Raw genomic sequence first — 72,089 nt, 5'->3', positions numbered from 1 at the left:
AATATATAAATAATAATAGAATACAAATTATTCCCGAAAATAATTTTTATATAAACAAAGCTTAGGTTTAGAAAAATTGTTAATTAGTGTGCTTGTATTGACAATACAATATTCTAATTGCAAGAATGAATTTCGTAAAACTGCACTTTGTTACCCAGAGTGGAGATATTAATAAAAAAAATGATTTTAAATTCACAGTTGAAACAAAGTTTGCGTCGAGTGAAAAGGGTTAAACGTTCGCGTGTTTACAGGAGAATCGCGGGGAACGCGTGTCCGCCTCGAGCACCGCAACCGCGGGAAGTATCCGCGCGCAATTTAGCGCCGCGATCGCGCGATAAATTAGCCGGTAAAATTAGCTGCCTGGTGACTCGTTGCTAATCGGCGACGTACCGGCTCCCTAATTGGTCATGTTTATCCGCCGTGCGACGAGGGATGAAATATTTACCGCGCGTCCGGCTCTAGGGTGCCGGGCGGTCGACGCGTTCGACTCTAGGGTGTCGGGCCGTCGAAGCCCTTCGACTGCTTCTTTAACACCTAATCGAGTTAGCCCGGCCATAGTCGTCCGGCCGTTCCTTCCTTCGTTCGCTCGGCGGCTATCATTCCTGTCCGATCGAGTGCGAAGTTCGCTCGCTCGGCGACGTGAAATTTGTGCATGTCGCTCTGCTCGAGACTCGCCGCCGTCCGATCGGGGAAACGATGGAGGTGCTGATCGACTGCTATTTCGACAGGCTGTTCGCCGAGATGGAGCGCAGCTGCCTCGCGTCGCGGTACAAACGGCGGGAGATGGTCGGATACTTCTCGGACGTGATAAACAGCTGCGCGGCAGGTAAATTTTCGACACGGCACCTTAGGATTCGCCGGACTTCCTGTTCTTCCACCGCGCTCTGAAATTTAACCCTTTGCACTGAAAGCCATTTTAACTGTAGTTTTAAAGTGACGTTTTTGACGTGTAACGTTTGACAAGTATCATTTCACATGTAGCGATATGTGTTCCATTTTATAAGGCAAAGTATATTTTGTGCAATAGAAATGAAGTCTTCTAACTCGTGTAAAAATAGTTGCACTGTTAATGATTTTTTTAATATAAATTTTCGTGATAAAAATATTATTTTGGAAGGTGATGTAACAATTGCAGTGGCGCTTTAGAGTGCAAAGGGTTGGCCTCTGCGACAAAGAGACGACAAATTGAATTTTGCAACTCATGTAAAAACAGTTATACTGATAAAAATTTTTCAAATAGAAATTTTTATAATAGAAATATGGTTTTGGAACGTGATGTAACAATTGCAGTGGTGCTTTAGAGTGCAAAGGGTTGATAGTTGCGGTCCAAACAGTTTCTCATTTACTACTCGCGTAATATCGTTCATATTTCCATGGATACCTTCGTTGACCTAATCAGTGCACCTGAGAGATAGTATTATTATTGAGAAATTGTGTCAAGAATTTGTGGAGTCGTTTATGGATTTACTTGAATCACCTGATGCAGACGTCAGTGTCAAGACCGCGAGGGTTAATCTTCATCGATCGTTCTGCGTTCTAACGCTGATTCGTTGCTTACGCAAATCTGTACTTTTACTACAGTTTTGCGATACTTTCAGAACATTAAAACAGAAATCTAGATATTCATTTAAAGATCCACAAGATATTGCTATAGGAAATTTTCCTGTTATCAAACTATAGAAACGAAGCTAAATAAAGACAATATAGGAAAAAGAATTGTCTGATCCTATTAGGAAAATAAATTGTTTCATCCTATTAGGAAAATAAATTATCTGATCCTATTAGGAAAATAAATTATCTGTTCCTATTAGGAAAATAAATTATCTGATCCTATTAGGAAAATAAATTATCTGATCCTATTAGTAAAATAAATTGACTGATCCTATTAATTATTAAAAAAATTTATTAAATACGAATAAGTGCTAATCGTCACAGCATGAAAGGAGCAATAGCGCAAGGGGTTAATCAGTCGATCGGTGTACGCTGCAATCAACGATCTATCGATATAGACAGCAATCAACGATCTATAGAACAATCCAGTTCGCGTTCGCTCTAAATCGCGTCATGATCGTCGATCGATCGGGGCGTGATAGCGAAATCGTGGGCACTCGGAACGAATCCGCGGGGATTTACCGTACATCTAACGGGGTCCGAGCCAGCGGCCGTCACGAATCGAGAGCTCTTCGGACCGTTTCGACGCAGCTGTGTAGATTTTCCGAGCCAGTGGCCGCCAGGTTCGTGTCCACCAGGCCGGCGCAAATTCTATTGTGCGACCATGAAAGTGATTCGATCGAGGATAGCGGAAGGAAAGTGATACCGCGGTGTAATGCTAGACGCGGGAGAAACTTCTGCAGTGTCGTCGCCGTCGTCGCTGTAGTCGTCGTCGTCGTAGTATGTAGTTGTCGCAGTCGTAGTAGCCATCGTCGTAGTCGTTGCAGTTGTCGTAGTCGTCGCGCACACCGATTCGGCTTTCTTCGAAAAATTATGCGAGACGCCGCCTCTGGAAAACGCGATCGAAAGTATCGACACGAGAAAGAAAAAGTCCCGATCGTTCACCCGACATTGCCATACACCGTGTAGCGTGACCGCGCCGTAGAAACGAGCGACGCGGGTTCCGAACGCGTTCCACGCACCTTTCAAGGTCGTTTCGTGTTCCTAAAAGATCTCTGGCTATCTTTCATTTCCCCGCGAATTTCTGTGTTGCGACGACAACACTGGACAACCATTCATAAATTTCATTTGAACAAGCGAAGAAGACACAAACCAGAACTTTCGACCAAATTTCCCACAGCTCATTCCAAGTTCCTCCCGACACACCCACCTCCAGTCAAAAATGCTTCCTTTTCTCCACCAAAAACTACCCCCCACCAATCAACAGTAAGCCAAGGTGACAACAGACAGAACACGACGAACGCAGATAGAACGCAAATCAAATTCGTGAGGTCCAATTATCAATGACTTTGCCGCATAGCTCCGGCTGAATTTGAGCGACGGCTTGGGCTACGTTGACTTTGAGAGCGTCGGTCGATTGTTGTTTACTGGTATAGACCCGCGACTTCAGAAAATCCCGCAAGAAGAAGTCTAGAGGGGTGAAATCGCACGATCTTGGTGGTCGATTCCAGTCAGCGAACAAACGGCGTTGTCTGTGGTCATTAACTTTGAGCTCCCGGGTCAGGTGGATCTTGTGCAGGTGTAGGCCCAAGTCCAGACGCAAAATTCGCCAAGTTGAAGACTGCGACTGACCAAGTTCTTGCGCACGGCTAGGAATTGACTGCCTCGGGTTCTCCTGCACGCTTTCACGGACAGCGGCGATGTTCTCGGCCGATCTGGCTTTCCGTTGACGTGCGAGCGTTGGCTGATCATTCACCGAATCGGTCATCTAGAATTTGGCCACCGAACGTTGGAGGGACGACTTTGAAGGGCCACCGCATCTACCATAAAATGGGCGCGACGCGCGCAACGTTTTCACTAACGAACACTCATTTTGATAATACAATTTGATCATTTGGGCGTGCTTCTCGATCGTGTGACTTGCCATGGCGATTTGGCATAACCGACTGAATTGTAAGCAACAGATATAATCGACGCATTCGAAACAACATGGCCGCTACAGATTGTCAAAATCGACCGGTCCCTATTGGAAAACCCTCTATAAATCGCGAACATCATATCTATACAATATTGTATTAACAAAGCGCGAATAGAAGCAAGCAAGCGTCTTCAACATTACGGCATCGTACCAAACGCGTATACATTCTGGATTCGATAAGAGCCCGAAGAGAGTCGACAATGAAAGAGTCCCCGGCGATTTCGTCGGCTGAAACGCGAGGATCTCTTTTATAGAAATCCTTCGCTAAAGCGTTCAGCTGTTGCGTACAATCGAAAGATCGATAGTTTGAAATTGATTTGCTAGTATCGCGCAAATGGTATTTCAATGGTCGAGAGCTATTTGTCATATTTTTTAAGTCGTTTCGTCCACCGGTGGGCAGGGTGGCAAGAAATGTTGTGTCACGGCTTTCACGGATGATTGTATATACTCTCTGATCGACGACGATAGATTGCGAACTTTCCAGAAAATTGATCTTTCCTTGAAATCTAAAGTGAAATTCTTTTATATGGATAAATGGATAAAAATCTCAGAGTAAATGTATACTTTAAGCCTTTGCCATTCTAGATAGAATTAGATAGCACTTTAAGACGACGTAAAGACGTCTGGTGTACGGTATTAGGGACGCGTTTAAGACGTATAAACGTTGTTCTAAATTGAACAGGCTTTTATCGTTTGAATTAAGATGGGTTAAAGAGTGTGAGAGGGTTAAAGAGAATTTTGGAGTGTGAGATATTTAGGGCTAAAAATAGAAGGGTTGAATTTTCTATCGATTTAACACAGTAGCGACTCTGCAACACCATTAAAATTGTTGTAACGCGATTCACAAAATGTTAAAATATTGTTACGTGAGCGCAATCGCGGCATGTTGAATAATAACGTCACGACTTTAATAACAACAGAACTCTTTATTCGGGAAAGGGGGAACTCAATATTCGACCGTTTACCACGACGTCTCTCTCAACTCTGAGTCGTTCTTGTTAAATCGTTGCTCAGGAGATATTTATCAAGCAACGATGCCACAAGGAACTCTCGATATCTCGATATCAAAAGATATCGATCCATATTCGTAACAATATCAATTGATGGATGTTTTATAATTTGTCTCTAAAAACCAGATCTAATATACTGATAATTTCGGTGTCCTAAATTCAACCCTATACCCTAACCAAACCTATGAATTCTGTTCGTAGCCGAGAATCTGGACAAGCAGGACATCTGCGAGCGCATAGTGATGTCCGCGCTCCGCTACCACAACATCGCGATGATGGAGAACGGTTACGTGTGCATGCTCGGCAAGTTCCACAACGTGCTATACGTCGCGGCGAAGCTGTGCTACGACTGGAACCTCGAGAACAACGAGATCGTCTCCCGTCTGTTGAACGACATGTTCTACTGCGAGAAGACGTTCGAGCGTATCCTCGTCGGCGCGATATTCGGCACCAGAGTGACGCACTTCCTGTCCGGCTGGAAGAGCGACTTCGAGGACCGGGAGGAGAACATACGCGCGCTGGTGTATTTCCTGCATCACGCCACCGTCGGCCGTCTCGAGTATCGTTGCGAGTCGTCGTCCATTAAGAGACGGCTGATCGACGTGCCCATGGAGTCCTACGGACAGGCGTGGCCATTAAGGGTGGCCATTCAGCACGGCTCGCCGGACATCCTGCTGGTGATGCTGCAATACGGTGCCACCGTCGAGTCCGATAAAATAGCGCCGTCGCCGTTGGAGATGCTGCTGGCGAAGCTGAACGAGTTCGAGCGTCAGCCCGGCAAGGACGAGATCGTCTATCCGGAACATCTGCTGGTCTGTTTGAGGCTGGTGCTTAGAACCATCACCACCGCTTTCGTGAAGACGCCCAGTCATATCGCCGAGCAGAGCGGCGTTCACAGTATTTCTTTGTACGAGCAGTATCCGACGCTGATGGGGCAGAATCTTATACCGCCGGAGAGGAGCGGTCTGAATCCGCCGGAGCTCAAACACCTGTGCCGGTGCATCATCAGGGAGAGGCTGTTCGAGAATTGGGCGCTGCCCCATGGCATTAAGACGCTGGAGATACCGCAGTGTCTGATGAACTACTTGGACCTACTCTGCGACTGATGCTTGAGGAGTCGGTGGTTTTTAGGTTGGTGTGCGAGCAGATGATCGAGCACGGTGTTATGGGGGTGGGTTTAATTTTGGAGCGGGGGCGCGGTCTTTTCGGACTTAGTTTTTAAGATCTTAGTTTTTAAGACCTAGTAACATCTGCATAGAAAAGAAAAACATAAATTTTATACAGTAAAAACGAAAGAGAGAGTCGAATACCAAAGATGCCTTGCCACGAATCTAGTCTAACAAAAGTTGCATTTCTGTATATTTTTCCATGTATCGAATAACGTAAAAATAAACGATCTTAAGCAATTAAAACGCCTTTTACCGTCAAATAAAAGAATATACGTAGCTTCAAACATTGAAATGCTAGCTAAATTCTCTTTTCCTTTCTTGAAAACATCAACGAGATCTGCTATCTCTTCTCCTTTCGCCGAGAAAACAGTCGGAGCTGGATTTAACACTCGGAAACTACAGGTTACGATCCTGTTTCCAGAAACACTCTGGAAAGTTCGTCGAAACGGTAATCGAAACGTCAGCGGTGGCACGACGACGAAATCGGTCGACGCGCGATCGGCGCGGCGCGGCGGCGTCAAGTTTCGCAATTCGACGCGTGCGTCCGTTTCGAAGTATCGACTAGAGTTCACTCGAGAACTTCCCGCTAACTTTTCAATGGAATCTCTTTCCTACGATGCGCCCCGTGTATTTGCTATAGCCAAACGAACTTCCTCATCCAACGGGAAACGAGGAAACAATGAGACAACGAACGAATTCCGCTAGAGACGAGCGCAGTAGTAACTTTTCCGGTCTGTTCCTTGGAGCTTGTATTCTTGGTATCGTTCGATGTAAAGTTAGCGTTAAGATTTGCATCGGGTTACTCTAGACGGATCGTTCGAATCGATTTAGGGCTTTGGAGGAGTGTTTGTGATGAGAGCGAACAGGTATGCATTGAGAAACTCGATTAACTGTTTGAGAAAGTATAGAAGAATTTTCACTGTAGAATAATTGTCATTGAAGAATAATTGAAACTGTAGAATAATTGTCACTATAGAACAATTGTCATTACAGAATGACAGTTACTATAGAAAAATTGTTATTATAGAACAATTTTTACTATACAACAATTGTCACTATAGAATGACAGTTACTATACAACAATTGTCACTATAGAATGACAGTTACTATAGAACAATTGTCATTATAGGACGACAGTTACTATAGAGCAATTGTCACTATAGAACAATTATCAGGAATAGATTTTTGATCTGTAACTGTAATAAAAATCCCCTACCTCAATTATAATAAATAAAAGCCAAATAAAAACATATTTTCATTCCTATCATTTTTAACAAAATAAAAACAATCTAACAATATCGCGAAATTTATCTTATTGCATTCACCACTTCAGCCTATTAACTTTCACCATAAACGCGTAAACTCAGCAACATATTCACTAACAAATCCCTTAATTCAACACAGTAATAAAGCACGTAATAAACCTCGAATAATACCTAAACACATTATCGACACTTTTAAGAACTAAAAGCTAAATTACGAACACGTCTCCCAAGCGTAGGCGTCGAACAAAGGACGTGTCGCATCGGAGTTGCAGCGAACAAATCCCCCGATTCAACAGGATTTTAAGCAACGACGCGAATGCCTTTGGCCAACGACAGGGAAACGCGATTGAGAAATAAATTCGATCTAATGGATCGCCGGGAGTGGCGAGCGAATTATCCTTCGTCGTAAGCAAGTGCGAAAGTCAAAAGAGGATTACACGGGGAGGAAGTAACCTTTCCGTTTGAACTCGCCGTCCTCGTGGAAGAGGATCTTCCACCGGCTGAAAGGAAAGTCAGGTTCAATGGGTTCACGATAATTACTACGGCGGGATGGTGTGAGTTTAATGAGTCCCCTCTCCTCCTCCTCCCCCCTCCCCCCTCCCCCCTCCCCCTCTCCCCTCTCGTCGAAGCGAGGAGAAACCGTGGCCGGAGGAAGAATGCCGATCCGCGCGGTGTGTCCACGTGTTTCACTTCCGCGAAAATGCGCGCTTCCACTTTTATGTAAGACACGTGACACCCGCCGTGTGCCGGACCGAACTTGTGCGCGACGCTCCCGTCGGATCGTGTGACGGGGTCGCCGCTGATCCAGCAGTTCCTATATTGCTTTTGGTGTGATATTTTAACGAGGAATTCGATGAAGTCAATTTAATTTATTTAATGCGATGCTATGGAGATTGCAATATAATAAGGCGAAAGAATTGTCAGTTTAAGACGGAGAAAGAATTTTTAATAAGAGACGTAAAAGCAATAAGGATCGATCAAAAATTTGTTATTTGAAAATTTGTTATTTGCATTTCTGTTACTTGATTGAAATTTTTTTATTCTTATTATTACCTTATTATTCTTTTATATGTTTAAGAATTTTAAATACTTCTATTTAGTTACGAATTTTAATAATTCTGTTACGGAATTGTAATAGAATTATATTTCTATGTATAGTTAGTATAAAATTACACTGTCATTAATTCTGTGATAATGGCAACAATTGTAATCATTCAACTATAATAGGATTACAATTTTTTAATAGAATTATAATTCTACAATAATAATGCTATTATAATTATTATTCTAAGTATTATTCCGTTTTACGTTATAATTATAATTCTATAATAGAATTATAATCTGATGATGATTATAATAGAATTATTGTATTTATGATAATTCTAACAGAATTATTACCAATTCTAATAGAAATAATATACCATTCTAATAGAAATAATAACAGTGCAATTTTATACTAATTAAAGACACGAGTCTATTATAAATCCATAATAGAACTATATCTATAATTAATATCAAATTATACTGTCACTAATTCTATTGTAACAATAATAACTAAAATAATTCTATAGAATTATACTAATTCTATTATAATCTAACTAACTCCAAAAATCATACTAATTCTATATTTAACCAACTTGAAATTTTACTATGAGAACACTGATCCCTTTTCACCAAATTATACTATAATATCCCTATATAATTTTCGTCCACCGTATCACCTGTTCCCAGCAGTCATCATCGCATAGGATTCGCCATTCCCTTTAAGAACCGCGAGCAATCCGCAAAATTCACTCGATCCACGCAGCCACTTTCTACAAGTCTCGCGTCATTGCCGCGCTCCGTTTATTGTTATGAAACGCGACGGAGTTAATCGAAAACGATCGCGGCGAAGTTAATCGAAAACGAGCGGGGCAACGTGAACAGATCGCCGCAACGGGGCGTATAAATCGTTGCGCGCGCGACACGGCCGCGGCTTGGAAAGTAATAAATTTTGATTTTCGATATTTTACCGGTTCGCCACGTGGACGTTTTAATGAATTCGACCGGCGAGAGGTCCGTCAATCAACCGCCGATCTCGAACGATCGCCGGCGAAACTGAAAAACATTCTGCCGGGGGGGGGATCGGATGACAACCGATGTAATCGTGTCGTTATAAATGCCGTTATGCATTAAACGTTGCCTCTTCTATTCCCCCCCCCCCCTGTACCCTGTGCATCCCCCCTCTGTCCTCGTCTCTTAATCCCGCGTGTGGCACACGGTACTCCCAGAGCGACGTCAACTCGCAATTCCCGTTTGGATTTTCGTCTGGCCGCGCGCGTAATCGAATTACACGCGGCCTAAACAATTCATTGCCGTTGTAATGACAACGGTGCCTGATTAGCGAACGTTCGATATTGATTTCGCGATAGATTACCGCCGTGCCATGTGTTTCGCCCTGCTCCGGGGGGAAATTATCTGATTGGCTCTGGATAATGTCGTTCAGTGAGTACGATGTTGCAGTTTCTCGGGTATCTCTTAATTATTATTTTATATCGCAATAAAAATTATTGGATGGATGGGTGATGGATCTGTACCGATATAAGGGATGAAATTGTTTATGGATCGTGAAATTAAGGAATTCTGACTGACGGTAACCAATTTGTGGAGAATAAAATTTGTGCGATTACATAAATGGTCGAATAATATATAGCAATCAAATTAAATAAAGAAACAACCTAAAAAGAAAGGCCTGTCTAGCTTTTCTCCCACGTCGCGATTCAGACGAATACATTGTAAAACCTTCGATAACAACAGTTCCTAAACGATCGCACGGAATCGAGTGAGAGCCGAGCTTCGCAACCGCGAGAAAGAAATACAGGTTTAATTAAGCGTTCGCTGCAGCACACACTCAGCGCCGCGATAAATTCGTATTTTCCTTTCCTTCCCCCGGTGCAAGATGCGCCCGGTAATAAATGGACATAATGAACGGAACAAATAACAAGGAGCTTACCGACCGGATACTGAAATCTTAATCCGAAAAGTAACGAACCGGTCACGTTCCTATCGTAAACCTGATTAACTCGCGCACCCTTTTACTAGCCATATAATAGGCTAACCGTAAAAACCTTTCAACCAATTTTATTAAATATTAATTAAAATTTTATTAAATTAAAAGTTGATACCACAGCGTATAAAACCGCAGCACCGTGAAAATTTGCAAAATAATAATAAAATAGCCGATAGCTAAAATGGTTAAAAACACTAACTAAAGGACCTTTCTTTGCAAAGCAGGAATATTTGCAAATTTCTTAGCAAAGCAGAAATATTTGCAAATTTCTTTGCAAAGCAGAAATATTTGCAAATTTCTTTGCAAAGCAGGAATATTTGCAAATTTCTGAGCAAAGCAGGAATATTTGCAAATTCCTTAGCAAAGCAGAAATATTTGCAAATTCCTTTGCAAAGCAATAATATTTTCAAATTCCTTTGCAATGCAGAAATATTTGCAAATTTCTTAGCAAAGCAGAAATATTTGCAAATTTCTTAGCAAAGCAGAAATATTTGCAAATGGAATAGCGTGACAGGGGTTGGTGCCGCAAGAAAATAGATCAGATTATAAGATAACACTCGATACGCGTATACAATATACGTGTTATTGTATCGCTGCGTCCTCCGTTCGCGGAGCAATTCAACCCTCTCCCCTCGCGGAATCCAATAAAAGGGGCTCTTAACATAAATATCGAGTCTCGCGTTGCTTCCAAGTCGCGGCAATTCCTTGCACTCGAGTGGCTCGCGCGTCTGTTTGCATGCCCATTATCCGTCCGGAATGACCATCTTTCGTATCGCGCAGCGAGGCCGCACGATTATCGATCGTTTCTTGCTACTGGAAGCTCTCTTTCTGGCTTCGAAGCCTCCTCTCTCTCTCTTTCTTTTTCTCTCTCTATCTATCACTTTCTATCTATCTTTTTCTGTCTATATGTCTTTCTTTCTATCTATAGTTTTCTTTTTCTCTCTTTCTCTCTCTATCTTTCTCTATCTAATCTATTTGTCTCACTATCTATCTACCTTTAACGCTATGAATCTATCTATTATCACTATTAATATTATCACAATTATATTAATATTATTACTATTAAAAATTGTGGCTCCATTATTCTCTCTCTCTCTTTCCCTCTATCTTTCTCTCTATCTATTTATCAGTCTCTCTGTCTATCTATCTTTCCCTCTATCTTTCTCTCTATCTTTCTCTCTATCTATTTATCAGTCTCTCTGTCTATCTATCTTTCCCTCTATCTGTCTCTCTATTTCTCTCTCTCTCTCTCTCTCTTTCGCCAGCTCTCGCCAGTAAACAATGCCGCGGTGGTCGCTGCCAAAAATTGGCCGGAACCGGGTCGAGCAAGTAACACGTTCCGTCGCCGCGGACTTCGTTTGCACGCCTTGTAAATATCGAATTCGAAAGTGCAGGACCGGCGAGGAAACACTCCGCGCCATTAAACGATCTGCTTTATAGATTCGCGGCGGATAGCGCGCACTCTCCGCCGCGGCTCGATTGGCTGCACCGAGCACCCAAACAACTTTTACCGAACCGATATATTAAAAAATGCGACCGGACAAACCGGGCGACGCGCGGTTTATCTCCGACTGCCGCTGTCACGCGCTCGTGATTTTCTCTATACTCGTTGTCGATTTTTTTATAAATATTAGTGACATTAATATTAACGACCAATGTTGAGAATTCATTTTTAATGTGATATGTTTCAATGATGTGAAAGGGGCAGTTTACGATGCAGTAGGATTGCACTGTACTGTACTATACTATACTATACTATATTATATATTATACTATACTATACTATACTATACTATACTATACTATACTATACTATACTGTACTGTACTGTACTGTACTATACTGTGCTATACTATATTATATATTATATATTATATATTATACTATACTATACTATACTATACTGTACTGTACTGTACTATACTGTGCTATACTATATTATATATTATATATTATACTATACTATACTATATTATATATTATATTGTATTGTACAGTGCGAGTGATGTAAGCTCGGGGAACATGGTTTCGAAAATAAAAAGAGTATTAACTATATCGTACTGTGTTGTATTGCATCTTATAGCATTTTATTATACTGTATCAAATTTTATTATACTGTCCTGTATTATAATACCTATATTATATTAAAATAGAATTATATGCCGATTATATTCGAAACTAGTACAAGACGTCGCGCGAACGCCAAGCATAGTCGGCGCCCGTAACGAAAGGGTTAAGTTAGCGTAGATCGTTACCTGTAAGCATCCTCGGAGACATTTATTTTTCCCGGCTCGCCGGTGGTCTCGGTTCGGCTGGTGAGATTGACGGTGTTTCCGAACAGGCAATAACGAGGCATACGGTGGCCAATTACTCCAGTTACGACCTCGCCGCTGTGGATCCCGATGGTGATCTTCTGCGGAACAAGTTCAACGATACCACTTATCAGCAAAAGATATCTGCGGCACGGCGCGGCGCTGCGCTGCGTTGCGCGCGAGGACGCGACGCTGTCGCAGTCCCGTCACGTCGCGCGCGTTAAACGATTTACCGGCGGAAGCTTTCGCTGTAAGGAACAGGAAGGAGCGCGAAGCCAGGAAGAGACGCGAACAAGACTCTCTTTACGGATAATCGAATGCGCGAGATATCGCGACCCAGCGCCGAGCCGCGTTCCACGGGAACACCGTTGGAAAATCAACAGAAACCGTTCGAGCATTTAATCTTCCGTTTCATTTATTTCTTCTGTCTCCGGTCGGCCGGAAGAAAATCGAAAGTCTCCGTGTACTTGGGAGAACTCGAGAGGTTAAGTACACGCGTAACCGGTGACTAAATATTTATTCGTTGGAAGTTACGATGACCGGTGGGAAAATTTCTTAAAATTCAATGTTTAATACGAATTTATACTTCAGCTGTATTTCGTTTACAATTTCTTAATCAATTTTAAGCTGTGTTAAATTTTACTACGAATTTAAGGTTTAATTAAAGTTACTTGTAGGAGTAAAAATTGATTAAAATACTCTTCTAATTTAATTTAATATTCAATTGGTATTACCTTCTATTTTTATAGCAATTGTGTAAGTTTCAATGAATTGTTATTCTAGCTAAAGCCAATAAATAATTTTAACTCTTTAGTTTACAATAACCAATTTTAAAATGCTTTAAAAATTAATAATTTCTTATTTATTATTCAACTGGTATTACCTCCAATTTTTACACGAATTGAATAATCCTCAATGAATTGTTAAAGCAAATAAAACATTTTCATCCATTAAATAATTCGTTAGATATCGTTTCCTAACAATGCCAAGGCTGGGTTTATTTAAACTTCAGGAAATGTAAAAGAAAGTTAGAAAACCAGTCACCCTGACTAATGTTAAATATTTATGTTAACCAGGAGTAGTGTCTAGGAACGTTATAAAACGCAAAGATAGAATTAAATACCATATTGCTTTCACTCGAATGCATTTGTATAAAAATTATTAACCAGTTGGCTGTCGCAATCTCTTCGAAAAGTGCGTCAGTTGCTGTAATTATACGTTTGATTTTCTTTATATTCCATTTAAATATTTATATTTTTACAAAATATGAAATCCAATTTTAAAAAACCGCAGTATTTTGTATTATAAATTATATAGTCCTCAAAAACAGTTAATTTTCTATTATAACTAATATACTTCTCAGTTAACAGTTAATAATAAAAATTGGATTTTATTTATTCGACTTTTAGGATCGAAGTCCATTTTGCTTCCAATATTTCGAATTTAACATTTTAACCCTTTACACTCGAACACTAACTCTGAATCACTAAAATTATTCCATCATGTTCCAAAATAATTTATACACTAACAAAGCTTATACTTAAAAAAATAATTCACTGTCAAACTCCAAATACAATTCACAGAAATCAATTTCCCACGAATAGAAATCCATCTTACCCCATAAAGTAAAATAAAAATACTTCCATTCTTACCATAAAATAAAAATACTTCGAAGCCACAAAAATGATTTTAATGATTCGAAGTTAAAATAGCCTCGAGCTCAAAGGGTTAAAGATTCGGACGTCCAATCGAACGCTTTAAAAATAAATGTTCCAATGCTCTTACATATACTATATCATATTATATATACATATACATATACTATATATAAGTTGCACGATCTGAGCTTAATATTTCAAGGGGGGTTAATGGACGAATGATGTATATCACGTGGATGATAGATGAAGTTCGCGAATGTAGAATAGAATCTCCTTCATCTCTTCTGTTCTCCTTTTTTTCGGTCGGGTCGGACTCAGAGAATGCCGTCCGAAAATAGGAACGGTCCGAAAGGGGGGGGACCGCGTAAAATATATCGGGAGAGACTTACCACGGGCTCGCCATCGATCTGCACTTCCTCCGTGGCGAGATCCATCATATCCAGCGCCAGCCGGGCGATGCATCGTGCATGGCAACTACATGGTTCCGGTAATCCGCTCACGGCCATGTATTTGTCACCAACAGTTTCGACCTAGTCCGAGCAAAGTGGATCAGCGCTAACAAGCCTTCTCGTAAATTCAAATATATATATATGTATATATATATATATATGTATATACATTCGCTGTTTGGGGGGGGATGATAATTCTGTGCGGTAATACAGTGCCACGAAATTCGGATCCACTGTTCCGTGCCGCTAAAATCGCTACAGTTTTATCTCAGCCGAGTCGAAGACACTGGCGGAAGTTGAACGACAGTGCCAACCCTGGGTTGTTAACCCCTTGCGCTATAATATGAGTCGGACTCTCGTGACGAAAGTTTCGTGCGCGATTCGATAAATATGGCTGTCAAATATTTTTCTTAAATTGGAAGAAAATTTGAATCTCCTGTCATCGAAATTTAACAATGAAAGTAAATGCAGACGATCGGATGACTAGAATCATTTCGTGACATCAAGGAAAGAGTTAACCTCTTGCGCTATAATAACGAGTCGAACTTGCGACGAACGTTTCGTACATAATTTAATAAATATAATTGCCAGTTGTTGCTATTAAATCGAATGAAAATTTGAATGTCTTGTCATCGAAATTTGGGAATGAAAGTAAATGAGGACAATTGTGACACAAGAACGATCTCGTGACATAAGTGGTTAACCTCTTACCGTACCATTCTATTTTATTAATTATTACAATTAGAAATTTTTCAATTGCACTAATTTTGTTAGAAGAAGAAGAAGAAGGAATTTTATATTTATCGTGTACTTAGATCTACTTGAATGTTTAAATATTGTTGACGGGGAAATAAAATTATGATTCCTACTTTAAAAAAAAATAGATCAACATTCGCACCAAACAACCCAAATCTCCGTCACAACTAATTATTATAAATCTCCGTCACAACTAATTATTATAAATCTCCATCACAATTTATTATCATAAATCGCCATCACAACTTATTATTACAAATCTCCGTCACTAGTCTGACTCGTTGAAGTACGGCAAGGGGTTAACATAGTCGTAATCGACACAGCTGCGAAAGGCGAAATAGTTGAAGGGGGTTAAGTGACTCGAAGTGCGCGACAAGTTCAACATTCATTACGCCGCCGGGCGAACCAGTTACAAAGTGACGCGCGCGGTTCGAGGGCGAACTCGAGCCGACGGGAATCCGCGGGAACTTCGTATCGCCGCACGAAGCGATATCACCGAAACGATTATGCGCGATGAAAGAAGCCGCTAACAGCGCTAGAAAGTTTCGCCCAGTCCTTTCCTCCCTCCCGCCGCCCCTCTCTAAGTACCGTCGCTATTCAAACACGGTAGGCTGCGACGCTAACCGCGCCGGTTTGCATTTCATCTTTTCAACTCGACGCGCGGCCCTTTCGCCCGCTAATGCGACATGTGTGTCACGTACGATTTTTGCGAAACCGGCTCACGGAACGTTCGCACGCCTCATTTTAACAAACGCGTGCTCGATGCGAACCGCTCTAATGGGACCTGCACACCGGCGATCACTTAGAATCGTCGCTCTGCTCGCGGAATTTCTCTCGCGGCCGTCTGTGCCAATGTTTGTCGCCGGATTCGCGGAAATTTCGCCTTGGATTTTTACTCGGCGTTGTTCAGAAGCCTTCGGATTTTTTGCGGAAAAGTGGGAAGTGGTTGGATGTTGAGAATAGGGGTGATCAGTCAATGAGCACTGGACGTTTTAAAGATGGCTAGTTTAGGTCCATTTTGCGATCATTTTATGGTTACTTTGAGTTGGTAGCTGTATGAAGGAGCTGTGAGGTGTAAAATGTCTTAGAGACATTTTTAAGATGTCTTTAAGACGTTTTTTAGACGTCTAAAGGACGTCTTATAGCTGTTTAAAAGACGTCTTACAGCCGTCTAAAAATTTGAGAAAAAGTCTTGGTTTGTAACGCAGGACGTTTTTAGGACGTTTCTAAGCCATTCGTAGGACATTCGAGACGTCTTAACATGTTGACTCTCACGTCAACGCCTATTATTTTTCGTGTAATAATGCGTCAATTATAATTCATGTCGTACGATTTAACAATTCAAAATATATACAGGGTGTCCAAAAATTTCTAACAAAACATAAATGGGGAGATTCCTGAGTTCATTTGAAGTAACTTTTTCCTTTACAAAATTTTTCTCCGAGGCATCGTTGACGACTTATTAACAAAATAATATTGACCAATGAGCGAAACTGGGCGTCGTCCGTCACCGCCTTACACCAGTAGCACTCGCATCTCATTGGCCACTGTTTTTCGTTAATAACTCGTTAACAGTGCCTCAGAGAAAATTTTTGCAAAGAAAAAAGTTGCTTGAAATGACTTCAGCCATCTCTTTCTAATTATTATACACTGTGTCTATATTTTGAATGATTATTAATGTAACAATAACGTATGACAAAAGAATAAATATAATGATAGAATTTTTTAAATTTTATTTCATATAGAATTAAAAATGAAGTATTTATTTAAAAATATCCATCTGCTATCTAGCAGAAAATTGTCAAATAAAACAACTAACAAATTATACAATGCAACCGCGTTTGTCCACTTTCAATGACTCAACAATTATAATTTCTAATTTACAGTCTTTACTACAACAAATTTAGTTCTGACAATGTTAAAATTAATATTACAAAATGAATATTATAAAATTAATATTACAAAAATTAATATTACAAAATTAATATTACAAAATGAATCGTCACTCTAAACCATAATAGAATTTTTCAAAGCGAAACTATTCATCCTCTAACAAGGAATGGCCATAAATTCGTATGGCGATTAATGCGACTAGCACCGTGCTGTTATACATACTGTATCGACACGTGGGACCATAAACTCACCTTGTACACGTCCGGATATTTCTCCGGGTCGGTTAACACGTCGAACGCCGTGTACAGTTGATTGAGCATGTTGACGATCTTCATTGCGCCGCTGGAGTCAGTGTGCGCCGCGCAGTAATCCCCGAAACCGACGATCCCGGAGAACAATAGCGTCACGCAGTCGTACTTCTTTGCTGGGACTGGTCTGGAATGTCTGAGCTCCTTTGCCACGGAGACTGGTAGCACCGAGTACAGCAAGCTGTCGGATAATCGAAACTTTTCGTAGAAATTACGTATCGCAAAATTATTATTCTTACTATTGAAATTTATTATTATTCTTACTATTGAAATTTATTATTATTCTTAATTACTTGGCGATTAGTTTCTTCTATTGCTATCACTATTATTTAGGAATGTATTGTTAACATATTCCACAGAGCGATGACTGGATAACCGAAGGGTTTGATGACGTCACAACTTGTTAATGTCTAATTTGTTTCGCAAATTATGGAGCATCCCTTGGAAATTATTTAACAATATATTATTAATATCTTCTACAGAGCGACCACTATAAAACCCACACCTTTTGATAACGTCACAACTCGTCCACATTTAATCTGTTTTATTTTCCCGTTTCGCAGGTTATAGAGCATCCCGTGGAGATTAAAATGGCTACGTATGGTATCCAGCAACGAGCAAAGCTCATCGAGCTTTTTTTTTGATTGCAGTGGAAAATAAATTATTAAAACTCGGAGGAAATAACCGAAGCGAGAGAATTGGCCAGCATTTTAGCCCGCAGAAAAATGGCGATCATTTGAAGCATGTTTTTCGCACGTAATACTGCATAATATTCGCTAACTATATTTACGAATAAAATAACAATGAAATGGGAAAACACGTTTTTGTGACAGTTATTTTTGTTTTATACCTTTCTGTGAAAACAACCGCGGCATTTTAGATCTCAGTGATTTTTTCGTCTTTATTTATAATTATAAAAATATAATATTATATTTTTAGTACGAGGAAATAAAATTGACGATAGAAAAGACGACGCTTTTTAACCCTTTGCACTGTGGTGGTGACTGCAAGGCATCGCTGAGATTGTTCCACGTCGTCCAAAATAATTTTTATATCAACAAAGTTTCGATTTAAACAATTGTTAAGGAACGAAATTGTTGTTACAACGTCACGAGAATCAATTTCACATGCATAAAAGCATATTTTGTTGCATAGAATCAAAAAACAATGGGCGAGGAAAATGATTTGAAATTCACAAATAAGATGGCTTCGAGTGCAAAGGGTTAAACCGTCAAATGCAGCCGGGTACCAGGTCGCGCAACGGTCGAGCGAAGCGAACAGCCGCCGAACGCGAACGAAATAGCATCTTCCCGCGGCTACAAAGAACTGGAGCACGGCTTCGTGCACGTCGAGCTAATCAGAATTCTTTCTGACTGTGTCTACGAGGTGTGTTAGCAAAGTATCAAGAGCAAACGTGTGTCGGAAAAAACTGGCAGGAATATAGCCACGCCTCCCACACGAACCGGGCTGCTGCGCATTCCTACATAATAATCAGCGCACATATTGCAACTTTCAATTTCGCAGTCTCGTCACGGGGACCGGTGGAACTCGAAAATGCTGTAGAACATCGAATGGTCATTGTTTTATACAAAGTTGCGCACTTGGTGTAGAAGCGACAGGACTCTGTGAACGTGAGAACAATTTTTAAAGATAGTGTACTAGTGAATAAAGTAGTAAGGACAAAGCTTTGTTGGATAAAAAAATGTAAAAATTTTAATATCGTGGTATAATGGTATTCTAGTATATAATATGGTATTCTAATACTAGTATATACTTTTACAGTGTTATACAGTTTTATAGTATTAGTACATATATTATACAGTATAATTATACTATATTTCTATATAATTATACAGTGTTACTATATAATTATACAATATTTCTATATAATTATACAGTGTTACTATATAATTATACAGTATAATTATACAATATCACTATATAATTATACAGCATAATTATACAGTACTAGTATATAGTTGTACAGTATTAGTATATAGTTAGATAGTACATAGTATATAATTACATAGTCCTAGAACCCTTGCCTATCACCATTTTATATATCCCAAACAGCCTTGCACTGCCACTCGTGCAATAGAATATAGACGACGCTATATTTTCGTATATTTTTATCTCGCGCGAACGTCGCCTGTTTCGACGCTCGAAGACGACGTCGCGCCTTTCCGCGGCGACGAGGAAAAAAAAATCGCGATCCAATTTCCGGCGCGGAAGAGAGTATCCTGTCGCGAAAGAGATTCCTTCGCTGAAGGGGAGGGGAAAAAAAAAACGACGAACTCGACCATCGCCGGCCAGAAATTGCGTCAGGATAAACGTCTAACGAGGCCAATGGGGGATTTCCTTAATCAGAAAATTACGCCGCGGACGGTGGATCCCCCGCCTCCTTACCTGTCGGTCTTCTTCTTCTCGCTGTCCAGCTCGCGATACGTCTGCTGCAATTTATCGGTAAGCAGCTCCAGGTTCACCGTTAATTTGTAATCAGCCTCGAACCGCTCCGACATCAGCACGAGATCTCTGGTGGCGTCGTGAAGGGGGATGTCGCTCAAGTACAGTCCCCATCTGGGTGATCGATGGCGGTGAAAAACGAGAAAAAGAACGGAAAGGGAAGAAAATATTACGGAAGTCCTTGATTTCAGGATGACGTCTCTCCCGTGGAGAAGGTGCCATCGATTTAGCGGCAAATAAATATTGTCGAAGTTCAATCTTTCTGTCGATAGATATATTCATTGGGTTTTAATTAGAATTTTCTGAGGATACTGTGAACGAGATTTTTATGCAATTGAGAATTGAATTATACAATTCAATAATTGAGAATTGAATTATACAATTCAATAATTGAGAATTCAGTTAGATAAATCAATAATTGCGCATTCCAGTAGATAATAAAATAATTAACCTGAATTAAAAAATTAAATAATAGAAATTGAATAATTGAAACTGTTCACGTTTGCTAACACGAAAATCGGTCGCCAATAAATTCAGCGATTCGATCATCCGCCAAGAAAACGCAGAAAATTCACAGAAAAATCGACCTCCATCAACGACGCGCAATGAACGAACGCAATAATTCGCGTTCTCGGCGCTGATCCACGAAAATGCAAACTGAAACACAGTCGTCCCCATCAAGGCTACCGAACGTGAAAAACATCAACTCCGCCGTGGCCGTGGCGGGAAATTTATATTCGCTGGCGGCCCGGTATAGGTGTCTCGCCGCAAGGTAATCCAGGTGTATACACACGTAACACGCGCGTCGTCGCGTCTAATCCAATGACATCTGAGAGCTCCCCCGGCGGCAAACACAAAAGAAAGTTACCGCAGCACACAGGTAAACTCGTAATGAGGGCTAACACGTTTAAGCTCGGAATTCATCCCACCAACAAACCCCCGCCGCTTTGGATAAATCCCCGGGTCACTCTAACCGCGCCGAGAATTATCCGGCTGTTAATCGTTTGCCGTTGCCCCGCCGCAAGCTTGTCCGCATCCACGCGTTGTCGATCGAGAGAGATCGCGGATCCACGCGCGATAGTTCGACAACGGCGCGAATAAATCTCGCGTCTAGTTTAATCCATCCGGCGGAGCCTCCTGTTAATTCGCGGTAACAGGGTTCATTCTGAAATGCGCGCGGCGATTGATTTAGTCGACGCATTTTGTGCGTTTTTATGTGCTGCGATGGGACGACAGAGTTTAACCCTTTCGCGCCGAGAAGACAGATTTTAACCCTTTCGCGACGAGAGGACAGAGTTTAACCCTCTCGCGACGAGAAGACGGAGTTTAACCCTTTCGGGACGGGACGATAGAGTTTAACCCTTTCGCAACAAGCGTCGCATATGTGCGGCATCCAAATGATGTGTATACAAGTGCCATAGTATATTATAATTTTAATTTAGTATTTTAGTAATTTTGTATTTCAATAATTTTGAATTTTAATACTGTCGTATTTTAATAATTTTGTAGGTCCTTTCATATTAAAAATGTAAATATACTTGTTACGTTAGAGCAACGATTGTTTTATTCAACTTTTATTTTCTTGTCATTGATATCTAAACATTCAAGTAGATGTAAGCACGTTATAAATATAAAATTCCTTTTTCTTCGAAGAAATTATCGCGATCGAAAAATTCTAATCATAATAATTATAAAGACAATGATACGAGAAGTAGTTGTTTTAATCGATTATCTGATAACGCTACATGCCTCTTACAATTGACTATCATAAAATAAAACATCACCGACAAGGCGATACTGTACTATACTAAATACAATAAACAAATATAATTTATATATAAATATATAGTAATAATTAATACTTCGTAGCATCTTATACTTCAGTGTCAACAACTCACTAATACGTTCCGTTCACGGCTATCGCGTTTCGTCGCGAGCTCTCCGCAGCGAAAGGGTTAATGGGGCCCGGTATAGATGGGTAAGGTACGGGAGGGATGACGGTAATTACGCGAGCCGTCGCGTCCGTTTCGTATCTATCGGATCGCGACAACCGTTATCACCGCGTACGGCGAGGACGAGATATTTTACCGGCGACCGGGGACAGAGGACAACACCGGCCGATGAATTAATACGCGGCGAGCCTACTTACCAGCCCGGCCGCGATGCACGCTTCGCAACGCCTCTCTGTTCGAGATAACAGGCTGGATAGGGGAACGACGAACGACCATAAGTCTGCGGCTGTCAGTTCACGCCCCATTTCGTTCGCTCGCGTATATTCCTTCGAGTTTCACGGCGAGATACCAGACACGAGAACGGTACGAGATCTTTCGATGCTAGCCGCAGATTTATGGCGGAATCGCGGGTTACGAATCTGATTGGCTTAGATCATTGTGTGTGTGTAATGATGGGTTTTGGATTGTTGTGTGTTATTTGGTGAATTGTTCAGTTGAATTGATGTAGGAATTAATGTAATAATTTTTGGGATACGAAATTAATATAATAATAAATTAATACAATACTAAATTAATACATATACTAAGTTAATATACAATAGTACTAATTTAATACTATAATAAAACAGTGCACTGTAAATTAACCCCTTTGCACTCGATGCTATTTGAACTGTAAATATGAAATAATTCTTTTGGCTCATAGTATTTCTGTTCTATGCGAAAATAATAATTTTAATAGTAATAGAATAATTTGAATAGTGCCACAGAGTCACCAATCGAGTGTAAAAATATAATTATTTTACTTCATCAGATCGGTCATTTTACCGCGGAGAAATGTGAATGGAAATATCATTATAAAGCGGACTACATGCTGACAATTAGACCATGATATACAATTTCCACGGAGATTTTCGCAATTATCTCCGATAATTATTCCAAATAATTATAAAACACAATACGATTTTATATGGAACAATACGATGGAATGAAATGTAATGAAGAAAGTAAAAATGAGATTAAAATATTATGAGATAAAATAACCTGTGATTAAAAACAATATTACCAATCATTTTCAATGCTTCCATTAAGATCTTCCACACAAAGATTGAAATATACTCATTTTTTTGTCAAATAAAATTATGAATTTTTGTGTCACCCTAATTTCTAATCATTCCATACTTTCGCAAAAGAATATATGAAAATTGTCTATATAAATTAAAAGAGCATAATAAACAGTGTATAATGTTAAACAGTATAATAAACAAATTTTAGCATATTCTGATCAAACTCGCAAAGTCGACGAATCGAGAAGGAAGGGAAATACGTTTTCGAGAGAATCGAGTTCGAAATGATGACAGATGCATTAGTATTTACGAGAAGTAGAACCAGCGTATCACGATCAGGCACGTCGGCCGATGCCCAGAGATTCAGCCCTAAGCTCGGGAGATGAGTTCTGTGTTCGTGATATCACCCCGAGAGACGTGGCCTGCCTGAGGAATTCGAACTTTTGTTTTAATTATGTCTTGGTAGATCAGGGTCTCTGAGATCTGCCGCTATTTTTCCGGTTATATATTGAACCATTTTTATCATCTTGGACATATCAAGTTACAGAGACAAAAGAAGTTCCAATTTTTGGTATTTTTATACTTCAGAGTTGGCAGAATTTCTTTTGGCAGAATGGGAGTTCACAGAATTTCTTTTGACAGGATGAAATATGGCAGAATTTCTTTTGGCAGAATGAGAGTTGACAAAATTTCTTTTAGCAGAATGAGAGTTAGCAGAATTTCTTTTGTCAAAATGAGAGTTGGTAGAATTTCTTTTGGCAGAATTTCTTTTAACAGAATTTATTTTTACAGAATGAGAGTTGGCAGAATTTATTTTGACAGAATGAGAGTTGACAGAATTTATTTTGGCAGAATGAGAGCTGACAGATTTTCTTTTGGCAGAATGAGAGCTGACAGAATTTCTTTTGGCAGAATGAGAGCTGACAGAATTTCTTTTGGCAGAATGAGAGTTGGCAGAATGAGAGTTGACAGGTTTTCTTTTGGCAGAATGAGAGTTGACAAAATTTATTTTGGCAGGATGAGAGTTGACAGAATTTATTTTGACAGGATGAGAGCTGACAGAATTTCTTTTGGCAGAATTTCGAATAATATCATAAATCTCTAACCCAACCCAACATCGCACAAACTAAAACCCTATAAATAATACTACAATCTCCATTCCGCGTTAAATAAGAGCAACAATACCCGTCGCGTTCATCCATACACTGAAAACCCAACCACGGTCGCCAGTCGCTTAAAAAAACGCGCTCTCCTGGGAAAAGCGCATTTAAGCCGGTCGTATCGGTGGGCAACGATGGCGCATTGTGCGGAATAGTTTGTCGACCGATTCTCGCAATCCGAACTGCAAAACAGCAGGAGGGCGAAGTTTTAAACAGTAGGGAATCCGATACGACGCGCGCGCGCGCGCGCGCACACACAGCGGCGTCGCTTATCCGGGGAGCCCCTGTTAAAAACAGAAGCGAACGGCGCGCGCTCGATCATTTATAACTCTCGCTAGGTGGGTTGCCCGCGCGGGATCGCGTGCGCGCAGCAACGTTTCGCGTTTTGTAAGTGGAAACCCGTCGCGTTGCATTCTTCGCGGTGACCATTTGTTTGCTCTGATTTACGATGCCCCGTCGACAGTTTTACAGGGTTACAGAAACGAGAACGACGTTGTATACGTGATCGACGCGTTTTCTGCTGCGTAACCGATCCGAAACAATGCGACGCCGTTTTACTCGTACGCCGCCGGCGCGGGATTCAATTTATTCCCAGGCACGTAATTACGGACCGAGGATTAACGTGTCCTCTACGGGCAAGGAAATTAATTCGACTGTCCGGCAGCGTTGCGACACCGTTTGATCGAGGGCTTTTCGGCGAGCCGTGATGACCGGCGATGGGAGCCGATTGGTTTCGGTGAGGATGCGTCATTCGGTTCGTTCTTACCCGATTGGTAGATGTTTCGATATGTAAACTTGTAATTTTAGGGCAGAATTGGAGTTGCAATGGAATGTAAAATAGTGTTGGTGTTAATGGTAATGTTAATGTTGGTTAATGTTATGTAAGGTGTTAGCAGTTTTAGTTGGTTAAAGCTATTTTATTTTAAATTTTTGTGAAGATTTTTAAGAGATTTTTAATCATAGGTATACACAGTATCCTTGCGATGATATTCGTCCCTTGTGCCCGTGATAATATCTTATTTTGTATATTAGTATTATATATATTACATATATATTAGAGAATTTAGTAATTGAGAAGTCATTCTCTTCTTGAGAAATGTTCCAATTTACCTCTCAGTTTTCTATTTTTAACAACAACAGCTCGCATTCAAAAAATCTGAAAAAATTCTACAACGTGCAGCTCAATGTCCAAAATAGGCCACGCTTTTCTCAAAATTTTGGAAAGTACACAGTTCCTCTAAAAAAAAACAATTTCACGAGGCGCAGTCGCGAGGATGCAAATGAAGCGTAATAAATCCATGAGAGAGTGCTCACCTGGTTAAGTCGTCCAAATTCATAACGCTGGGGTAGCAGAGGAAGATGACGAGATCCGAGTCCGGTATGTACAACATCTGCCCCTGGAAAAATGACAAAGCAACGCCGTGACAACGTAACACGTTTAATCCGGAGGGAGGGGGGGGGGGGCAGCTACAAATTACGTCGCGATCCATGCGTGCATCGCTGCAGAGGATTTCTACTAACTTTTAGGCGCAGGTACGGATGCTTCTCGGACGTGTAGACCCGCGTCACCCCTTCCTTCGTTCGCAGCACGTACACCGTGTTTATGTGCGACAATATGTTCTCGAACGTCAGCTCTAAGTGGGGCCTGACCTGCGACAGACAGAAAACTGCGAGCTCTTTTTTACGTCCGACGCGTCTGACATCGATCCATCGACTGTTATTTAATACCTTGATAATATTATTTAGACCGTACTATTTTATTCATAGTTACAAGGATGAGCAATTTTTCTACTGTAATAATTTTGTGGAAAGAAAACGAACAATATTTATTGCGATTGTCTACGTTTATTTCAATGATTAAATACCGATGGGAAGAGGACAGAATTTTATTTCGAATTTTGAGAATTTTATTCTTAAAAGAACGGAATATTTATAGTTAATGAGATATTAATAGAAATCTCTGTGACGAGCTAGAGTCGTCAAAATACGACAAGGGGTTAACACTGGAACCACTGGGCTAGGAAAAATTACTGATTTTAAACGGTGTTGAATAATGTTGAGGTTATGTCATAGATAACAAGAAGCAATGCCTGAGAGTTTTCAAAATATAATTTGCTAACTGGAATATTATACTTTTTCAAGTAACATCGAGTAGAGATTATTAACCCTTTGAAATGCTCGCAGCAATGTCAACTATAATTTCCCAAAATATTCGAAATATCGATACTTACATAAACTAACAAAACCTATAAAATACATTTGTTAAATATTCGTTCCACGTCCCAATAAAAAAAAGTTTAAAAAACCAGAGCTTATTTCACCTTCACCATTCCATATAGTAACGAAACTGGAACAAAACTATTTCTTTAAAAAAATGAATAAAATTGCATTTTAATTTATTTCTCAAATCACTTGCATAGACATACAAATTGACAATTTACAATCGTCGCAGCGAAGACGGTACATAAAACGTTCCCTCAAAGCAACGTAATAAAATATCCGAGACTCTTTTTAAATGGCATTTCCATTTCAAAATTGCATTTTTATTTCAAAATTACATTTTTATTTCAAAATTACATTTTTATTTCAAAATTACATTTTTACTTCAAAATTACATTTTTACTTCAAAATTACATTTTTACTTCAAAATTGCATTTTTATTCCAAAATTGCATTTTTACTTCAAAATTATATTTTTATTTCAATATTACATTTTGGCCATGTGGATTAATTTTTGGCTCCAAATTTTGGATCCAGACTCGAATATTCACCGTGAAATGATTTATGGCAGCGCGACAATGGGCGCTGATCGCCGAAATTCGTCAGCAAGACGTCGCCACATAATAACGCGGCGGGAACAAGATCGTCGCTAGCGGCGGATCGCGGATCCGCGGATTCCTTAAGACGTAGACAAAGGGTTATCCGGTTGTATGGCGGCGGTATAACAACGGCGGTCGGATAATTGATTACGCTTCGCGACCGTATGCACCGGCGACTATGCAAATGCCGTTAAATGACGGGGCTGTTTGCAACGATGCGTGTCGCATCGTTTGAAACGAACCCCGCGTTTGAAAGATATATGATCGCGGGCGCGTATGAATCCGCGCGAATTATAGCCAGCCGTTGGCCACGGACCGCCCGAACAATAACGTAATTTCGTGGCGCGCGCTAATTAACGCGCGGCGTTTAGCAAAATAAAACGCGGTTATCGATCCACCCCTTTCGCTCCGACCACGAACAGCGTGGACAACGAGCTGTTTTAATGATAATTCATTGTTATCTATTTCTTTATTATTTTATTATTATCTCGTTATTATCTATTTATATATTTATTTTATTATTAATTCGTTATTATCTATTTCTTTATTGTTTTATTATTATTTCATTATTATCTGTTTTTTGTTTTTACTTACCTTTTTATTGCTTCTTTGTTACTTTATTTATTGATTTATATATTTATCTACTTATTCATTTATTTATATAGCCTAATTACTATACTATACATATATACATATAGAATATATAACATAAAACTAAATAGTAAAATTATATTGCGTGCCCTCTATATACTCTTATATTTCTTAACAAATATCTTAATATTTTAATTATATCCTCTGAACTAATTTCTCGTTATCTCGCGCGGCGTGTGCACGGACTATAGCGCTTAACTTCAGGAATACGGGCGGCTCGCTTTTTATTGGTAGCGAAGTAAGAAGGTCGGTGGAAATGATTACGTTTAAAGGGGCGAGTATTTCGAAACTTCAAGTCTTGATCGTTCTCTAACTTTCCCACCAAGAATCGAGCGGTTGGTTTTAAAGTCGAGTTTTAAAGCAAGTTGGATTCTTGTTTAATTTTTCACCGACTTCGTTTGTCTGCTTAATTCATTGCCCTGTAAGGGGTCAAACTCGCGAAGGAGATTTCATATAGGATGTATACTAAGTAGGAATGTTATGCATTTCTTATGGGTAAATTTGATTTTACCAAATTTTATGTTGTTAAATTGATTTTACTGTTGGTAAATTTATTATTGTTAATTTTTACTTTACTGTTACCTAATTTTGCATTTTTAATTTGAGTTTACTGTTACTAAATTTTTGATTGTTAACTTGATTTTACTGTCACCAAATTTTTTATTATTAACTTGATTTTACTGTTACCAAAGTATTCATTGTTAACTTGATTTTTCATTATTTTTGGACGATTATAGTTAATTCAGGTAAATTTGGTCAATCTTTTTTTATTAATTTTTTATAATATGATCATTTTGTAATAATAACATTAAAAATAATCACAAATCTATCCACTTCCAAAAGAATTAATCAACGGCCAAGAAATTGCAACTGGCACAGAAATAAACGAAACAATAACGAAAATAAAAATAAAAAATTACACTAACGAAGAGCGCGACAGCGTTCACCATAAAGAACGTTCGAAATGGGGTCGAATCGATTCGTCGAGCAACCAATTCTGGGGGAAACAAAAACTGACTAAAAAAAGGAAAAGGAATAGCAAACTCACTGTCCAAAGGATGTCGTTCAGCTTGCAATTACCGGAGCACACCTGGGGGATGACGCGTGTGATGGTGCATCCGGTCTGCACGATGTCGAGGTCCCTGTTGAACATCAGATGGAATGGGAAAACTTGGCAGAACGTCATGGGGCTCACTTTCGGTTCTGCGGGAAATTCCGTAACAACAAAGTTTCAGCGAAACGCATCCGACAACATTTACACGTGTGTTGGTAATTAAAAGAAAAAGAAAAAAGAAACGTCCCCGTTCTCCTAATCACGACATTTCGAAACGCCGTCTATATTTCGGATCTGTCGACGATCGAAAGATTCCGCGGGTTACGAGAGCCGCTTAGAAGACGGCAGTGACTCACCGACGGACAATGTCTCCAGCTCGGCGATCATCGGGTTCGAGACGACCCCGGACCCGGACGTGTTCGTGATCATGAACTGCACATGGTCGCACTCGTTTTTCGTCTTCAGTATCCGCATCTCTATGTCCGTGTTGTGCAGCTTCTCCGCCACCGCCTGCGCCGTAATCAGAGTTACAAACAGGGTTAACCATTTTGGTACTAGCATCCTATATACCCGGCGTCCGCGCGACGATCGGTATAAATAACAGAATTTTATATTAATGTCTATTAACCCTTTGCACACGAGTGGTGACTCTAAGGCACCAATAAAATTATTCTGTCACGTCCGAAAATAAATTTTATACTAACAAAATTTAGATTAAAAAAATTCTTAACAGTAATACTATTGGTATGAGTTACAAAAAACAATTTCATATTTATAAAATACATTTTGTCACATAAAATGGAAATACCATAAGCCAGAAAAATTATTTTAGATTTACAATTAAAATGGCTTCGAGTGCAAAGGGTTAATGTCTCTTAAGCCACAAGCAACATTTTTGTTAAAAAATATAAATATAAATAAAAATATAATTATTAGTAACTTCTAAATAATTTTTATATAATTAAAAGTAACTTTTTAAATAATTTTTATAAAATTGAAAGTAACTTCTAAATAATTTTTATAAAATTAAAAGTAACTCCTAAATAATTTTTATAAAATTAAAAGTAACTTCTAAATAATTTTTTACCGCGTTAAACAGACATTTAACAATGTAACGCTAACGGTACACTGTGCACGGAACGTGTTAAATAAACGAACGGTGCAACTATGAATCCCGTTCGTGAATCGACTGCGAAAAGCCTGCCGCATCGCGTCGAACGAAAAGTTTCGCCGCCTTGTATCCTCGCGCCGCCTCGCCGTGTTTCAGCGCGCGGCAAAGGTAATCCGTTTTGATTTCGCCCGGTCCGATTTTCTCGACGAGACCTGTACGTTCGGATCGCGAAGTCGTCGAAAGGTACGTGACGCGACGTTGATTAAAAAAGTTCGGGGCTCGCGGCGGCGCGTAACAACGGCGGTCGCGCGGCGAATCGAAGCCGCGAGGATGCGACGGAATTTTTCTCGACGCGGCGCGTGCACGAAACAAAAGATTCGAACGGAATCAGATCGCCGGGGGATGTGAAACGATTCGTCGTTGTTTGATCGATCAGCGCCGCGTCCTCCGGTGAACCGGTGTTTCCAGACGCGTTGCATATTTCATGAGCGCGATGGGGAAAAATCTGCGAAACAGACGCGGCTGAAAATTTGCGGCGTGTTACGTCGTATAATCGGCTGTTCGGCCGCGAAAACTCGATTCGTTCGGCGTGAAAGAAAAATAACACGCCACGAACACGACTCCGATATTCCGCGGCACGCGATGCTATGAAAAATAATACCATTAACCCTTTGCGGTCGAGCGGTGACTAGAAGACGCCGCTGAAAATTTATAAAGCGAAGATATTTTACTAAAAAATATCAATATTTCCGAAACATTATTTTTTTTAATATTATTATTACTACTTCATATTTTACTATATCAGTATTTATTAAGGTAACTAAAAAATAATCGATCACTGTAAACGCTACCCTCGCTATTAATTCTCGCAGAAAAGGTACCAAAAAATTCTCAGCCGATAAAAATCGCTCTGATCTTCGACGAGAATCTGAAAGCACTCGAGGATCGACGTTGGTTCGCCATTTGCCGGAACAGGTCTCGCGGATTTCATGCAACTCCGTGCCGCGCGCTACAGTATTCGCCAAAAATACCTTAACGATGCCGATGACGATGTGCTCCAAACCAGGTCGGTCGGAGTAATAATGTAATATGAGCGCCCCGTCTTCTGGCCTCTCGGTGCAACGGAAGGAGGGCGCCCTCATTCCCGGGTACAAAGTGCCTAAATGGTCGTGAAGGGCGTCCAAATTCTGCAATTAAGCGACACACCAACAGGCTCGCCGTCGTCAGGCCACCGGCCCGTGAAAGATTATGGGAAAATGGATTTTCTTTCGGGTCAGGGAAAGGGCGGGCAGGCAACGTGTACGCCGTTCGCTTTTCGCACGATCGAATTTTCTATGTCGACCGACGGACCTCGGCGCTCGTTCACGAGAGGGTAATTGCACGGTATAATATCTGTCGGTTGGTATCAATTCTGGCCCGCTATCAATGTCAATTACGGGAGCGATCGATACACACATGTCCCGTGCGCGACCCGTCGACGTAGACGCGACACGGTTTTCAATTTTTCGACGGAAATCGAGGGACAAAGACTGGGAAAGGGGTAGGAGAAAGGGAGACAAAGAGATGGTGACAGAGGAAGACATAGAGAGGGTGAGAGAGAGAGAGATAAAAAGGGAGAGACGGAGAGAGATAAGAGACAGTGAGAAAAGGACAGAGAGTAAGACTGAGGAAGAGAGAGAGAAATAGAAAGTAAAACTGAGGAAGAGAGAGATAGACAGAAAGACAGGGACAGCCAGAGACAGCTAGTGACACAGACAGACAAAGACAGAGACATAGACCAACAGACAACGAGACAAAGACAGAGACGGAGACAGAGACAGAGTCACAGACAGACAGACAAAGACAAAGATAGAGACAGACAGAGTCACAGACAGACAGACAAAGACAAAGATAGAGACAGAGAAACAAAGATAGTAAAAGACAGAAACAGAAAGCTAGACAAAGACAGAGAGAGAACCAAAGTAACAAAGACAGTAAAAGACAGTTAAAGACAGAAAGAGAAAAAAAGAAAAAAAGAGAGAGGGAGGGGGAAAGAAACGCGGCTAACAGCTAGCGCGTGACACCGGAAGAGGAAACGAAACCTCGCGAGGAAAAACGGGCACGATAATAATCTCGTTCTGCGACGGCATTCCGCTGCCCGCTAATCGCATTGCGCGCATTCATTGGCGTTCTTCGTGTTTCTTCTTGCGCGCAACGGGGCTCGCTCGCTCGCCCTTTGCAGATTTCAGCGTCGAACACCGGAACGAGTTTACTCATTTCTTCTTCGTCTTCTTCGTCTTCGTCTTCTTACCTGGTTCTCGCGCAGCGCCGGTCATTAATTCGAGCCGGGAAACTTTCACGCGAGCTCTTTTCACCCGGTAATGTATTCCCCTCCTCTTCTCCTCATAAGAGGGTTCCAGTGTTTAGAATATTCATTTTTCCGTGTTTATTTCGCGCTGACCCACGCTTCGCGAGTTTAACACAGTGCCGGGACGCGGACGACGCTACTGTGTTGTTCGTCGCGAGGTTTACTGGAGACAGGTGGAGGAGTGGGGAAATTTGTCTCTCTGTCTGTTGTTGTTGAATCTAGGTTGGTATGACGAGGGTTGAAAGTTGAAAGGGAGGTTAGGATTTTGTATAGTCTGGTTGGGTGTTTTTTTGTGGAATTTATGAGGGAGATGAAGAATAATGGGGGTTTTGTAAATTTTAGGTGGGTTTTTAGGGAAAATTGGGAGGAAGGTACAGACTGCTTATTTTGTCAATTTTATGTCTTTAGTGAATATTGGAAGGCAGGTTGAGACTTTGCTTATTCTGTAATTTTAGTATTTTAGGGAAATTTAGAGGACAGCTTATGGCTGCTTATTTTGTAAATTACAGCATTTAATGAAAATTGAAAGGCAGGTTAAGACTGTGTTTATTTTATAAACCTTAATACTTTAGTGAAAGTTAAATGGTTAAGGTTTTGCTTATTTTATAAATGTTAATATTTTAGTGAAAATTAAAAGGTTACGACTTTGCTGATTTTATAAACCTTAATACTTTAGTGAAAATAAAAATGCAGATAAAGACTTTCCTTATTTTAGAAAATTTACTTAACTTTCTAGTGAAAATTAGATAAAGTCAGATACTTCTACGTTCTAAATACCGACCAAAATAATCATTACGTATTAATATCACTAAGTATTATAATCAAAAATTTCTCCAAAAATCCTCTTTCTCTACCGAATACATCAACAAATGATTCACATTTTATGTGAATGATTACACACTCCTATAACACTGAAACAATTTATTATTACCAAATTCCAAATACCCTAACTTCAACCTAGCAACCCTGTTAAACAAATCGACAAAAGCAACCCCAAATTTGATCACCACCAACAACAAATTCTACCCGAATTTCGCCCACAGTTTCATCTAAAAAACAAATCGAAAGGCGTCCGAAACGAAAGAAGCCTACACGCAGCGTCTTCCGTATCCGCCATAGCGATCAATCGAGACTGCGTCCTCGACGACCATTAATCCCGCTGAAAGGATCGTAACGCGTTTCCCCCCTTATCGACTGCAAAAAGGTGTAATAATCCATCAATCACGTACAGGAAAATTCTGGCGATAATTCCGTGGCCGTATTCCGCGCGCTCGCAAACGAGTTTACAAGCTTTTTGTCCAATTACTCAGCGACTCGTTGCCGCAATCGCGCGCCCGGACTGGTCCGTCGTGTTTCCCTCGAACGGGTCCTGTCTCTGTGTGTCTCGGGTTTAGAAATGCACCCGCGGCCGCGGTATGCGCGAATGGTACATTCCGCGGGGCACGCAGGTGCACGCGCGCCTTTTATCGAGAGGCCGAGAGCTATCGACGGCTGTGTGGCCTCGAGGCCATTGAATCGTCGCGATCGTGAAAACAAACGGTGAAAGAACGGCAGACTTTGGTTATTTTAAACATTTTATTTAACTGTAGCGAGAATTAAAATTACTGGAATTAAAATACAGAATTATTAGAATTACATTAGAATTATTAGAATTACATTAAAATTGAAATATAGAATTATGAGAATTATATTAAACTCAAAATATAGAATTATTAGAATTATGTTAAAATTGAAATATAGTATTATTAGAATTATTAGAATTATGTTAAAATTGAAATATGGAATTATTAGAATTATGTTAAAATTGAAATATAGAATTATTAGAATTATGTTAAAATTGAGATATAGAATTATATTAGAATTAAAATATAGAATTTTTAGTATTATCAGAATTATGTTAGAATTAAAATATAGAATTATGAGAAATATATTAGAATTGAAATATAGAATTATTAGAATTATATGAGAATTGAAATATAGAATTACTAGAATTATATTAGAATTATTAGAATTATTAGAATTATATGAGAATTGAAATATAGAATTACTAGAATTATATTAGAATTATTAGAATTACATTAGAATTATAATATAGAATTATTTGAATTAAAATATAGAATTTTTTGAATTATTAGAATAAACCTTTAAAAGGCAAAGAATTATCCTTTCGAGAGGAAAAATGCCAGAGAAATGAACCTTTCGAACGAGAAAATAGCAAAGACGCGTGACACTCAAAGAGTTGTCCCGAAAGGTCAAGAATTCTGCCAAAAATCCTTTCGAAAGACCAGAACGAAATTTCGCCGAAATCACCGGTCAATCGCGAAACGACGGTGTCGTGACTCCCGGGGCCCCACGTGTCATCCTTTCCGGGAACTTTCACTTGGTCCGCGGAGCGAACGGGAGATTCGATGGAATCCGAGTCGGGAGTCGGGAGTCGGTCACCGGGCGATCCGTAGCCCGAGGGAACCCACCTCGGCGAAGGCACGGCCAAGAAACTAACGATCCCGACGTATGCGAAAAAATGCTCACGGAATTCATCCGAAGCGCGGTGTTTACCGTACACGCGCGTGTCTACGTACTACCCGCACCGGCTGTGAGAAAGTCGACGCGCATCCTTTGGCACCGCGCCAACTTTCGTAAGATTGATTCAAATTAGTTGGGATGGTAATGGGATTGGTATAATTGCCGATTAGAGATCGCTTCGCCGGTATTGCGACCTTTTGACCGCGAGTTTCACGATCCACGCTCTGCGGATGAAGTGCTTAGTTTTCTTGATATCGGTAATTGTTCATTTGATATTATGTAATTGTTATATGGTATTGTTAATTCGGTTAAATTGATATTGGAATTCTTTAATTTTACGTTGTTAGTTATAGGAATGTTCTTTTATGTTGTTAGTCATTTTGGTCTAACTAGAGATGTCTAATTAAATTAATAAAAATAGAAATAGAGTACTAATCGAATATTATTGTTATTAAAATTTGTGGTATGATTTACTAAAAGTAATCCTTCCCTCTTGACACAAAAATGGCAAACCTCGTCAAAAGTCACAATATGTCATAATTCAGAACAAAATACTCTATTTAAAATTTTCTGAATATTTAAAAGTTCCTTTATATTGTTAATCACTTTAATCTAAACAGAGATATCAAAATAAACGAATAAAAAGAGAAATACAGTGCCGATAGAATATTATTAGTACCAATTAAAATTTCAGGTATGTTCTCCTAACAAGCAGTCAACCTTTCTTCCTCTTAAACAAAAAAATAACAAATTTCATCGAAAATCGTAACAAGTCGCAATTTTACATATTTCATTCTACTACCACGCGGTTTACGGGAGTTTACCTGTAAAAAGTCCCAGGGCGTTGCCCCGAGCACCTGCAGGATCTTGTCGTAGCCGGAGTCCTGGCAGAACTCGAAGAACATTCGGCCAAACCGCTCGAGGATCTCGTTCGCCGGCATATCTGGAACACGGGTTCTCTCTCGTTACTCTGTCTCTCTGTATGCGTGCGCGCGCGCGCGCGGCTACGAATTTCCCCGTTCACGAATTCGATTCCGAACGGTTCGACTTAATGGGGAAATCGTCGAATGGCTCTGTCGAGTGTCGCTTAAACTGATCGTGGCTGCCGATTGAAAGGGTGGGGAGGGGAGGGGAGGGAACAGGGGGAAGGGAAGGGAAGGAAAGGGGTTCGCAATTTTAACGAGCAACGTTCGAAGTTCAAACGGTAACTCGATTCCGACGTGGCCGCGTGTGTGGTCTGAGCCGGTTAGATTGTCCTCCGAATCAATCGCCGATGATCACCGGCAGTTATTCGGGGTAAACAGAAATTGCGCGTTCCATCTTGTCGCGATGGTACGGAGGAATCTCGGGTAGACCGATTGGAAGCGTTCGAGGACATTCGATGGCTCCGTTTGGCGCATTGGGCGACCGATTGGTTCGCGTTACTGAAAACATCGTTCCGATTTTGGTTTATTGGAGTTTTTATAGGTTATGTGAAAGTTCAGTCGACGAAACTGAAAATAGCATTTTAATTTCAGTTTTATAAAATTGTTAAAGGTTATGCCAAAGTTTAGTTGACGAAACTGAAAATAGAGTTTCAATTTCGATTTAATAAAATTGTTAAAAGCTATGTATAAAAGCTGAAATCGTAATAATTTCGATTAATTAAAATTATTATAGGTTATGTCAAAGTTAAGTCGACGAAAATAAAAACAACGTTCTAATTTTGGTTAATTAAAATGGTTAAAAGTTATGCCGCAGTTAAGTCGACGAAAGTGAAAACAGCGTTCTAATTTCGATTAATTAAAATTATTATAGGTTATGTCGAAGTTAGGTTGACGAAACTGAGAACAGCGTTCCAATTTCGATTTAATTACATCGTTAAAAGTTGTGTCAAAGTAAAGTCGACGAAACTGAAATTTCTAATTTTAATTTAATAAAATTGTTATAGACTAAAGATTGTCAAGAAACTAAAGACAGTGTTCTAATTTCAATTTACCAAACTCATTAAATATTATATCAAAGTTATGCCAAACTTAAGTCAACAAAACTGAACAAAGTATTCTAATTTCGATCAAATAAAATGATGAAACTTTAAACCAAAATAACAACTATGAAACTAAAAACTTCAATGTATTAAAATATTATCCCAGCTCATCCACCCCAGAACCCATAGAAAAAACCTTCATTTCCCATAAAAATCTTTACTCTAATAATTACAATCAAAAACTACTATCCACTCTAATTCTACAAAAAAATACTACAATTAATAACGAAACCAACTTCCCAACTAAACAATAATTAAACCGATTAAAACCTCTTATAACAACAATACCAATAAAACAGCAACTAAAACCCACAAACCAACAAAACCACACCGAAGTAAAACATATTCAACAAAACCACACCGAAATAAAACATATTCAACAGAATCTAAAACAAATAGAACATATTCAACAGAATCCAAAACAAATAAAACGATCCTCCTCGACAGCCAAATAATACAGTAACCAAAAAACATTGACATTGTTCCTCCCGTCCATTTGTTTGCGCGGTAGTTGTCCGTCGTACACGGTTCCCCTAAAAGTGAGCACACGTTGCAAAAGTTCCAAACAGAATGATCAAACAGAAAAGAGAAGTACCGTGTGAGAGAACGAGAGAAAGAGAGAGAGAGATCGAGAGAGAGAGAGAGAGAGAGAGAGAGAGAGAGAGAGAGAGAAAGAGAGAGGGAGGACCGCGCGGAAAGAGAATCGCATTTCGGTTGCCGGTGCGGTGGATCCGCTGAAAGGACTTTTTCACCGGTGAGGTCACCTCGTTCGCGGATAAAGGCGGCAAAGAAGGTAAAAAAGGGTTGACAAAACGAGAAGGAAAAAAGGAATCGCATTTCGTGGCACAGGCTCCTCTGGTTAGGCGCTGCTAGCCGGGTTAGACGTAGAGGCGGCGGCGCTTAGGTCGACGGATCCGCAGAATGGTTCCTTCTGAGGTCGCCGGGTTGGCCCAATAAAAAGAGCCGCCGAAGAACGTAGAAAGAGAGAGAGAGAGAGAGAGAGAGAGAGAGAGAGAGAGAGGGAGAAGGGGTAAAAAGTAAAAGGGATCTCGGAGATCCGGTGGCGCTCGGTCAACTATAGGAGGCCGAATCAATTGGCCTCCTCCAGTGGCAGTCGATTCCCCGACCCCCCGAATCTTGTAAGAGGAGATTGCTACTTTTGCATTCCTTTTACCTTATTGTTTGAGGAACGGGAAACGGATGTCTGGCAATCTTGCCATTTTCTTTCACCAAAGCTGACGGTGCTCGGAACAACCGGAAAACGAATGGGTGAAAGAGGTGGGTGGGAACGACGAGAGAGGTATCGGCTTAATTACTCTCGAGGAGAGGCTCGCCGTCGCCTCAACGCTCGCTCTAGCAGCCGACCGGAAATAATCGGTTAACCCCTTGCACTATAATAACGAGCTGGACTCGTGATACAAATTTTGTGGAACATCTAATAAATACGAGAATATTATTAATTGATTTTAAATTGAATGAAATTTATTCTTAAATCGAAATCAAATTTATTCTTAAATCGAAATCAAATTTATTCTTAAATCAGAATCAAATTTATTCTTAAATCGAAATCAAATTTATTCTTAAATCGAAATCAAATTTATTCTTAAATGGAAATCAAATTTATTTTTAGATCAAAATCAAATTTATTCTTCTATTATCAAAAACGTCTAGAAACGAGACGAAAATTTCTAGTAATTATTTAATTAGTGTGAATGCTGTTCCGTTGTTTGAATTTGAATAAAATTCGATTCTCTTATTATCTATATTTAAATATTGAAGCGACTGTAGACACGCGATCAATCTGAAAGTTAACCCTTTCGCTCCGACAGTCGTGTATACATATACGCTTTCAAATAATGACCATTTATTTATATAAATATATAGTATACAATTTATATATAGTATATATACTTTCATACCATATATATACTTCAATATTTCATACTTTACTTTTGTTAACCAACAAACAGTAGACTATAATATTTTCAAAAATAAATCATGATTATAAACTTTTATATTTTACAAACTAAAGAGATATTATTATGTATTATATATTAGTGTATATTAAAATATATTACTGTTATATATTAGTCAACTACTCACTAAAATGCGCTCACTAAAAGCGAAAGGCTTAAAAGACACTTACCGAGCAGTTTCGCGGCGGCCGATATGATGTTGTACGTGATCTCGTCATCGTAGATCTGCCGCACCAGGAACTGGCCCTCCATATTAACCGCCGCATCTTTCCTGGATTAAAGCAAGAATATGAATAAACATCCGGCGGTAATTCGCAGGCAATTATGCCGGACCGGCGCCGACCGAACCGTGAACTCGTTTTGCAAGTCTATATAGCGCGGCCGGATAATTCGGAAAGCTTATTAGCGGGACGGTTTTAGAGAAAGCTGCAGACGCCTCTCGGCGCCCCGGCGAAATAATAAACATCGAGGATCGCAGTCGAATTGAAAAAGATGTGATAGGAGTATCACATACCTGTATGCGTTGTGGAAGCTTCACTTGCTAAATGAGAATAACCGGAATGAGAATATTCTGTCTCTATTGCATCTCTGGACTTTTTTAATGCTTTGCGCGTATCAAAATATGTATAATGGATGTCCGGCACCGACTCCGGCGGAATTAAAACAGAATTAATGAATTTTGGTTATAGTGTAGTCTCGTATAGAAGGAATTGTCCAATCGTGGAAATCAATTTATCTGAATTTAATATTTAATTTGTCAGTTTATCTGAATTTTATATTTAATTTATCAGTTTATCTGAATTTTATATTTAATTTATCAGTTTATCTGAATTTAATATTTAATTGATCAGTTTATCTGAATTTAATATTTAATTTGTCAATTTATCTGTGCAATTAAGCACAGTTCTTTCTCTCTGTTAATGAAATACGGCATTAAAAAAGTGGCAGCGTTTTAGTCAGCGACTTCTGTCGAATAGGATACAGTTGTCATCGAATCGATGACGCTGCTGGCGATAATTATTTGGTTGGTAACTATGAAACGGGCGTCGTCGCTGAGCACAGGCTATATGAAAACGCCCGTTTCATAGTTTCCAACCATTAAATAATCAAAGGTAGAGTATCGATGCGATCGATTTTATTAGGATGGAAACTATGAAACGGGCGTTTTTTATTAGTCTGTCTATGACGACAACGCCCGTTTCATAGTTTCCAACTATTAAAAAATAAATCATCGAGTATTGAAGCGATCGATTTTATAAGATTGGAAACTATGAAACGGGCGTTTTCGTTCAGTCTATGTACAGCTCTATCGCCCGTTTCATAGTTTCCGCCCTAATAAAATTCATCACTTCAATACTCGACCTTTTATTCTCAAATAAAAGTAATTGCCAGCTTTGTCATGTTAATTAGAAGAATCGCAGGTGCGACCGAGATCGTCGACCATTCTTCGCGAATGATTTATGTTTCAGATGGCTTCTTATGCTAATAGCAGTCTGCGTTTCCATCTGTCCAATGGCGAGACGCGGCGAGGAGCCGGCATCAAGTGGGATCCTGATTGCGCAATTATCGAAAGGTTTGTCGATCCCGGGGTCGAGTTGTTTTGATTGGCGTGATTGTGTCGCAGCGAATTAATTAAGGTTTTGCGCGTCGGACAAAGTAAATATTTCACGGCAGAGCGGACAGAGAGGCCGGGGCCGTTTTAGCGGGGCTGCTGCGATGCCCTCCGGGCGGTTTCTATTAGATTCACAAAGAACGGGTAAAAAGGCTGCTCTCTCGCTGTTTGACATGGATATGAGCCTGTCGCTCCGAGCTCAATTCGCTGTATTCCCGGGCAATTTTTCGAGGGTCTATGGCGAGGGTATTCGACTCAAATTGCCGGTGGAATTAACATTCCGGTCGGAAGAAGAGATGTATATTCTGTAGAGCCGATTTAGAAGGGTTATGCTTCGGTTACGTATTTAATCGTTTCCATGGCTATCGTGACGTGCAAAAGTTATTCAAACAATGGTATAATTTAGACTTTTGTGCCATCTATTTAAATAAATATTCATTGGAAGAAATTGTATTAAAGTATATAAATGTTAAATACGGAATTAATAAAATATTGACAAGTATTAATTTGGCTTTATGGGGGTGGAGAATCTGAAATGAGCTCTGGTTGCTTTAAATATAAATTTAATATAATATATTTAAATGTAAATGTCTATTTTATGTCCATTTTAAATCTGAACGTTCGTATATTTTTCGGAATAATTATTATATGTAATTATATAGAATAATTGTTACTATCATATATAATAATTATTACTATATAGAGTAATTACTGCATTTTACTATTACTGTATAGAGTAATTATTACTACTATATAAAATAATTATTACCACTACACACAATAATTATTACCATTTCCATTAAATTTCCCATTTTCCATAAATATTCCCAGTTCGCTAACAAGTCCCTGCCATCTCCGAGACGTTAATTAAATTAAACGTTTCTGTCAATTGTTACATGAACGGGGTTCACGGGAATTTCAAATTGAGCACGGCGCACCTGGAATACAGTGCGCCAGGTTTTCGGTGAGAGACCGCGAAGCGAACAAGTAGAATCTCGTAAATTATATCACGTGCAATTTGTAAACACGAGGCCAGAGACAGGCAGTCTCTGAAACGTCATTTAGGACGGCTGAAGTGACCCTTTCTAGTCGAGCTTTTAAAGAGTCATTTAGCGATCTTGCTACACACCGGTAACCCACATCCCTCTCTCTCTCTCCCTCTCTCTCTCTTGTTGTTCCGACGGTGTCGTTACACGCGGCGCCCGCTGTCCCACAATTCTGCGGTTTATTATCGCCGTGTAAACTAGTTATTTTACTCCGACGCGAGAGGAGGGCACTTTTCTTTCTGCTCGGTTGGGCCGCTTTTATTACTACGTTTTCAGATGATTACGCGATGTTGTATCGTTTAAATGGAAACAAAATTTGTACACGGTGAAAGTAATTTGTTAGGAAATTTATCAGATTGGCGAATAAATTCGTAGAGTATAAAATTGTTATATTAGTTTTTCCGAATATTTAACTTTTTATGACTTTTAATGCTTGAAAATAAAATATACAGAAGGCAGAAATCGATATTTTTTAAATATTTATATGTTTTTATAATTTATGAGAATCGACGCTTCAAGTACTTATATAGATAAACTGTCGACTTTTAGGTTATGTCAAATATAATATAATACCAAGGGCCTAATAATAATATTAATAATAATAGCAATAACAATGACAACTTTATCTATTAGCAAGATGAGTCCTTTCAGAAAATGATTATTCTATTTCACAGCAACCCAGACTTCAATTAATTATAAAAAAATACTAGATTTATATACAAAGAATAAATATATAAATTACATCACGAACAACATAACACGACAGACAACCAAATAACAGAACAATCCCCTCCAAAAGCCATTCATCCACCAATTTCCAAGTTAACGGATTTTCCATTTAACAATCTTCATAATTCCAGCAACGTCCGAGGCACAAGGAAGCGAGTCACTTTTAACCATCCCGTCGAGCCGACCGTTAACAAGTAATAAACCGCGTCGGATTAAAAATCTGTCGGATTTAAGGTTCGTAAAGCTGTCAACGGGATCGCAAAAGTCAATTTCGTCCGGGGTCTCCCTTACGCCACAATGTTTCTCGGTGCCGCGGGGTATTCGCAAGAGGGAGGTAGGGAGGGAGAGAAATTGTCCGTTTAGGACACGCGTTCCCCGATAATTCCCGAGTGTTTTACAGCGAGAGGGCAGGTTTATGGTGTTGTAAACCGGTGTTACGAGTCAGTTGTCCCGGCGACAACCGTCTTCGCCTTTCGTCCCGGCCGAAAGCTGACGACGGAAGAGTTTCGCGGCGCGCGCGGCCTTACGATCCGCGAAAGCTCGAGACTTCAGGCGAACAGAAGGGGATAGAAGCGAGTAGAAGTAAGAAAGAGAGAGGTGAAGGGAGTAGAAGCGAGTAGAAGAGAGTACAAGCAATTGGAAGCGAGTATAAGCAAGTAAGAGCTAGTGCAAGCTAGTACAAGCATCTAAGAGCGAGTAAGAGCGACTATAAGCTAGTAAGAGCTAATACAAGCTACTAAGAGCTAGTACAAGCTAGTTAGACCTAGTACAAGCTAGTAGGAGTTAGTACAAGCTAATAAGAGCGAGTAGAAGCGAGTAGAAGTGTCTAAGAGCAAGTAAGAACGAGTACAAGCTATTAAGAGCTAGTACAAGCTGGTAAAACCTAGTAAAAGCTAGTAAGAGCTGGTACAAACTAGTAAGAGCCAGTACAAGCTAGTAAAGAGGTAACACAAGTTACTAGGAGCTAGTGCAAGCTACTAAGAGCTAGTGCAAGCTAGTACAAGCTAGTCAGACCTAGTACAAGCTAGTAAGAGCTACTACAAGCTACTGCGAGTTAGTACAAGCTAGTAAGAGCTAGTACAAGCTAGTAAGAGCTAGTACAAGCTAGTAGGAGCTAGTACAAGCTAATAAGAGCGAGTAGAAGCGAGTAGAAGCGTCTAAGAGCAAGTAAGAATGAGTACAAGCTATTAAGAGCTAGTACAAGCTGGTAAAACCTAGTAAAAGCTAGTAAGATCTGGTACAAACTAGTAAGAGCCAGTACAAGCTAGTAAAGAGGTAACACAAGTTACTAGGAGCTAGTGCAAGCTACTAAGAGCTAGTGCAAGCTAGTACAAGCTAGTAAGAGCTACTCCAAGCTACTGAGAGTTCGTACAAGCTAGTAAGAGCTAGTACAAGCTAGTAGGAGCTAATACAAGTTACTAAGAGCTACTACAAGCTACTGCGAGTTAGTACAAGCTAGTAAGAGCTAGTACAAGCTACTAAGAGCGCGCACGCTCGAGTGTAAGCGACTAAAAGCAAAAAACATCGACCAGAACTGCAACAGAATTTTTCACATGGGAACGGGGCCGGAGGTTCTGGTGCTCTCGCGCAAAAAAGTTTCGCTCTCCGCTGCTTTTTATACACTTTTTGCGTATCTCGCGAAGGGGTTGGCGCAGCGGGGGTGGAATGGTGGAGGGCTCGAAAAGTTTCAGTAACAGGCATTGTTTGCCCGTTCCCGAAGGAAGCCTGTTGTGATTTCGCGAATAAACGAAACCTCCGTAACGCGATTCCCTCGAGCGGGGGTGCTCCAAAAGGAGAAGTCGGTAGTCCGACGGACTTGTAAACAGTGAGATATTTATGCAAGCCACTCCTCCCGCGTGCCCAGGGCCGGGATTTAAAGGGTTCGCGGAGGGTGTGGACCTCCCGTGAACAAAGTCGAGGCAAACAGAGACGCAGAGGACGCGTGCCAATATTTCGACGCGGCGTGTCGCCGAATCAATAGACCCCCGAGGATCAGGTAAACAGAAGTTTTATTAGGCGAACTTGTTGATCCATCCTGTGGAACTGGAGGAGAGAGTGGAACCGTGGATTTCTGTGCCTTTGCGACCCAGTTTCTTGTTTTCGGAGAGCTATTATGATTTGTTAACCCTTTCCTACAGTGCAAAAAATATAATGGAATAAATATCTTAGCATTTTTAATATTTATGTTTAAATAAAATATATAACTGCTATATGAATCAATCAATTGTTCCGAGTTTGTTTCTTAACCCTACAATGTCCAGTTTTCTTTTATAAATAATAAAGAAAATTGTAAACTGAAAAATAATAGAATAAATCTTGTATCGCTTCTAATATTTGTATTTAAAAACAAAAGTGAACATTTCATACGTGAATCAACCAACTGTTTTGCAACCAAACAAAAATTTTGTTTAACAAAATAAATATTCTATCATTTTAAATATTCCTACTTAAAAGAGAAGTCAAACTTTAAAAAACAGTTAACAAATTCTCCCTTCTAAATCTCTCATACTATCCACAACTATTCTTCCAACAAAAATTAATTTCAACCCGAACCAAACCATAAACCTCCATATAAACCATAAAAGGCAAATCCGAGATTCCAGTCCACCATCAGCTCTGAATACCCCTCAATGCGAACGAGCCAACTAAAAACGCGTAAACGTCGAGATTTGTGAAATAATTTTTAACATCCTCTCGCGTATGCATCGCCGGTGTAAAAATGTCATAAAATCCTCTCACGCGTTACGACAACCCTCCAGTGTGTAGTACCACATATAACGTCTTCGCCAAGGGAAGAAGAATCCCGCAGTAAAACGTATGCTAATCGCCGATGCGAAGGGAGGCGATATATTGGTTTACGAGCAGCCCGCGCGCGCCGTATAAACGTCGCGGCGGTGTGTCACGAGTATCGCGAAACTTTCCTCCGTTTAAGAACAAATACGATTCTCGTGACAGGTCGATTCGAGGAATCGCGCGAGCGACTCCGTTTCTCTAAGAGAGTCTCTCGGTTGCGTACCACTTTCACTCGCCCCCCAGGGCCTTAATTCCTCTCGAGTTGTTCGAGTGTATTATATTTAATGCGCCGTATTAAAAGGCCGACGAGGGTTGTCATTATCCGATCGGAAATTGAAACGCGACTAAACGCCGCGTCACTTTCTTCATTTTGATCATTTTCTGCTTGTTTGTCCGTGCACGAACTATTTGAAGAAACCTTGGCGGTACTTGAAGGTTCGAGGAAACGCGATTTTCTTTCTCGCAGCGAGCTTTAACCCTTTCTTCACAGTTGCTTCGATTACGAATTTTTCAATTGGTATAATTTTTTAAAAGAGTCGGAACAATAACGTTTATTCTGTGCCTGCATATACTTAATATTTAAGTATTTAAGTAATAAATATAATATGGGTGTTAATATCATATACTATAATATTAGTATTAATATCATATACTATAATATTAGTATTAATATCATATACTATAATATTAGTATTAATATTTAACTATTTAATAACACGAATAAAATTAATTAAAGAACAGAATAACAACCATACTTAATAATTTATTAGTACTAATTTCCATCCAGTAAAGGGTTAATAGAAATACGACAAAGTGACACCGTCGCTGATTTACTCGAAACTGGGTCCTCGCTTTCTCTTTTTCATTTTAAAGGTCGCTTATGTCTAAATAATTCAAACCGCCCCTTAAATCTGCAATAATGAAAGGAACGTTCACTGAAAGCCAACGGAAACGCGTCCGATAAATTCGATTAACAAACCGGGTAAATGAAAAAATGTTGGAGCGCGTAAAATTGTAAATTGAAGTGGCCAAAGTGGCCGCTTCGCGCGCAAGGATGAATGATAACCGCGCCGCTATCACAAAGGATCGCCGGCTAACGCGTTCAACGGGGGAAACAAACGAATTGTCAGACGAACCGGAAAAGCACTCTCATGAAATATTCACAAAAGATTAAAGGCTGCCGGATTGTTTTGTTTATAAATCTTTCGTCGAGGATGTTGTACCGGCTGCGTTCGACGACGGTGAATTTCCTGGCGCTCTTCTCGTACTGTCAATGTGTAAAAGAATGTTTTTAAAGGGGGTAAAAATTGCTGACAGATTTCTGATTAAACGAAGTAATGTGCAGTGCTTCAATTTTGATAATAGATAATAATTTAATTAAATTAGAATCGCTGTGTTGAAATACGTACAATTTTAAATATTATATCTCGCATTTATGTTACAACGAGAAAAACTCGATAAGAAAATATTTTTAACAAAGATAAAAATTGCTAAAAAATTTCTGACTCAATAAAGTAATATGCAGTGCTTCAATTTTGATAATAGATAATAATTTAATCAAATGATAATCGCTGCCTTAAAATACATAATCTTTCAAACAGCTCGCATTTATATTTCCACGAAAAGAACTTCATTAGAAAATGTTTTCAACAAAGATAAAAATTGCTAAAAAATTCCCGACTGACCAAAGCGACGCTAAATACTTAAATTTCGATAATAGGTAATAATTTAATCAAATTAGAATCGCTGTCAGGAAATACGTAAACTTTTAAACAGTATTTGCGCTGCTACGCGGAGAACCCGGTTTCGATCACCCGAAATAATTAGTTTCGAGTATTTTGATACACTGTAGATCTTTCCGGGCACTTTCGCACGTCCCCGAAACTCCATTCCCGCCCGAATCTAATCACCGGAGCCCGGCGCCCCCTCCGGGCATGTTTGCCATTCAAATTATCAATTTTCGTTCGGCATGTTATCGAACACTTTGAAATCCGTTGTCGCGCGTTTATTCTTCATCTAGATTCGAGGGTCAATGTTTGTGTGCCCGTACGTCTGGGGGAACTCAATTTTTGCCGGGATTTCTTGCGCAACCTGTCCGTTCCAATTAACAAGATTATTCTCTCGTAGGTTCTTAATTATTTTTTTGCCCAATTATAAATTCCTTGTCCAATTATAAATTCTAAAAAATCCAAGCTTAAATTATAAGCTTCCTATCTCACGAGTTAAATTCCTGGCAGCACTGTGACTTTACAATAATTTTTAATTATCCAGTTATTCAGCAGATTAAATGTCAAAGTTATTAATTTAAAATCATAAGAACTGATATTATATAAAGGAAGAAAAAAATTCTTGAACTTTGAACTCTTGTGAGTTAGTATAAAAATATGTTACAACAGCCGTGTTAACCCTTTGCGCTCGAAGCCATACTACCTAGAATTCCAACATAGTTTCTCTGATCCACGGTATTTTCATTTCATATGACTTATCGCATTTTAATAATATGAAATTGAGTCACGTGATCGCACTGCAGTTACATTTTTACTAATTTCTTAAACATTGTTAACTATAATAATTTACAAATTATTTTGAGACATGATAGAACAATTTGCAGTGGTTGCCTTGGAGTGCAAAGGGTAAATTTCAAACAGCGAAATCTCTACTTTCACGCAATGCTCAGACAGAATATTTAACACAGTTATCCAGCAGTCTATATAAATAAACAATTAACCAGCACTCCATACAAATATACATCTAACTAACAGTAAAAGCGTAAAGCGATCATTGTTAACTAAGAACTAAAATAATCGCAGGGATTGGCGCGTTCGGCGAAGAGCCGTGCGTGGGCTGCGCGACGCGTGAATAAATCAGCGAAATAAAAGATTCAATGATTCCGCTGCGGCGTCAGCTGCTGCCCGGTTCAATATAATTCAATATAAATTCCAGGAGCGTATCGCAAGGGCGAGGAAAAGTGTGGCAGTCGAGGCGGGCGAAATTTCCACGGAAGAATGCCAGGGATCCGGGTCAGGGATGCGTGGAGGAGGCACGGTGAAGCGGTGTCGCCGCTGCCAGGGAAATTAAGCCAGGCAAGGGAAGCATGGGGACGGACCACGTGGCTTGGGGAAGCGTCCCGTCCCGGCGATCGCGAGCGGATTCGCGCGCGCCGTGTACCGGGGCCGCTTTGGAGGCCCGAAACGTGAACATTTAGCTCATGTGAGGCGGGTAAGAGGAGTAAATAGCTACGGGAATTGAATGGCTGGGAGAATTGAATGGCTGAGAGAAGTTAATAGTTGAGAGAATTGATTGGCTGGGAGAATTGAATAGTGGTAAGAATTGAATGGCTGAGGGAATGTAAATAGCTGAGAGGAATAAATATCTGAGAGGAGTAAATAGCTGAGCGAAGTAAATAGCTGTGAGAATTGAATAGCTGAGACAAGTAAATAGTTGCCAGAAGTAAATAGCTGTGAGAATGAAATAGATGTGAGAATTGAACGGCTGCGAAAAGTAAATAGCTAAGGGAAGTAATAGCTGCGACAAGTGACTAGCTGCGAGAATCGAATGGCTGCGAGCAGTAAATAAATAGTTACGACAAGTAAATAACTGCGATAAGTAAATAGTTGAGAGAATTGAATAGCTGAGAGAAGTAAATAGCTGCGAATAATAAATAACTGACAGAAAGTAAATAGCTGAGAGAATTGAATAGCTGAGAATAATAAATAGCTGAGAGCAGAAAATAGCCGCGAAAAATAAGTAGCTGCGGTAAATAAATAACTGAAAGAAATAAATAGTTGCGACAATTAAATAGCCGTGAAAATTGAATAGCTGCGAGAAGTAAATAAATAGCTATGTCAAGTAAATAACTGCGAGTACTAAATGTCTGCGAGAATTGAATAGCTGCGACAAGTAAATAGCTATGACAAGTAAATAACCGCGAGATGTAAACAACTGCGAGAATCGAATAGCTGCGACAAGTAAATAGCTACGACAAGTAACTAACTGCGAGTACTAAAATAGCCGCGAGAATTGAACGGCTGCGAAGAAGCTTGCAATACGAGATCAGGGTTCGTCGAAGGGTCAGCTGGCGTCCACGTTTTACCTACTTTATCGCCTCCCACCACTCGCTGCCAAATGTCTCGACGACCAGCAGCTCGAGGGCGTAATTCACAAAACCGTACTGCACATAAGAGAAAAATATTCAACATCCGATCGTGAAACGGAGCGACGGCGTACATCGATCTCGCGCGTAAATCGCGTTGCCGCGGCCGTGGCCGTGTCCGTCACGTTCCTGAACCGAAAACAGAATCGAACGGCACAAGACTCGTCGACCGGCGATCTGTCACGTCGTCGACGTCGTCGTCGTTGTCGTCGTTATCGTTGTCGTCGTTGTCGTCGTTGTCATCGTCATCGTCGTTGTCGTTCACGTTAGGTCCCAGTTCCGTCCGGTTCGTCACGACGTCCGCTCCTCTTTGCTGTCGTTGTCCCGTGTCCTGTCGTCTTCCGCGCGCGTTCCGCCCTCGCTCTCTCCTCTCTCTCTCTCTCTCTCTCTCTCTCTCTCTCTCTCTCTCTCTCTCTCTGTATCTCTCTCACGTAGAACGTACCATGGTGACCAGAGGTTCGCCGCGTATTATCCCATTCAAATTTCCATAGGAGCCGTGTTTACCTCGTGCACACGAGCCGCGTACTGGAAAGTCGGCCTGCCTTCCGTCAGAGACGATACGTATCGATTTTCCGCCCTCAGCTGCGCCACCTAGATGCAACCCTGTTAGCCGGGGACCGTCGACACGCGCCTCCTCCTCCTCCTACACCCTTCTCCGCTGCCAATCCGGTCTAATGCCATTTTCCCGTTGCGGGAATCGACAGCGATATCACTCAGCGGATGAACACGCTCGGCCCTACGGTGTTCTTCTAACGTTAACGAATCCGCGCGGCTGCGCCCGGCTTCTTCTATGCCGGTTCGAGCACCGGCAGTCTTTTGCTAGGAGATTCTTTTACGACCCTTATCGCGAAACTTTCTTCTTTTGTGGCGCACGGAGATGTAGGAAGTCGGGAATTCGAGCGGGAAACCACGACGCTGTGAGCGGGGCTGTTGAAATTGTTATTTTAAAAGAAAGGGTGGCGCCAAGCTAAAGCTTCGGTCGCTTTTTGAAAGTTGCTCTCTCTGTAGGTATGTGTTTGTAAAATTGGAGTTCGCCTTTTAAGATGCGAGGATCATTGCAGTGCAAATTTCGCTGGATCATTTGTTTTAAATAAATATTGTTTAAGTCGATTAAGATGGGTTAAGAAATGCGAGTTAGGCGAAGATTTCTTTTCTGTTTTAGCAATTTTATTAAGTTTATTTAAGTTTATTTTATTATCAAGTTTTAATTTAATTTTAAGTTTTAATCTAATTAAACTTAATTTTAGGTTTAAAATTTAATTTAATTCAATTTTAAGTTCAAATTTAATTTAATTTAATTTTAAGTTTAAGTTTTAATTCAATCTCATTTAATTTTAACTTTTAATTCAATTTTGTTTAATTTGAACTTTTAGTTCAATTTAATTTAATTTTAGCTTTTAATTCAATTTAATTTCAAGTTTTAATATAATCTAATTTAATTTTAGCTTTCAATTCAATTTAATTTCAAGTTTTAATTTAATCCAATTTAATTTTAACTTTCAATTTAATTTTTGCAACACCGCGCCTCTCCAAAACACGCACAACAATCCCGTCGATAGAAGCCGGAGCAAAGAGAATCTCTCGTCGGCTCTTAAACTCCCGAGGAGCAATCGGAAGTCTAGCCGGTGCTCGAACATCCACGCGCTCCGTCGCTATCAAACCAGATTCTCCAGACAGTTTCTACGGTATCTTTACCGTACACCGGTCTCCCTAAAGAAGAACATAAAGATAGGAAAGCTCTCGCAGTAGGCTGCCACAAGCAGCGCCCGCCTTCAGACATTCATCCGGAGTCCTAATATTCGAGTGGCTCGTCGCGTTCTACGGCCGACGGCACGGCGACGGTCTTTTCCTCGATTCGGTCGCCATTTCGATTCAGCCCTCCCTCCCTCCTGACAAAGTGTTTCGTCTTGACAGAGGACGGACGCCTCATTTAGCCGGATGCCGGGCTTCCTGTTACCGCGGTCTGAATAGAGGCCCGATGCTATCGCGGAGTCTTCGGGGGATTTTTATCTCGGCGGCTCGGCCTTCGGCGAAATAAGATGGCGCGACCGGAAGCGCGACGCCGACGGTCTCGCCGTAGCCGACGGTCTCGCCGTAGCCGACGGTTTCGCCGTAGCCAGCCGGCGTCGGCAGCAACGCCGATCAATTTTGCAGGAACTTCGCGGAAACTGGAGCGCGAGGCGACGGCTCGGCCGCGGCGATATCCGCCATCTGAAATCTCGACTGCGGGGGACACATGGGGTCTGGTAAGTAAGCCCGGCTTAAATTGTAATTAGAGGCGAAGCCTGGAATTCGTAGCGCTTCAGCCAACGGGAGCTTCTTGGTGGGAGCTCCTTCTGCTGGCGCGGGCCTACTTTCGAGACCAGGCATTGTCGTCGCCGGAACTTCGGAACGAAGAAACCGGAAATTAGGGGACCACCTGCGCCACGGTTTCATTAGTCCTGTTACAGGGTCGGCGCCGGAGTCAGCGTTTTCGCGAATGTGGAACTATCTGGGACTACGTTCGACTGCGTCGCGCTACGTGACTCGCAGTCACAATGATTTTAAGCAACCTTAACCCTTTGCGCTCGAATGGTGACTCTGTAACGCTATTCAAATTGTAATATGGACAAAAATGATTTTTATGGATATTGACGAAGATTGTTGAAAGTTGAAGTGTTATATGAGTCACGAGACTTAATTTTCTTAGATATAGTTTGCTATATATAAATAAAGTATATGATTTAAATATCTCTTTGAACCATATAATTTAATTTGATATGATATTGGGGATGAAATGATCAAACTAGTAAATAAATTATTCCTGGTTGGTAATAATAGGTTAGCTTCTTTTTAAGAAGATTTATTATCAACTGATTTACTCGTTGATAATAATAAAATAATAATAATTTAATTAGTATTCAGAAGGTGTCAGAAACTTTATTAACATAATTCGTAAATATTTCATATGAAATTATTGAGTTAGTAAATAAATTATCCCTGTTTGGTAATAATAGGTTAGGTTCTCTTTAAGAAGATTTATTATCGACTGAATTACTCGTTGATACAAAATAATAATAATTGAACTAATATTTACGAACTGTGAGAAATTTCATTGACATAATTTATATATGTAATAAATATTAAAAATGATTGAAAAAGTAGAAATCCGTCACAGTGCATTTTCAAACAGAAACAACCCCTTTTAATCAGAAATTCGATAGCCATTACTGAAATTATTATTACTGATTATTGTGTTATTACTGAAATAATTTGAAGCTTATTTTCCCTTTCCATTAAATTGAAATATTTTGAAGCTTATTTTCTCTGTTCATTAAATTACCAGATTTTAAATAAATGTAGTCAATGAATTTTTAATCAAAGGAATGAATATCATGTGCCATTAAAATATTGAACTTTGCCCTTTGCTTCAAAAAGAATGAAGATATTTAACCCTTTGCACTATGATTCCTTCCATGATTTGTTAATTGGCATTTATTTGTTTTTAATACTTTTTTAAATAGGACTAGACAATTCCTGGTTTTTGTATTGTCTTTACTTATCTTTTGTTTCTGTACTTTGATAACGGAAGAATTAAATTTGCTTTTCGTATGAAATAATTTAATAATATTCATATTTATCTCGTTAATAAATCTCGTTAAGTGGCTCATGGAACACCATTATATATAACCAAAGATTATTTGTACTTACAAAATACCACAAAATTGTTACTTAAAAAATTGTGGACTCAATAATTGATCTAAATTGCCACGAAACATTATACCTTAAAACTACAATAATCGTTTCATCAAAAACTTCAAACTCAGACCAGAGGAACCTCGCTAAAAGCGCTCGTCTCTCCGCCGCGCGATAAAGTTGCACGGCGTCGTTGCTCCGTGAGAGGGAGGGCAGCGCATCGAAAATTATTAGCGGGGCTGCACACGCAGGCGGCACACAATGTAGCTTCTCCCCGTGCCCGAACGAATCTATCGATATCGGAACCTGCGCGTTTCACCTCGCACAGGGGCTCGTAATGATTAATCGAGTGAAACTTCCGCGGTCATAAATTGCGAGCCACCGTGGAACCGGAGCCGAGAGAGTACGAGAGGAGAGGAGAGGCGAGAAGAGGGCGGTGGGGAAGAGAGGGAAAAGGGAGGAGAGGAGGGAACCGACAAATAAATTACAAAGCGAAACCGGCCAGAAAGAATTTTTAATTAATTGGCAGGGCCACTTTAATCAGCCGCCGTCGAAGCGGACTTCCGAGCAGCCAGCCGCCGCGCGGGCTAAGAAAGCCCCTGAATTCCCTTTCAGAGGCATCGCCGGATTTCTGGCTCCGCGCTCGGCGCTCGCGGAACGGAGAAGAAGAGCTCGCCCGAGGATCATTAGGGCGAATAAAAATTTCACGGGAGCGCGAGGGCGTTCCGGAACAAGCGCTTCTGTTTCCCCGCGTCTTTCGTCGATGTGTGCACCCCCCTCTTTCACCCTCCGCCGCGCGGCACGGAATTTTGAAAATTTCAACGAGCCCGTCGGACGACGCGCCGATCGCCCGCGGCGCTAAATATTTGATAACCACGGAATCCCGGTCAAACTCGCCGGGACTCGTCGTCTTTTTGAAGAGCGTGTCGCAGCGGAGCGTAGCTGCTATTTATAAAGCAACTTTTTGAAAGGACTCGGCCGTGCTCTGCCATTGTTATTTCACGGTCTACACGTTTGTCCAAGCCGAGCTGTAATAGTTTGTTCATAGAGGGATGAGAGCGTTTCCGAATCTGTAATTAGACCGCGGGGGGTTTTGCAAAATAGGTTGTATTAATGTTGTAATAATATTGCGAGAACGTCGAGTCAGGGATAAGTTTCTTTCTTTGATCATTTTAATGTTTAATTAGCTCGTTGACGGTCGAAGTTTGGTTTTTAACCTCGTTTGATATAGATGTATAAAATATATAAGATTCGTAGTTTGTTAATAATTACAATTTTTAAAATGAGGACATTGATTTCTTCAGTGAATTTAATAAGTTTTAATTAGGTCACTGACGTTTTCAGTTTACTTTTATCTTTCAACAGTTTCCACCCTTCTTTGCCACGACTGTATAAAATCTATAACACTCATACTTCATTAATAATTACCAATAAATCTTTTAACCAAAAACAACAATTTATAAAAATAGCCAAATAATATACCCACTTATAATAATAATTTCTATCACACGATAATAATAATTTCCAACAATAATAATTTTCTGCATCGTTACAGCGAAGCATTTCCAAAGTATGCCACCGCGCACATAACCTAAGAGAACCTCACCAAATTTCTCCTTCCTCGTTCTTTAGCACCATAAGCCCCCCAAAGTGCTCATTCGGATCGGAAAGAGCAAATTTTCGGTAATTTCGCGAACGGTCGAACCTCTTAAAGCTGACCTCTTTTCTTCGCGCGGCTTTCGTCGTAGCGCGGCGCGGCGCGGCGTCGCGACGTCAGGGAAATTGGGCGCCGGGGTTTTCGGTCGTCCCGCGTCTCCTCGAGCGGGAAACTTTTCCGCGCCAGTTCCTTTAATCCCGTCTGAAATTTCCTTGTTGTCCTCGCGGATTAGGTCGCCCAGCCGCGGCGTCTCTGATCCCTCCGTCTATTACCCCCCCTCCCCCTCCTCGCCGGTCTTGCAACCCCGACAGTCGACACACTTTTCTACACGGCACCCAGGCCGCAGATGTTTACCTTCGCAGTTGTCGCGACGAACTTCGGAGACGTATTCGCCGCGTGTCGCGGCCCGGAACAACACGGTATACAGTGTGGTCCATCATATACAGGGTGGTCCATCGTATACAGGGTGGTCCATCGTATACAGAGTGGTCCATCATAAACAGGTATATCGGTATACAGCAATTGTTACAAGTCGTAACTCCGTTATTATTGCATTTATGAAGGAATGCCAAAGGAGAAAGATTAATATACTATAGCAAAAAAATTATTAGAACTGGAGATATTTTCAGAAAATATTTTTATGGAAAAAGATAGTCAAACTGTTGACCACCATCGCGACAATTGTTTTTCAAATTGAACAACGTATAATATAATAAAAATAAGAATAATAAAAATACAGATGAAAATAATAAAAATAAAGATGAAAATAATAAAAATAAAGATGAAAATAATAAAAATAAAAATACTAAAAACTATAAAAATTACTGAATAACAGTTTGCAACACTATGGTGCATTTACCAAACCCAAAAGTTCCAAAACCGGTAGAAGGAAATAGAAAATAACAGAGTGAGCATATAATATAGTCATGAACTGTTTGAGTATCTTCTTCAAAAAAGACAATTTTATAAAATATCTCGAGAACTAATGATTTTTTCGCCATGGTGCCCTAATAATTTTTTACGTCGACTAAACAGAAGAACCGATCTCTTTTTTAAAAAATATACATTTCTATTTAAATAAATAATGCAATAGTTAATTGCAAATGCACTGCGGCATCTGAAAAAAATGTAAAGGCCTAGAGATATAGTGTTCTTCGAACCATTTATCTTTCTCCTTTGGCATTTTTTCCTGGATGCAATAATAACGGAGCTATTGTAACAATTGCGTGGAGCACCCTATATGTATAAGACTCAGCCAGCGAATTGCGAAGCGGAGCTCGGCGCCATTATCAAAGGCCGAAAGGGCAGAGCGACGGAGAAAATCGTGGAGGGGGAGCGATCTTGGTTGGAAACGTAATCGACGATCCGAGGGAACGCTTCGTTTCTACCAATTTCGCGACGCGTTCTCGCCGAGCACCCCATCCCCCCCACCCATGAAAATGGAGTTCCATAGCCACTTTCACCCGGGACAAATGTAATAACCGTCGTAGGAACTGCATAAAGCCCGCGGGCGATATTGTACCGGGACGTTCCGTGTCAATAATTGAAGGACCAACTTGGATTTCCACGGGATTGTCTACGCTCGCGTGTTAACACTTTCCTGGGTGGGTAGCTGCGGCGGATTGGTACTTGATCAGAAATTATCAGCTAACGTGTACTCGGCGGGCTCTCCGTTTCGGTTATAGAGTTATATTCCGCGGGTTGCTCTGTACACTCCCGGTTGTAATTCGAGAACGCTAATTACGAATACGCGGAGAGTAAACGGCCATTCCGGTGGCAAAAGCATGTTTAATGGCCCGTAAACAACAGGCGTATCGCTTAACGCGCGCGTTTAAATGGGTCTCGGGAATATTATTGTATTTGCTCCGCCTACGAGTCGAACAGTTTATAAGTAGATAACGCGAAGACTGTTTTAAGAGGTCTTGAAGACGTCTCGAATGTCTTATGAACGACCTAGGAACGGTTTAGAGATGTCCTCTGTCGTAAATCAAGATATCTTGAATATTTTATGAATGGTTTATAAATGGCTTAGAAATTATCTGTGTTGGGAATTAAGACGTCTTTTACACAATTTTTAAATGTTCTTTGGTTGTATAAAAGACGTCTTATGGATGTTTTTAAGTCGTTTCTTTAGGAAGTTCGCAGGTTGTTTGTAAACCATTTATGAGAGACGCACGAATATATATTGCATGAAGGAGCGAGTTTTGAAAATTCCCTATAATTAGGGAACTATATTATTAAAGTATAAAACTAGTAATAAAAATGAGAAACAAATTAAATAACTATATCAATCGTCAGACATAACCTAGATAGCACAAAGAGGTCTTTAAAACGTCTGTTATACGACATTAAAGACGTCTTAGACTTACAGACTTAATACAGACGTAAAATGGACATCTTTAAGACGTTCAGTGCTTGTTAGCATCAACTAATCAACTAGCAATAAAACATCGATACAAATAGAATAATCATCTACTTCGAACCATAAATCGATTGCAATTTTTGGTATTTCGCTATTTCTCATTGTTTAGAATATTCCGACCATAACTGCATAATTTAACCAGTCTACATAATTATAGGCCCTTGGAACTAAGCTCCTCGAACAATAATTATCGCGGCCCTTTGCATTCCACGCAACCTTGGCGCGGCCCTTGGTATTCGCGAGACCCTTGTTGCCGCACCACTTCAACGTTCTTGGGACCCTTGACATTCTAACCTCCTCGCATTCCACCGGCACCCGAACTATAGTCTCTCTCTCTCTCCTCGCAGTTTCAATAACCAAGGATGCGAACTTCGATCCTTAAAATCCACGACGTTAATTATCAATTTCTGACGGTATATTACCGAAACGCAAAACCAAAGGCATCCACCCGGTATATAAATTTTGACACAACTTCTTCCCCCGTTCATAGAAAGAGCCTCCCTGAACTTCCTGGAAAGTACATCTTTGCTAAATTAATTAACAACTTTGTGCGCCTGCCTCGCGACATCTTTCCCCAAGTTCGCGAACTTTCCGTCATTAAAACTGCGCAACTCGCTTGCTCGTAATTCAGTCGTAATAAAAAAATAGTCGACGTTGCAACTTTATCACGCGCACGGCGACGTACGATGTCAATGAATTAACGGCGGAGTACTGGATAGTTGATTTTCGAGATGCCTATGGATCTACGTAACCTAGTCAAAGTATAATATTAATGTTCTATACGAGCTTGTATCTGAGCGCAAGCGCTAGCTCTTCGTGCCAGGCTATTTAGCCTATTACCGAGTCAAAGTATAATAGAAAATATAAGGTTTTCATGTAAGGGCGGGTCGATTTTGAGATGGAATAAAATGGGCTGTGACAGGGAACAGATTCGCGTCCCGCCGGAAGTTCGAAGTCCCAGGCCGCGAGTCCGTGGCAACGCGGCAACGCGCTTAATTCGATAAAGCAAACGAGTCGGCCGACGTTCCGGTCGTAGAATTCGCGAAGTCGAAACGAGAAATACGACCTCGGATCGACTGGTCGTAGGATCGAACAGCCAAACGGAAGTGACAAATGGCCGGGAGAAACACTAAAAGCGGGCAATCTTCGTGGCACCGCGGTGTCTCGGTCACGCCGGCCGTCCTCCCGCTTCACGTTTTATCCACGGATCTCGGCTCCTCCATGAATTACAATGTCCGCTCGGTTCTACGCCGAGGGAAAAAAAAGCTTGTTATCCAAAAGTCGTCGCTGTCGTCCAAGCGATACGAGGCGGCACGAAGGTTTCCGACGTTTACGCGTTCGCCTATGGCGACAGAGTTGTGAGAGTTATCGACTGCACAGGGTGTTTTGAGAGACAGTTGGGGAATTGGGTTTTTTAGGTGATTTTAAGAAACTTTTTCAATTTTTTTTTTTCACCTTCAAAAATCACAAGTCATATAAAAATAACAAGAATGTCAAAAACGTTATATAAAAATAACAAAAATGTCAAGAATGTCCTACAAAAGACAATTGTAATTATAATTATAGTTACCCTAATTTATCAATACATCCAAAGAAATGTCTAACACAACGTAACAAAATAAAAATCAACCAGAACTGCGATCTATTTTACAAAATACCAACAGCAGACGCTAGAAACCGTATAAATCTTAGCAAACAGCATTGCCCAGGGAAATGAGAAACCGTTTATCGGGTGCCGCGTCAAGAAAAGGAGACGTCACGACTAAGATAGACCCGAGAGCATCGCCGAGGTACGAGTCGCGACACTGCACAAGTAACGTACGAGAGTCGTTGCAGCGCGGCTGCTAGATTTATGAACCCTATCGCTGTCCCGGTTATGAGCCAAGACACAGTTTCATCGGCAGGCGCCTCGGCCAGTGTTTGCACGCGAAAAGCATGAAAATAATGGCTGTTATATAATTGCGGGAACATTTACGAGCGACAGGTTTACGAGAGTCCCGGCCCCACTCCCCCGTCAACGTTTCGTTGGAAGAAGGAAGAAGCAATCGGCCGTGCGCCGTCGGAACGAAACGCGGAGCTGCCGAAGCCGCCACGGGATTAAATGGCGGCCCGGTGATTCAGGGGCGGTCGGCGTTCCCCGGGCCGATAATCAACGACGACGTTACGAGCCGAGGGCCAGTTGCACACGTGGCCGGAGGTAAATGAGTGTTGGATTGATTCTAATTTTGTCTCGTAACTTCGAAAGAAATATTAATCGGTACACCTCGAGGGGCAACGACAACAATAAAATGGTTTTCCAGTGGCTAGAGGGGGAGGGGAAGGTCCGCGGCCCGATGAAGAATCGCAGGTGATCAGGGCAAAAAGAACCCCACTGACCAAGAGGGGGCGAACCACTAATACGCCGTGATACGGGTTAATGGCGCGGCGAAAGGCGAGGGAGGAGGACGGGGTGGGGAGGGGGGGGGGGGATGATAGGGGAAGGCCTGATTGCCGCAAAAAGTTCTTCGGCAAGAGTCCCCGGACGTGTGTCTTCATATCGTCGAATGAGCTTCGATTAAAGTTTGATGGGCGTGAAATGTCCTCTTACGGGCTCGCCGGAGCACGTGATACGGCGAAGCGTTAATCTCGGGTGATAATAGTTCGGGCCCCGTCGTTAATTGAGCGGCTTCGAATACCGTAAATTTAGAATGTAAATTCGTCCCGGCGCCGGCGCCGGGACGATCCCTCACGACGAAATAACGAGGTACGCGCGCCGCTAACCCTCGCACACTATGCACGGAAATATTTTCAGGATCTTTGAACGGTGTTGGGGTACAACGATCTGTATTTTCAACATAGAGTCGAAATCGGTAGTTTCACTTTTATTACAATTTTATTACAATTACTGACGTTCTAAAGAGAGATAATATTTTAAACATATTTGTTTAATTTTGAATTTGTTTAAATTAAAGTACCAAATTTAAACAAATAAATTTGTTTAAATTTGAATAAAAACACCGATCTTTCAACCGATCTTTGACATAACCACCACCCTAAAACCATTACATATATAACATAATATATATTATTATATTGTCTTTTATAAATAACTAAAAATTATCTTTTGCCATGACATCGCTATATTAAACATTGACTCTAGAATTTTGATCTCTTTATCATGTTTCCTTCAATCTCAAAAATCTCAAAAAATTCCCCAAAATTAAACCATTATATTTAACCAAATTAAAGCTATAAATTTCTTATTTTTTACATCGCTACAACATCGATTTCGTGTTTCCTCGGCTTTCACCGTCCGAATCTGCGGCGCATTGATTGGTCATGCTTATCCTGCGGGGATCATTCCACGTCCCGCGGATTTATCACGGAATCCAGACAAATCGGGAAGTTAAGGGTTGTTTGAGCATCCCATTTTCAGCTCGATCGCCGTTGCCTCGTCTCTCTCTCTCTCTCTCTCTCTCTCTCTCTCTCTCTCTCTTGAAGATCGGCTTCTGCGTGACGTCGATCGCCGCACGAGCGGAACTTTCACGGAATTATTTAGAACGCGCCCCCCGCGAACGTGCTCGATACCGATCCAAAGAAGGGAAGGGTAGTGGGGTATGGGGAGGGGGCGAAGGGTAGGGGTTGGCGAAGCAGCCCGAGAAGCCCGGTTCTACGAGTCAGTTTGAATTCGAGCCGTCGGTGCGCGGATACAAGTCAAACAAAAGGAGCCGGGATAAGCAGCCCGAAGTGTTATCCCCCTCATAAACCATCGATGTGCAAATATTGAAGGAAGCGTGAAGCTCGTTCCGCGCCGGCGACGCTCGCCGATTCCTCCGCGTTGTACGCTCTCGTCCCCACCCCTAACCCCGCCGGGTTCTCCGCTCCGCGAGGTGGCAGAGGCCGATTTATTTACGTAGGAATTTTCTTTCGATGGTGTAAAAGCGCCGGTTGACGCTTCCAGGATCGAGGACTCCGTCCGGACGTATGCAAATTTGCCCGGCACTTTCCGCACGCGTTTTCCGCGGACGCTGGCCGACGCGCGTCGCGGTATAGGACACGTGGATTATTCTGTTATGCAGGTGCGCGAGCTATAAAATCTTACTTTTAGCTACAAAATCTTAATTTTAGCTATAAAATCTTGCTTTTAGCTACGAAATCTTAAATTTAGCTAGAAAATATTGCTTATTGTTATTTTGTAAAAAATTGCAGATACACTACTCAAAAAATAAAAAAAAAATGCATAATAGAAAACATTGCGACGCGTTATATGATCGTACTGTAGCTTCTTTCCGTTTGAGTTTAGGTTATGGTCAATCTGGTTGACGCCATATTCTAGAGTCGGTTTTCTAGTATTTCTTACCCGAATTTATTAGTTTACAGTATGTTTATTAGTTCAGAGTATGTTATATTAAAAATTGTCCAGAATCATATATTGTCGAGTTTTGTTTGCGAAATATTTTTTATAGAGGTTATGGAACTATTTTATAAATGTTTTTATAAATTGCTGCGATTTGAATATAATATGTAATACAATATAATATTTGAATATCATATGTAATATGATATAATATTTTAATATACTATTTAAATATAATATGTAATATAATATAATATTTTACTTAAAATATTTAATATTTTTGATTTGCGTTAATATTTGAATACACTATATAATATTCGAATATAATAATATGTAATGTAATGTAGTAAAATGTAATATAATGTAATGAAATATAATATGAAAATCTCACAATAATCGGTTTTACTACCGTATCTGCCGTATTAATTAGCTCTTGAACAGAACACCGAGGCGCTCATCACATAATCATTTCATTTCGCTCGATGATTTTTATGACAAGAGACGTGCCGAAGAGTCAATATTCATTTTCCCTTTACAAAAGAGTCGTGCGCTCTCCGATATTCGAATTCTCTGTTGTCGAAATGGATTTCACATGCAATCGGCTGAATTTAAACGAACCCCTATGGAAAATGATTTATCGTGCGAATCAGTGAAGATGAAATCTGCCAGTGTAACTTCAATCCAGATAATCGAGACTACACTCTATCATACAGCAAATAATAATTTCTATTTTTCTCATCCGAATAAATACAAAAAAATGTTGAATGATAAATTTTCAGAAAAGCATGAATTTAATACGTTCTGGTTTGTTATATAAATGTATATGTAAACTGTATATATAAAATTGTATAAATATATTGTATGTATAAAATGTATATATAAAATTGTATAAAATTTGTAAAATGTATATATAAAATTTATATGGAAAAAATTAGACGTAAATCGAACGAGCGAAGTCATTGTTTTAAATAATAATCAAATTTCTCTGGCACTGATTTATGCGGCCTAAATTACGTAGAATCGACCATAAATGCGACCGTGGATTCCCACCAATCCGGCGACTGTATTCGTGCCACTATTTTCAATTGTTTTCAATAAACAATAAGCCACAGTCACGTCGTCGATATAAACTTCCTTCCAACGATGTGTCGCACTGCGGTCGCATCGAGTTCGCCGATGTGTTCCACCGCTTTGACCAGCTAGAGATCGCCGAAACCAGCGGTGGCCGACAACAGAGTTCGTAGACAGACAGGGATGTTCTCACGGTGATTGTACTCTTTTGTCGCTCGACTGTCGAAGCGTTTATTAGAGTGTTTATTTGTTATTTAAGGTTGATTTATCGTGTTAAATGTGAACCGTCACCTTCCATTTCTCAGGAAGCTTTATTATGCCCTCTTTAAAAAACAGTTAAAACTTGGAAAATATTCATGGAGTTGCGTTTTTATTTTTTTTGATATTTATTATTATTTTTTAACGAGAGAAAGAATTAATAATCGGATAAGGCAAGGTCCGTCGGAAATAATTCAAACAATAAATCAAACATTAAGTTGCCAAGGCTCGTCAAGAGAGAAATGTCTCTCTAATTAGTCGAATTAATATTTTTGTGAGTTAATAACAATTTACTAATTGTAAATGACTTCGCTACAGAGTTTTACAAAATTATAGTTCCTTCGAAAATAAAAGATTCCTGAGATCATTTAAAGCAACTTTTTCCTTTACAGAATTTTTCTCCATGGTATAGTTAACAAGTTATGAAAGAAAAACGCTGACCAATGGTAAGCGAGCTCTACTGCGCCAGCAGAGCTCGTCCCTCATTGGCCACCGTTTTTCTTCAATATCTCGTTAACAAAGCCACGGCGAAAATTCTGGCAAAGGAAAAAGTTGCTCGAAATAGCCTAAGGAACCCCTTACAACCCCTATTTCCCACAAGCACCATAATTTTGTATAACTATGTATACCATCGCGCGGTATCCCATTTTCGAGGAACCGCTTCCTCGCGCGGCACGTTAACAGGCAGAGACCACGTTCGCGATCGGCCGTTAGGCGAAAGCTACAACAAGCCGAACACGCGGCGAAAACAGATTATGGTGTCGTCGCGGGATCGTGGCCAACTGCTTTGCATCTTCGATCCGACGTAAACTGAAAATTGGAAAGCCGCGACGCGACGCGACGGTGCTCGGTTCGGCTCGACTTGGCGTCGAGTGGTACCGTCGCTCGGGGGGGCTAGCTGCTCCAGTCGTCGACGGTGTTCTCATTAATCGATTCGCGTCAAGTACGAAACAAAATTATCTGCCATCTTGGCTCCCATCGAAATTAATTAGTGAAGGACGCGCCGGTTCGCCCGCGCGTAATTCGGATCCTCGGGGGTTGAGCGGAGCGATGATGAATAGCGTTCCGTAGTTAATTAAAAATACCGTCACGCGTCGAATATCGATGATTCTCGCTCCGGTCGGGTAGAGCACCGTGGCCCGGACCGCCGCCGTCGCCTGCCTCGATCCCACCTTTTGCCATAGAAATGCGTGGGTACAGCGGCCACGGCGACGACGTAATGCCGTTGCCGGTCATAACACAGAAATGACTGACGTCACACCGAATGCCTCCGGGTCTCGTCCTTGCGCTCGTGGAACTGATCCAATAACACGCGTATTAACGTGACTCACGGGCACATCCGGCAGTGTCCGACATCGAGGAATTATCTCGACCAGTCTCCGGTAGTCTCGATCGGTTCTCAGTGCAATCTATGCTTATTTGCCGAGGCTTACTCAAACGGCTAACTTATACACATTGATATCGTTGGATCTATTAAGGAGATATCTGAATCACGGAGCATGCTTCTAATTTTTATTTCACCCAGAAACTATGAACATTCTGACATCGAGTTTTAAGGGCTCGTTGTAAGGGGGATATCTCGAGCTTTAATACGAGTGCAGGTTTATTGCTCAGTGATTATTTGTTAGGAAGTTATAACAGTTTAAATATCAGGGAAAAATGAAGAAAGCACCTTGCAGTTACAAGGTGCTTTTACAATTTTAATATTAATATTAGTAACTAATATCAATAACTATATATTATATATATTAACAATATTAATAACTAATTTTATAATTAGTTATTGATATTGATATTGATTTTTTTTGTATAGAATTATCGATAACAAATGCCAAGTACTACGCCGAATAATGCATAATCTGCTATTGCATTTGTACATATATTATTATAATATACATATACATATACATGCATATATGTAGATGCAACAACATCTCCGCCGAAAGCAAACAAAACAGCGCCAATATTTCTTGTTGAAAATTGAAACGCGATCCCCTATGCGGCGTGTAAAGCTCGCAGCAGATTACACGTGTGCACGGCGTTAATTTATACAAATGCAATATTTAGACAGACTACAGAGCTCGATCCATCCAGAGCAAACAATGATGTTCGATGCAGGCGAAGGTGTTCCGACTCCGCTGCTCGTTATTGCGAGTTGCAGCTGAGGAGATTGGGTCCATTAAACTGGGTCTACGGGTTAAAATTCAACCGTAGGCCCTTTCATTAACCCTTTCGCTACGAGCGCCGGATATATCCGACATCCATACGATTACATTCATGGACGAGTGTCGGATATATCCGACGTCAATGCGATGATTAGTCTAAATAACAGAATTTTATATCTCTTAATATTAAAGCTAGAAGCAACACATTTTGTTTAGAAAAATATTGTTTTATTAATATAAAATTCTCTCATGGCTAGTTCTCCTTTATACGAACATTTTCCTAGGCTTTAAATAATAATCAAAATCCGAGCCTACCACTCCCAAATGATCAATATTCGGACCAAAAATTATTAACATTTAAAAGGCCACATCTGGAAACAATTACTAAAAGATCGACGATTTCCGGCGATCAGTCAGAAACTAGCCGGGGCTCCCCTCTCATAGACACAAATTCGTTTAAGTCCATCGACGCGACATCATCTAAATTTGTCACGCTCGGAACGCCTTGAAAGTAACAAAATTGGCCGCGGTTCAATCACCGCTACTCATCATCGATTTCCGCACGCGGTGATAACGCGGCCGAACTACGAGAGAGAGAGAGAGAGAGAGAGAGAGAGAGAGAGAGAGAGATGGGGTTGGGGAGGGCTGTCCCTTGTCAATTTTTATAATGAAACGGCACTTCATTGGACGGAACGTGGTCATGTTAGGGTATCCCAGGCCGACCATCAATTTCCCTCTTCTATGATCTCGTCGGAGGGCGAAGATTAATGTCGACTTTCGCGGTTTTTTTTCGCCGGTCGCCGGACCGACCCGATCGGGCGCCCCCGTTGCCTTCTCTCTCTCCCGCCCCTTTCTCGCTCTTTTTTCGCTCTATCTGTCTCTCTCTATTTTTTCTCTCGCACTAATTTTTGTCTCTCTTGCTCTCTCTCTCGCTCTCTCGCTCTATTTTTTGGCTCGCTCTCTCTCTCGCTCTATTCTCTCTCTCTCTATTTTCTCGCTCTCTCTCTCGCTCTATTTTTTGTCTCTCCCTCTCTCTCGCTCTCTCTGCCTCTCGCTCTCTTTGTTTCTCGCTCTCTCTGTCTCTCGCTCTCTCTCAGTCTCTCAGTCTCTCTCTCGCTCTTTCGCTCTCTCTCTCGCTCTTTCGCTCTCTCTATCTCTCTATTTTCTCTCCATATATCTCTCTATTTTTCTCTCTCTCTCTCTCTATCGCTCTATTTTTTGTCTCTCCCTCTCTCTCGCTCTCTCTCTGTCTCTCAGTCTCTCTGTCTCTCTCTCTCTCTATCTCTCTATCTTTCCCCTCGCTCTCTCGGTCTCTCTTTCCCGCTGTCGTTTTTTGCCTCCCTCATTCTTTCGCCCACCAACCCTCCGCTCATACGGCCCACGGAACGATTAGATGCGCGCCTTGATTGAAGTTCGGTGTAAGTGGATCGATCGGCCGCCGGTTTAACGTTTCAGGCGACCGACCGGCCGCACCTGTTTCCGCGAAACCGATCGCCGAGCTTCGTTCTTTTAGTTGCCGAGCCCCCGGAACTAGTTCGAAGTTAACTTCAGAATGAAAGCTGCTTACAATTGTACGCCGACTTTCGAATTAGCCGCTCGCCCCCCCCCCCCTCCTCTCTCTTTAACTGCGCCGTCGTTATTCGGAATGCAATCGAAAATATTTTGAAATGTTTCATACTTTATTATTTTATAATGCGACTTAGTTAAAGTTTAATCAAAGTCGTTAAATATTACATAGCAAATGCGAACTTTAATGTAAGAAACTATGCTTCCAAGTTTACATTCAATTGTTTAGTTACGCTGAGTCAAGTTAATGTTAGTTTATATTATATTTAATTAATTCTGAGAATATTTAATTTTACACCTTCGCTCAGTTTACATATCGTTCCTAAATATATTGTTCCCAATAATTAAACTGTACTTTATGCACGATCTCGTGTTACACAAAAATATCTGTCCTTAATAAATTACGCCATCGATTGCAACATAAAAATTAATTTATATACACCGTCCAATAGAAGATAATAGTCTGTCAAATATAAAAATTAGAAAACGCGAGAATTCCGGCGATTAGAATCTCTCCTCCGTTGCTATAAAAATAAATGAAACCGTGTAAAATACAAATGGAGGAATTCCACGTCGTGGCTCTCTATAAACGTCCATGATCACGTCTGTTCACGGTCTCGGCGAATATTCGCGGCCCGTCGGGAGGTTCCATCATCGTCGCGAATCGGGAAATATAGATTTGCATACCGTCGCTCTTTGACACGGTTACCGGAACGACGGGGATTCGGAATTCGATGTTAATTAATGAGAAGTAACGTTAATTATCGCGACGATCGTGGTAGTCGGCAAGGACGCGCGCGCGCGCGCGCGCGCTCGGCCGGCCGGCCGGCTGTTCCTCTGCGTTCATGCTCCGCCGAGCTTGACCTTCTTCATTGGAATTGCAAAGGAATAAGCGCAGGATATTTTAATATATTCCATTAATGAAATGGAACTAAAAGAACGTATCCGGGACCCGGGCGATCGAACCGAGCAGCACCAGGTGCTAGCCGGCGATAGCTTTATCGAGCTGGCTCGATCCCGAACTTAGCAGTTAACTGGAATTTGAAGTTATTGTTACGAACACGGTTCTCGATCTATGACCTGGAAACCGTGATTTTTCACTTATCCGGTCTGCATTTAATCTTAAATGTTCTCGCAATTCCTCACGCTTCATTACATTTATATTTTATACTATTTTATATCTTATATTATATATTCTTTTATATATTATCTTTTGTATTATTTTATATTTCATATTTTACATTATTTTATATTTTATATTTCAGTTTCTATATTCTATACTCTACACTCTCTAATTCTAAGAATAACTCTATATTCTATATTTTATATTCTATAATCTCTAGATTCTATATACAATAACCTCAATATTCTATATTTTATATTCTATAACCTCTATATTCTATATTCTATATTCCCTATATTCTATATTTTATATTCCACAGTCTCTATATTCTATAGTTTCTATATTCTATAGTCTTTATAACCTATAGTCTCCATATTATATAATCTCTATATTCTATATTCTATATTCTATATTCTATATTCTATATTCTATGTTCTATATTCTATATTCTATATTCTATATTCCACATTCCACATTCTACATTTCAAGAAATTCGAATCAACGTCTTATCACAAATGCGAAATAAAACTCTCGACACTCTCACTAAATCCTTTCAATACTTCTTCCACAATTATATACGATTCTTGAAACTTTTCATAGCACTTTGAATTTGCTTCCGCAACGAACAACGCCGCACTAAAAGTAACCCAGAAAAGTAATACCTTGTTCAGCTGCGTCAACTTGGCCGACGTTAAAAGTCATGTCGTACAACAAAACAGTTTAACTTCCGCGAGCGCGGCCGTAGAATCGAGCGCGCTCTCCCCGCGATAATTGGAGGAGAGGACACGGGGATTCATAATGAAAGCAGTAATAATTCTTGAAAGTCCCGTCGGGCGAATCGGCGGACGTAACCAGCGCGCGTTTTTTTACGAGACGAATTCGCGAAACGGTTTTCAGCCGTGATTTTACGCTCCCTCCCCGGTTTATTGAAACGACGACGTCGACAGACGTCGGGGAAATATTCCTCGGCACGATTGTCCTTTCGTGCTCCACTTTTGTCTTTTCCCCCTTTTAACTTCGCCGACGAGGCGAAGAAAATGACGGAGGAAGACGCGCGGGCGGGGCCGTTGCATTCGGGAACGCTTGAAACATTGGCAAGAACGATCCCCTCCCCGCGGGAGATGGTGCACCGACTGTAGTTAGGAAGATTAGTTTACTGGCGGCGACGTCGAACAGACGAAAATTACAACTTCAAAGACGGCGAGAGCTTTTGTTTGGCACTTTTATGGGCGAACTTTTATTGAGAGAAATATTGTAAAAAATATTGTGAAAATTGCGAGAATATGTTTCGTTCTGGTGATAATTGTTTTAGTGAGAATTATTTTATAAATGACGACTGATAACTTAAATATTCACACAGTGATCTTGAAAAGGCATTAAGCAAGCATTTAATACAGTTTTTTATTTAATTAAAAAAAATTTGGTGAATATACTTATATGGCATCAATTACTTCTTCAATATTGTAACTTTTAATAAAACTAAATAATTAGTGTAAAAATTGTTCTATTCCGTCGTCATAAAATTTAATTGAAAACATAGCGATCTCCCCATTCGATTAGCTAAATATCAAAACTGAAAAATGAAATTATGTGACACCAATTAATTGTTCAATATTTCTATAATCTACAAATCCTACTATGATTATAAAAATGTAAGAAATGATTGTTAAAATTAATTTTTAAATCTCACGATACCACAGTGTATATTAAAAACTTGACATCAGGTGCATTTCTGTGAATATAGCAAATTCGATGTCTTCGCAATTTCGACGTGTTTTCTCGTATTCCATCGGTAATTTAGCAGAAATCTCGGCGACTGTCAACTTCCAAGATGGACGATCCCGTCCTTATCAGCCGTGTTTATCGTCGTAAAAGACGCCTGGCAAAACGTAATTTCGTTCGTCGAACACCGAGAGGAACACTAAACGCGCGCGCGCGCGTTATTTCTCCGCGACGAAATTGTTCCGCGACATACGAAAGTCGTGGAAGAAAAAAAAATGAGAAATCATTGTAGGCAGCTGCTCTCAGGTAGATATTATGCGGTTGGTGTTTCTCTGTGATATTTACTGTCCTACGGGAGGAACGGAATAATGTTTGCAACGGGCCGCGCGGCGAGCCAGCGTCTGGCAACTGTAAATAAATAGTAGCTGATCCGGCCGCGGTTTTCCCTTGGAGCCACGGTTCTTTAAATTGTTTCACACACACACAGACGGACACACGGATTGGTCCGGAGGGTGGATCAACAGCGTCGTTACGCGAGAGAAAACAATCCTTGGAAATGCTGGATAACGTATAAAGCGCATCCAATAATTTTCCAGGAGCATTGTATTGAATAATTTAATTGGAAATTACGATCACGGTTTGTTGCACTTTGTACAGCATAGTTTATAGTACGAACGTTGCATGGAATTTAACTTCTCCTTGATCTTGTTAATAATAAGACGTTTCACCATTTTTTTTTTAATTAAAGAAATTTTTTATTTATATATGCTTGGGAGAGTTGCTGTTGCAATATTAATTTTGGTTTAAGTGAAGTTAAAGTAAAATTTAGTTGATACATGCTTGGGAGAGTTGCTATTGCAATATTAATTTTGTTTATTGTACAGCGAAGATATTTAAAAATTTCTTCTTTAATTAAAGCAGATTTTAATTGATATATGCTTGAAAGAGTTGCTGTTGCAATATTAATTTTGGTTAAAGTGAAGAGGTTTCAAGATTTCGTCTCAAATTGAGTCATTTTTTAACTGGTATATACTTGAAGAAGCTGCTTCTGCGATATTAAATTTGTTAAAAGTGAAGACGTTTAAAAATGATCTTTTTAAATTATTTTCTCACTAGTATATGATTAGAAAAATTGCTTCTATAACATTAATCTTATCAAAAACTATATCCCTAAATTAAATAATTTTTTAACCACAACATACTTGGTAAATTTCCTTCTATAACATTAATCTCATTAAAAGTATATTCTCAAATTAAATCACATTTCAACTACAATATACTAAGTAAATTACTATCTGACATTAATCTTCCTAAAACCAAAGACAAACATCTCCTGTTAAATTAAATAATTTTCCACCTAAAATACGCTCATAAAACCTATTTCCACAGCATCAATCATTAAAAATAAATTCCCTACAAAAACGTTTTCCTATACAAAATCCTTTTTAAAATAAAAATATGTTTGGTAGCTTTCGTGACACTAAAACTGCGTGAACGTGTACACATACACACTCTTAGACACAGTAGTCACAGAATATACGAACGCAATCAGCTGATTTTCTGCGAGCAGAAATTTCGTTGAATCCCGAAAAAGAATCACACGTAGACCGCTTTTGCTTCTCGAATGGAAATCGCTCGATCGAACATTCGTTTGACTCGCTTCGTATATGTATATTGTATATTATATGCCGACGGCCGGGCGGCCGGCCGACCAAAAAAAAAACGAGGAAATCCTGCCATATTGTGCGTCACTTATTAGTTTTTTCGAAAAATGAATATCGCCCGGCAATATTCCGCGGACGGTCTTTCCAATATTTTTAATAAAACGCACAGCGGAATTTCATTACGATCCTTTGTCACGTCGCTGATGACGGCGGGGGAGGTGGGGGACGGGAATAAATTGTAAAATACGGCAGCGTTTGATGAAATTTTTTCACGTGTCGTTAACGAACGATCGAATTCATGAGAGATTGATGAGGTACGACGCGCGCGCGCGCGCGCGGAAGATCGTCGACGATGCCATCGAGAACACGTAGCTAGGATTGTTACAGTCAGTCCCATAAGTGTTCGCACTCTCGTTGCTTGTAAGAGAAATCTGCTGAAATCAAGAGATGCATTTTTACAATAAACTTGTCCCATAAGTTTCGTCCCTTTTTTCGATGCAAAACGAATACACGATATTTGTTGTTCAAGGTGGATTTATTATGTTATATAGGAACCGTTCTGTTCTATAATCTTCTTCCATCTCACAGGAAGCCTCGTTATGCCCTCTTTCCAAAATTGTTGTTATTTGCAAAATATTCATCCAGGTGCGGTTTTATTTCGCTTATTAGGTTAGGTTAATCCTGGATAGGCGCGAATTACAAACTAATATTCTAACATAGATAACTTCCTATCTAAAGCTATGATATATAATGGGATATCTCGCGTGCCCCTTCAGCAGCGAAGACGTTCCCTTCGGGAAAGATTTTTCAATATCGTCCCGCCTGTCCCCGGTACGAATGCCGTCGCGATTTCTCAAAAGAAACGGAGACGTGGAGCGACGTATCGCACCCTTCTGTTTCCCAGCAATATATCTCAATATGCAATTTCCTGCAAAACCTTGTCTGCTTATCCTGGGATTACCCACGCGGGGGTCTGGTTTCAGGAGTACTCGCGCGGGGATATGGTATAGTCCCTTGCTCAAAATTTCGTATATTTTAACAGTATTTCTGACGGTGCTGTTGGCAGACACTTTCTTGTTATATCTGTTTAACAGTGTTTTTGCTAAAGGATATATCTGAGGGATGTATTTTAATAATTTTTAAGAAATTGCTATCTACGATTTGGTGTTTTTTTATGTAATTATTTTGCGAATTTTTTGTGAAGTCAATATGAAATTAAATTTGGTAAATTGTATAATAGTAATTATTATATTATATAATAGTATTTATGGAGTCAATATGAAATGAAATTTGGTAAATTGTATAATAGTAATTATTGGTGAAAATAGCAATGATGGAAAATATTAGGTTAGCAATATTATAGATATTGCTATATGGTTAGTAATATTATAGATGGTGCTATTAGATTAGTAACATTATATATATATTACTATTTGTCCTTTTAAACGCACGTGTAGATGATATATTTATAACACTATTTTGTAAAATGTATTT

At 40.2% G+C, this 72,089-nt stretch overlaps 2 protein-coding genes across 2 annotated transcripts; one reads left to right on the top strand and one right to left on the bottom strand.

The window, feature by feature from the left end:
- The first annotated feature begins 607 nt into the window (after nucleotides 1–607).
- Stops (SOCS domain-containing protein stops) lies at nucleotides 608–6,975 on the top strand. The gene is made up of 2 exons (XM_078192526.1): nucleotides 608–826; nucleotides 4,801–6,975. The coding sequence occupies exons 1-2, from the start codon at nucleotides 697–699 to the stop codon at nucleotides 5,703–5,705; spliced, it is 1,035 nt and encodes a 344-aa protein (XP_078048652.1). The 5' UTR covers nucleotides 608–696; the 3' UTR covers nucleotides 5,706–6,975.
- A 5,358-nt stretch (nucleotides 6,976–12,333) lies between these two features.
- Nucleotides 12,334–49,434, bottom strand: Gycbeta100b (guanylate cyclase soluble subunit beta-1-like). Its single transcript, XM_078195983.1, has 13 exons — nucleotides 49,379–49,434; nucleotides 48,881–48,954; nucleotides 38,774–38,874; nucleotides 35,426–35,544; nucleotides 30,763–30,918; nucleotides 28,977–29,130; nucleotides 28,615–28,769; nucleotides 25,619–25,747; nucleotides 25,412–25,494; nucleotides 19,865–20,035; nucleotides 17,402–17,639; nucleotides 14,442–14,582; nucleotides 12,334–12,495 (listed from the first exon to the last, which is right to left on the bottom strand). The coding sequence occupies exons 1-13, from the start codon at nucleotides 49,379–49,381 to the stop codon at nucleotides 12,334–12,336; spliced, it is 1,686 nt and encodes a 561-aa protein (XP_078052109.1). The 5' UTR covers nucleotides 49,382–49,434.
- Nucleotides 49,435–72,089: the final 22,655 nt, after the last annotated feature.

Source organism: Augochlora pura, chromosome 2, assembly GCF_028453695.1.
Source record: "Augochlora pura isolate Apur16 chromosome 2, APUR_v2.2.1, whole genome shotgun sequence".
Classification (NCBI taxonomy): domain Eukaryota; kingdom Metazoa; phylum Arthropoda; class Insecta; order Hymenoptera; family Halictidae; genus Augochlora; species Augochlora pura.
The sequence above is the reverse complement of the archived record's forward strand: the minus strand, read 5'-3'. Positions and strand labels throughout refer to the sequence as shown.

What these genes read in the sequence shown, in the direction of transcription:
- Gycbeta100b (XM_078195983.1), bottom strand. An exon ending in TCGTCATCGGCATCGTTAAG is followed by an intron (nt 29,131 to 30,762) that starts GTATTTTTGGCG and finishes ATTACGGCGCAG; the next exon opens with GCGGTGGCGGAGAAGCTGCA. An exon ending in AATATCCGGACGTGTACAAG is followed by an intron (nt 14,583 to 17,401) that starts GTGAGTTTATGG and finishes TGCTCGGACTAG; the next exon opens with GTCGAAACTGTTGGTGACAA.
- Stops (XM_078192526.1), top strand. Translation starts at nt 697, where the DNA reads ATGGAGGTGCTGATCGACTGCTATTTCGACAGGCTGTTCGCCGAGATG. An exon ending in GATAAACAGCTGCGCGGCAG is followed by an intron (nt 827 to 4,800) that starts GTAAATTTTCGA and finishes TTCTGTTCGTAG; the next exon opens with CCGAGAATCTGGACAAGCAG.